Genomic DNA, 72089 nt, shown 5'->3' with positions numbered 1-72089 from the left:
TACTTTGGCTACCACATAAGACCTGTTTTTTTTTTTTTTTTAAATCTCAATATTAAACATAAGAAGCTGGGGTATTTAGTAAGTGTTTGGTTGCTTTTTGGTAGGGTTACAGGATGTTAGTGAGTCTATGGGTTATGGGTTGGTGTCACATTGTTAGTGGGTGTGGGAGAGAGTGTGGGGTACAGATGAGTATACAAGTGTGTAAAGAGTGGGTTGGGTTGAGGGGTAGTTGATGGAAGGGGTGTGGATGGTTGTGGGGGGAATGGAGACTGTATGGGTGCGAGTTGGGTGAGGAAAGTGTGGTGGCATGAATGGGTTTGTGGGATGGTGGGCGGATGGGTGTGTGGTTGTGAAAGGTTTGGGTGAGGGGGTGTCTAGGGTGTGGGGGTAATGTGTGCCACAGTGCAGATGTTTTGGTGTAGTGCTGCTGTGTCTCAAACTGAATTGAGTCCAGGCATGCTTAAGATTTATGCTATAAATTATTTGTGTAACTACTTGAATAATTTTCAGATATATTATTTTATTAACAACTAGAATAGTTTAGGCTGTACCATCTAACCAGCCTAACTATGATGTTAATCTACCCTTCTAGTTAACCTTATCTGTACATGGAACATGGAATCTGATTAATTGGTAATTAGGTAAGATGTTCACCAGCTTGTCCAGGCTGTGAAACCAGCTTGATCAACTAAGTCAGGATGGGAGACCAGCTAAAACCAACTACTTCCAGCTTAAACCAGCTAAGACCAGCCAACCATCTTAAGTTACATATATGCCCCAGATTACTGGTTTGAGCCACGACAGTTTTTTAGATGCATAAAGGGGCTTGACCTTGGTCATTGAGAATGTCAGAGACAACCTATTATTTATATTTTGGAGTTAATAAAAACTCGGCATTTCCATTCTTGTGTGGTACATGTGCACTCTCATTCCCCATGTAATGAATCAAATATAAATGTGTTTGCAGAGAGTAAATGCCTTTTTCATATTCAGGATTTCTAATGTGATTGTAGCATTTCAGAACTTCCACATGTTTTCAAATGTCCTGATAATTTGAAGCCATGTGTTTGTGTAAGGAAAATACCCATATTTATAACTTTATAATCTAAAATAACTAGCTTCAGCCAGACGACCGACCATACACATCGATTTACGGTAAAAGACTAACCCCTGACTCGACTCACAACGTATATTATAGAAGAGGAGCTTCAGTTTGTTGCACAGCCCTATTTGTTTAAACCATGAGAGAAGCTTACGATACTCCTACATTCTACATCATGCATGTGTCACAGGTTACTCTTGTGGCGCAAGTCAATTTGCTTAGTATGCGTACGATCGTCTGGCGGAAGCTAGTTATTTTAGATTATAAAGTTATAAATATGGGTATTTTTCAAAAACCCATGGCTTCGCTTCCGAAGACCTTTATTAACCCACTGGAGCAATGAGGATTTATTTATTTATTTTTTATCATGAATGGATGCACTTTTTTGGGTTTTATTTTTTTTCCAGCCATTCACTGCCATTATAAAACTTGGAGGAGCCAGGACATTTAATTATGTGTGAGTAAATGGGCTAATTTTCATTTTTGGGTGAACTAACCCATTAATGCAATGCTAATCAACATAGCCTGTATTATAGAATTTAATCAAATAATATATTCTCACACATGAAACCACAGAAGTAATTTCAAGTCATTTTGATTTTGAAGCAAAACATATTAAACTCATAAATTGTAGTTTTTGATGGTATGCTAAGCAAACATACTAGCTTTCCCTGTTGTCTTTAACTAATCTTTAAAAGTAAGTACAGGTAATTCAATTCAATTCAATTCAATCAACTTTATTGATCCCACAAGGGGCAATTGATTAGGAGCAGCATGTAAATAACAATAAATAATACAAATCACACGCATTATTCACACAAGTAACAAAGTCCATCAGTCCATCACACACACATAACGTACAGCAGTACACAGTATTCATCAGCATGTGCAATTTTTCCCTTCTCCAGGAACTCTATGCAGAATTTAAAAGTTTAATCGCATAAGGAATGAAAGATTTAGAATGGCGATTCGTCTTACATACCGGGAGCGCGTAACGACGCCCAGAAGGCAGCAGAGAGAATTCACCTGCCAAAGCATGACCTGGAGCAGCCAGGATGCTCTTTGCCTTCCGCAGTATTTGCTGGTTACAAAAGACATTTAAGTCTCTCTGTTTTACGCCGATAATACATTAGAAGATCATTTGAATGTTTTTATTTGAATAATTTCATATTTGAAAGCAAATAAGGTTAAGTGAAAGGTCCGATAAAAAAGAGAGATGTAGTATGAATAAAAAATCATGCGATCTTATTTCACTGTTGTTGAGGGTTTTTCAGCTTTGTACAAAGTTTGTTTCGTACATTTAGTTTAATTGTATTGTTAAAGAGGGCGAGCTTTACCTTTCAGTTGAACTGTTATGTTTTCAAGACACTTACATTGTTCTTGCTCCGTCCAAGCAATAACGGTGTCCATGTTATGAGCCGAGTTTTTTATTTACTTCAACTGCTCAATGCTCTGGTAATATCAATGGGATGACCCATTTCAGGAGTTGCCACAATTACATTTTAAAATCAGAATATGAGCATAGCTCACTTATATTCAATAAAATATTGAAACGTTAGCAATACGGATTCTAAACACGAGCGCCAGTGATTGAATGTCAAAGCGCGGTTTGAACGCCCCGCTCCCCAGCTGAACTGGAAGTTTTGATTGGTTTTGCACCCGAGTCAGACCTGTCTGTTATTGGCTGAAGCGCTTCAGAACTGTCTGTTATTGGCTGAAGCGCAGGGCTGAGGGCTCAGCCTCCACCGCACGCAGTCATTTGAAAAGTGTTTGTGAAATGTAAGCTCGCTCTGTTTCTCCGGCTCCTTTGTCAAAGTACTCTGTACTTTTGGTGAAAAATAAATGTAGCGAAGTTGAATATTTTATTTTAATTCTACTCAAGTAAAAGTAAAAGTACCACAATTTAATTATACTCAAGAAAGTAGAAAAAATCTAAAAATCTACTCAAGTACTGTAACGAAAGTATTTGTAATTAGTTACTTTCCACCACTGGTCATTAATAAGTGAAAAGCTAAACATCAAAGGACAATTTTTTTTATTGATTATAATACAGTGTTGAGCTGTTGTGTGAAAACTGAGGCACTGTAAATAAGTATTTTTTTATTATTAAGTAAAGATAATACAACATAGTATATTTTATTCTTATTTTTAATATAGGGCTGAGCGATTACTGGAAAGTAATAACACCGTCTCAACTATAATTGTATAGGTCACATGATTTATCTCTGAGGCCTAAGTCACATTATGTGTTGAGTGTCTATAAGATCAAATAACATAATCTTGATCCCATAGGTATCCAGGAATTGAACGAAACCAACTAAGTAAACTAAGGTGGCTGGAAACGCCTGTTTCCAAGTGGTTAAGCCACTGTTGCATGTCAGCAGACGTGATTTAGTGGGACACTGCAGGGCACATGGGAGTAAGATAACTAACTACTCTAACACTATGTAAATTGTATATTATATTATTTTATATTATATGGAACATCTATTTGCAGTGACATTGGATGAAAAATATGCTTTAAATTGGGGTCCGCGACTGTCACGTTTCTGTGTTTTGGTTTAGTTATGTTATCTAGTTTTCCCCTGTCTTTTGTTATTTAGTCCTGTTACTTAGTTTCTCCTATGTTCTAATTAGTCATGTCTTTCACCTGTGTCCTGTCAATCACCTTGATAATTATCCTGTTAGCCCTAGTGTATTTAAGCCCAGTGTTTTCCCTCAGTGTTTGTCGGTTCTCGTCTTTGTATGGTTGTGTTTTGCTTAGTTCCTGGTATTTTCCTGGTACCTGAGTTTGTGAATCAACCAGCTGCATTTAAATTCTGTTCCCTCGTCTTCAGCAACCTGCACAAACCTGACAGAAGAACCGACCCTTAAAAAAAAAAAAAAAAAAAAAAACCTCCAGTGAAAGCCTCCAGCCGAAGATGGAGATCTGTAAGCAGGCCTTTGTGGGAACCCGCCAAGCTGTGTTCCGTGGGATCCGTGGTAGGGATGGGGAAATGAAGCCTCATGAATCACTGAGGCTTTCCCCTGACTGTTCCGGGAAAAGATTCAAAGCTTCGAGAGTGTCGAGAACAGCGCCGAGAACAGCGCCATCTGGTGCTTATTTAAAATAAAGCAGCCAGAAGCCTGTGTTAGAAGCTCTGGCAGATGAAGCAACCACAACACACTCCATAGTTTCAATGTGATGTGTACAAATAAATGCCTTACATGTTTGTTTGATTTGTTCATTGAATAAATTCATTTTCCCATTAAAGTGTGACAATAAAATATAATAGCTTATAAGCGTATGATTCAATAAGATTTAATGTAGGCCTACTCTCTCTCTCTCTCTCTCTCTCTCTCTCTCTCTCTCTCTCTCTCTCTCTCTCTCTCTCTTTCTCTCTTTATTTCTACACACACACACACACACACACACACACAATGAATAAGGACATTGTCTGATAGGATCGTCTGTTATTAAATGTCAATATCAATAATTGTAAATATCAACCAGACTGAGGCAACAATGAGTCGTTAAATACGATCTGAAGTTCGAGCCTTCTGACACCCAAAGCGAAACGAGCACGTGACTGGTCAGAAAGTGAGGCTTCGTTTGTCATCAATCACGTGACTCTAGTAAACCAATACACGCATCGATACGGGGCTTCACTACAAATTGTGTCGCTTATGTGATACGCGCATCGAAGCTTCAGTGTCATATGTAACATCACTAATCCGTGGAGGTCACAGGGGAGGATATGGGCGATATGGGTCCAGACAGCTTTTCCAGCACCAACATCTCTGCAATCTAAACCCAGTCGTCTACCCATCAGAGTCCAATTCAGAGTTCGACTTCGAGTCCGACTCTGAATCCTATTCAGATTCCGATCCAGAGCCTGAGTCTTCCGTCTGCGCTACTGAGTCAAGTCCTGGTGATTCTAGTCCGGTTCCGAGTCCAGTTCCAAGTCCAGTTCCGAGCCCAGTAAAACCAGAACCTGAACCAGTCATCTGCACAGTCAAGCTTATTTACGAGTTTGACTTCACCAGTCTCCCTCCTCTCACTCTCATCGGCCCAGAAGATCCAGACCCTGAGCCCGTCGCCTGCACGCCAGAATCTGAGTATGTGTTGTCCGCCCTGCCAGAGACTGTTCATGCTGCACTTGAGTCTGCTCTGGAAGACACAGCGCTCATTGTGGTGTCCATGGCTGTTTTGTGTGTGTGGGCAGCACACACATCAGCTACAGCCCATGAACTCAGCCCCGAGTTTCCTGAGATGCTGGTCCCGTCCAGCCCCGAGTTTCCTGATATGCTGGTCCCGTCCAGCCCCAAGTTTCCTGATATGCTGGTCTCGTCCAGCCCCAAGTTCTCCAATCCGCTGGTCCTGCCCAACCCAGAGCCCTCTTTGTCGCTGGTCCTGCCCAGCCCAGAGCCCGCTGATCCTGCGCCAGAGCCCGCTGATCCGGCGCCAGTCCTGCCCAGTCCTGATCACAAGGAGTCCAGTCCCGAACGCCAAGAGCCAATCTTTGTGATTGTCAAGTTCCCCATTAAAATTTTGGGGGGGCGCAGTACGTCCTCTAAAGGGACCATGGAGGTTGTGCCGACAGGGTCCCCTGTACCGCCTGATTCATCTGGACCATCTGAAAAAATGCCACTGCCATGGCCACCCAAAGGGTCCTCACCACCATGGCCACCCGAAGGGTCCTCACCGCCATGGCCAACCGAAGGGTCCTCACCGCCATGGCCACCCCGAAGGGTCCTGTTCCACCCTGGTCCCCCGAGCTGCCTGCTCCGCCCTGGAGGCTTCCCGTCCTGTGCAACCACGCCCTCGTCAGCCTCCAGGGCGCCCACCCCTTTGGATGTTATACGGCGCGAGGACGCGCCTTCGGGGGGGGGGGGGGGGGGGGGTACTGTCACGTTTCTGTGTTTTGGTTTAGTTATGTTATCTAGTTTTCCCCTGTCTTTTGTGCTTTTGGTTTAGTCCTGTTACTTAGTTTCTCCTATGTTCTAATTAGTCATGTCTTTCACCTGTGTCCTGTCAATCACCTTGTTAATTATCCTGTTAGCCCCAGTGTATTTAAGCCCAGTGTTTTCCCTCAGTGTTTGTCGGTTCTCGTCTTTGTATGGTTGTGTTTTGCTGAGTTCCTGGTATTCTCCTGAGTTCCTGTATTTTCCTGAGTTCCTGTATTTTCCTGTAACCTGAGTTTGTGAATAAACCAGCTGCATTGAAATTCTGTTCCCTCGTCTTCAGCAACCTGCACAAACCTGACAGCGACGTGATCGTCAGTGCGACCTGGACCCAGTTCATTGCCCTGTAGGTTCAATACTTGAGTTCCTGCAGAGTAATTTTTCGGCGGGGGCAGCACCATCCACTCTTAAAGGGGAAATGAAATGTCCATGTTTTGTTTTCGCACTGGTAGTAGCTCCTCATGTTATGCTGTATTTTTTTTCCTCAATGCTCTGTCTTCCTGTCCTGTCTACCCCCTTGTCATTTTGTATGTATGTTTTGTATGGACAGGTTGATGGCTAATTTCGCTGGTACTTGTGACTAGTGACAATAAAGCTACTACTACTACTACGTCACAGCCTACGTAACTGGGTTGGTTGGTTCCGTTGGTGAGTGAAGCGTTCCTGGACCGGACTGAATACACACTTGATTTGAAATGGAGGAAGACGAACTTGAAAGACCTGTTAAGCCCGTGTGTCCCATTGCATATGCATTTGAGCCGATACGGTGTGGGAACCGAGCAGTGGTACGTCGTTATGTCGAACAGCCGGTGGTGGTTTGGGGCGAAGAGCGAGTTGGCAACGCTACCTGGTGTCAGTGTGGCTGTTATACTGCGATGCCCACCGTGTCAGAGTCCATCTGCTGTCAAGAGGCTGATCTTGACCATGTATTGTGTGGTCAATCCTGCATCACCATGGCGCGCACATTTACCATGCTGTGCTGGGAGGTAGACGTGTTGGAAGTGGCAATGCTTTCCCTGAAGGATGTCAGAGTGGAGACACTGGAGCGTCCCATCAATAGCTGGTAAGTCAAGCTAGCTTTAACCGCCGCCGAATGGACCGATAAGGTTAACCGTATGCAGTAACGTTAAAACAAATACATGCTAACTTACATGGTGTTGACAAGAGACAGGAATATGATGGCAGACATCGCAAACAGTATGCAGTAACGTTAAAACAAATACATGCTAACTTACATGGTGTTTACAAGAGACAGGAATATGATGGCAGACATCGCAAACAATGTTTCCATGTGCAGTTTGTTTACATATAGCGTTAGACGTCGTCTTTTTGTCTGGTACTAATAAACTTCACTAAGTTAGCTAAACACTTACGTTAGCGTTAGCTAATTCATGCTTACAGCTGTTAGCTAATAATGACTGTACCTAACGTTAGTTGTTCGCGGTCAAAACACTGTAATGTAGACAGTTTGATGTCGGGATATTTCTACATTCAGCCAGGTTTATTGCCAATAACTTTTGTGTGAGATCATCACTACACAGCAGCCATATTCTGTAATCTGACTAATTATTCACCCTCTTTTAATTGATAGCAGATACAAATAATACATAATGTAATGTGCTAGATTACATTACCAACATTATTCTGCAGTGCTAAACCCATACAGGCAAACTGTATTGAACAGAATTCTGTGGCCCTGTGGTGAAAACAACAATCAGCAGACCTCCCCTGGTAACTGACTGTCACCTTACGCCTCGTTCACACGGGGCATCAGCGTCAACGCTTCCCATTGACTTTGAATGGGTGACGTCAAGCGTTGCCGAAAAGAATTGTGGATCCGTCGGCGGCGCTTCACTGGCGTTGCTCGCGGCAGAAGTTGAGAATTTTTCAACTTCTGCCGCGAGCAACGCCAGTGAAGCGCCGCAGACGGAAGCGTCAGCCAATCAGGATCACTCTATGCAAATACAGTAGCCAGGCGGCAGCCAATCACATTCATCCTGTTCAAGAGCAGCAAACTGAGGATAAATTTGAGTTCCTGTCTAATTTCATTGGCTGACGCTGCTATGACCATGGCGTCAGTGCCAAACTTCAGCCACGCCTTCCGTCAAGCGTTGACGCTGACGCCCCGTGTGAACGCACCGTTATTCTGGAAGCTTGTTACACAACCAGATGTAAACAACTATTTTATGAACTAAATCATGTGGAACTGCACGAATAGCTAACAGTTCTAGAGAGTATATGTATGAATACATGTAGTTATACTAAACCTAACCAATACATTTCTTTCTTTCTTTCATCAGTCTCTTTAGGTTACCGGCAGTTTACCCTTTGGGCCAGGGGGCATTTGGGGAAGAAGAACCGGATTCCGATTCCAGCCTGTGTTGTTGGCTCCATCAGGGCTGTTTTTCTATCCCTGGAATGTCATGGTTTTGAATACGCATATGATGAATTTTAAGTTGCATTCAATGTTTGCCATTAAATAGGATTCATTGTAATATTTTTTTTTTAAGGTTTAATGTGCATTTAAATGCTATTTAGTAGATTTGAGAAGGAATGTGAATATTTAACAGCAATGCAGGTAAGTCAAGCTATGTGGTTGAGGAACTGGCTCAGTATACTGTGACCATGGATGTAAAGCCTTGTATGTTTAAACAATCACTCTAATAGAGTAAAGACTCTAATACACATTTGAAAGTTAAACATCAAATAATTATTTTATAGGCATAGTGATTAAATGACAAGAGCTTGTCTGACACTGAACTGAGCTCAGAATTGCACTAATAATGTACTTTAATTGATGGGAAATTTACAATGTAAATCCATTTAACTCATTTAGAAAAAAAATTCTCTAAATTAATTATAATATACAGTGTAATCATGGAACAATCAAGGAAATTAATTTTTGACAATGTACAGGATTGTACAGTTCTTTCTGCTCTTCCTCAGTCAGGGTTTGCTACTCTGTTACGGGGCTGTGAGGATGCGAATCTGCTCAGATGCTTGGCAACAGACACCGCTTTTTTCCACACCTTTGTGCTGGGCCAGCGTGATAACAGTCTCCGTTTTCAGCTCCTGCAATGTTGCCCGGATGGATGTCGACTTGCACCTATTGATCACTCCTGCCACTATGTTCTTCCTGAAGGTATAATCCTTGTCCACCTTCAGTGGGGTCACCACATACTGTTGAGCAGACTTGGAGTACTGGTGTTTATGTTGCGCCTCACCTTCTTTCGTTTTAGCTGTCTTTCGGCCCACATTACTGTTGTAATCAAGTTCAGCAACCCGCAGACGTGCCTCCAAACTCTCCCTCAGAAATTTCTTCCTCTTTGTGGCGTACTTCGTGTACAGGGAGTGAAGACTCTCTAGCTGTCCTGTGTGAATGCCCAGTGTGGTTTTCTCCAATTTCTTCAGGAGCTGCTTGTCAAGCACTATCTTCTGCAGGTGCTGAAAGGCAGCAGAGCTAGGGAGGAGCCATGGACGCTGACTCTCTTCCTCAGGGGTGTAGGTAGGGTGCTCACACCTGGTCATTGTCTCACCAGATACCCAGTGCTGCACCCTGGTAATATGATGCAGGATTGAGATCCACTTCTCTTTCAACTTTGTCACACTTCCCTTACATGTTGTGACACAAAACCAGAGGTGGTTTGTGATCATTCTGATCCACTCAAACAACTCTTTGTTGTGGCACTGCAGCAGTCGTTTTTTGACAGACTTAACAATGTGCCAGAGGTCATATTCATGCTGTATGGATTTATATTCCTGACGCATGACTTTCTGCACTGATGGGTGGCAGTCGGGTTGCCAAAACAGATATGGTCACATCATATTCTCTATAAGACTTATTGGAGTGCTTCAGCTGTGATCTTTGAGGGTTTACAAAGTATATTCTTTATTGTCATGTTTTCCATAATCTATCATATTTGTGAAATGTTTGTTCTCTTTCAAACTGTCAAAGATCCTGGACCACCAAGCCCAAAGGAGACCTTACAAAGTAAGTGCAAAAAATGTATTACTCACAGATATCTGAAATCTATCATGGTCCATATTTACCAAAGTATAGGCCCTGATGCAAGTGGGTAAATATGTCTATTGAGTATATTTACATTATTTTGTATATAGTTGCAGAGTCTGGCTGTTTGAATGAGGTGGCCTGGTCAAGGATCCAAAACAGCACACGGGATTCCTTATTTGTGAAGGAGTTGGCAGTGGCAATCTGGGGTACTAAGACTCTGGCGGAAAGAAGTCTCACAGGGAAGGAATGCCCCACAACCAAAACCACCAGGCAGCCCTTAACCCCCCAGAAACTTCAGACATTAAAAGGTAGCAGTAGCCACAAGGTCTTTGTGGGATGCCAAGTACTGGGTTATGGAGTAATAAATTTTTATTTGTTCTTGTGCGACAGAAGCATCACTGTTTATCTGTACATTTCTTTTCAGGCTGCTTCAAGGAGTGGCTTGACAGAAAGAATGTGGAGGAGACAGAGTTGCAGGCCAGATGGGTAAAGGCTGGACGGTTCATCACAGAAAAAATAATGGACATTAACAGACAAAAAAAAAAAAAAACGTAAATATTTGAGAAGTTAATTTAATATAAATTGTTGTTAATTAATGTGTTTTATTGTAATTTGCTTGTTGAGCCAGATGAGTGTTTTTTGTTAAATAATTGTTATTATTGTGTTAATGTTTACTTGTTATTAAATAAACTTGTTACCTATATTAATGTAATCTTGTATTTTCATGATTTTCATCATACCAAAATTCAATGTAGTTGTCCAGCATTCCACCCTGGTAAACAGGCTACCATCCTTAACATCTATTAGACCAGCATAGTTTCCAATGTTTGTAACCAGCATCCAATGCTGCTGCTGGTTTGCTGGTCATCAGCATGGGATGCAGGTGATTGGATGCTTGAAACTGCTTGTGACCAGCATGGGAAGCTGGTGCTGGTATGCAGGTCACCAACAAACCAGCACCAGCATTGGATGCTGGTTACAAACACTGGAAACTATGCTGGTCACCAGCATACCAGCATCCCATGCTGGTCACCAGCATACCAGCACCAAAACACAACATATGCTGGTCTTGCTGGTATGACCAGCTATGCTGGTCTATGCAGGGTAGCCTATCTGTATATAATTGAATGATATAATGCTAGTTTAACAAATTATTTGAGCTTTTAAATCTGTTTGCTACTGGGAAAATTTTTACTGACATAACAATATAAGGCCACATAATGACTTTGGATTTTGCAACTGATGTGATCAATGATAACATGTAAACACGTTACTCAAAATAGCGCCAGTTTAACACATATGGAACTAAAATAATTATAAACATACTGAATAACATAAACTGCAACATAATAACTGCAATGGGCATAACTGTGAAAACAGAAGAGGATAAGTGAGCCTTAAATAAAATATAAACAAATGTCATGATTCGCATGGAATTCTGGGAATTCACCTGTTTATTCATACTTTTTAGTAAGAAGCATATTTTCAGTAACATTTTACCATTATAGATGGCGTATTGTCTTGGTAAATGTAGATTTTTATATTTTATCATTCAACTTGTAAAATATTTCTTTGTAAAATTTTTACAGTAAAATTATGTCTTATTTACACTGTAAATGATTTCTGTTTTCACAGTATTATTGCTGTATTTTCAGTGAAAGTTTACTGTAGAAACAGTTTACAGTAAGTTGCTGTCAATTTTATAGCTTTTACACAAGCGGCAACCTCCCAGTCTCTCTCTTGAAACCAACACGGAAGTGAGTTAAACTGCAATTCATTGACTGGCCGCTTGAGGCTGGCTGCACAAGTGAGTCAAATCTGTATCTCCCCCATGTTAAAATTACCAACTTTGCAGCACAAAAAACATGTTTACAGCCTGGTTCTCTCTGTGGCTTTGGTCTATACAGCTAATTTTGCCCTTCATAACAACTGTGAGGGGGGTGAATTTTTTTATAACTCATCCGTTTAGTTTAGCGTTTCTCAACGGGGGCGTTTGCACAGTGTTGGGGGGCGGTGTGAAGGAGGCAGCAGAGAGGGGGGCGCTCAGGCACAATTGGGGGGCGTTATTCATCACAAATTTTAAGCCTCTGACAACATATGGTCACTGCTATTAACCAATCTAAAGTGTTGAAAATAGCTTGAAAGCAAATCTCTTAACTCCATTGGACACTTCAACTGTCTGACAATCCTCGTAACTCCTCCTCTTCTTACTCCTCGTCACTCCGCGACGGGATGGAGCCGCCCTTGCAGCATTTTGTCTCCTCAGGATTGAAAGTCGCAACGATTAAGAAATCATCGTTGAGCAACACGTAAAGCAGTAAGCCTTAACTCTGATTTTATCAGTGTTAAACTATGATATCAGTTATTGATGTATTTTAAATGTCTGCTTATTACTAGGCTTATTATTACTAGGCTTATTATAGCCTACGTGTGCATTGACGTTTTAAAATGTATCTAATATAATACTTGAATTGAATTAAATGTCTTGGATACCAGCATTACATTATTGTTTTTATTATTATTTTACTGACTCGAAGTTATTAATAATAATAATAATAATACATTTATTTTTTATAGCGCTTTTCATGACACTCAAAGACGCTTTACAGTTAATTGGTATACATTGAAAGAAAAAAAAAAAAAAAAAAAAAAAAAAATAGTATATAGACAGGTTTACATGGATGACACAAGAAAATAAGAAACTAAAAAAAAAAAAACACATAGGACCAAGGACAAGCAGAAGCAAAGCAAGAGAGGAGGCGATGTAAGGGATGACGATGAAGAACTGGGAAAGTCTGTTAACAGGGAAAAGCAAGCTCAAAGAGGTGAGTTTTGAGTGCCTGTTTGAAGGATGTTAAGGTGCTTGACTGTTTGATGTGGTCGGGGAGGGCGTTCCAAAGGGTAGGTGCAGCAGCGGAGAAGGCTCTGTCTCCCCAGGTCCGGCGCTTAGTTCTGATGGTCTTGAGTGTGTCAGCACCAACGGACCTGAGGAGGCGGGTGTGAGTGTGGCGGGTTAGTAGGACGGAGAGGTATGGAGGGGCAAGGTTGTTAAGGGCTTTGTATGTGAGGAGAAGTATTTTGAAGTTGATCCTGTATTTGACTGGGAGCCAGTGGAGGTTATAGAGGACAGGGGTGATATGATCACGGCAGCGGGTGGAGGTGAGAAGGCGGGCAGCTGAGTTCTGTACATATTGAAGTTTATGGATGGTTTTGTTTGGTAGTCCGTAAAGAATGCTGTTGCAATAGTCCAATCTGGAGGAGATAAGGGCATGGATGAGTGTTTTAGCTGCAGTGGTGGACAGAGAGGGACGTAGCCGTGCAATGTTACGAAGGTGAAAGAAGGCAATTTTGGTGATGTGGTTGACGTGTGGTACAAAGGATAGGGTAGGATCAAAGATGGTTCCAAGGTTGCGGATGTAGGTGGAAGTGGTGACATTGGAGCCGTCGATGTTGAGGGAAAAGGTCTGGGCATGTTGGGTGAGGGAGTTAGGACCAATTATGAGAATCTCTAATTTATTGCAGTTGAGTTGGAGAAAGTTTTCTTGCATCCATGATTTAATGTCAGTGAGGCAGGCTGTAAGGGTTGAGTGGGTGGAGGCTGTGATGGTCTTTGAGGAGAGATAGAGTTGGGTGTCATCAGCATAGCAGTGGAAGTGGAGACCATGTTGATGGAGGATCTGTCCAAGGGGGAGCATGTACAGGATGAAGAGGAGGGGCCCAAGAACTGAACCCTGGGGGACACCATGAGTGACTGGAGTGGTAGAAGACGTGCAGTTGTTTATAGAGATATAATGTTGTCTGTCAGAGAGATAGGAGGTGAACCAGGTTAGGACGGAGCCAGTTATTCCAATTAGGTGCTGAAGGCGTGAAAGGAGGATGGAGTGTTTGATGGTGTCAAAGGCTGCACTGAGGTCTAAGAGGATGAGGATGGTGAGGAGACCAGAGTCGGCAGCAAGCAGAATGTCGTTGGTGATTTTGAGGAGGGCAGTTTTGGTGCTGTGTTTAGAGCGGAAGCCAGATTGGAATGGTTCATATAGATTATTGGAGTTGAGGTATGTTTGAAGTTGAGTTGCAAACAGCACGCTCCAGGATTTTTGACAGATTTTTGGAGGTTTGAGATGGGACGGTAACTGTTGGGAATGTCTGGGTCCAAACCAGGTTTTTTCAATATGGGGGTGATGGCAGCAAGCTTGAGAGGTGAGGGGACAATACCAGAGGCCAGAGAGGAGTTGATTATGTTGGTGATGAGGGGGGAAAGTGAGGGGAGGCAAACCTTGGTAAGAAATGTGGGAATAGGATCAAGCGGAGAGGTTGAGGACTTCATGCTGGAGATTACGGTTGATACTTCAGTTTCAGTGATTGGAGAGAATGAAGAGAGAGAGTGGGATGGAGGAGAGGGTGGTGGAGGTCCAGGGGTTGGGTAGGGGGTGCTATGGGCTAGTTGATTATGGATGATGTCGATCTTGGTTTTGAAGAAGGAGAGGAACAAATCACACTTAGTGGTGGTGAAGGAGTTGGAGATTGTGTTCATGGGTTTCAGAAGTTTGTTGATTGTAGAGAAGAGGGTCTTGGGACTATTGGAGCTGGATTGGATGACAGAGGAGTAGTGGGAGGAGCGGGCAGAGTTGAGGGCGTCTTTGTATTGTTGTCTGTGAAGTTTGTAGGCTTCCAGGTGGACAGTAAGACCGGTTTTATTGGTGAGTCGTTCCAGTTGTCGGCATTTGGCTTTGAGGAGGCGGAGTTGGTTAGTGTACCAAGGGGCGGAGTGTGTGAAGGAGACAGATTTGGTTTTAAGGGGGGCGATGGTATTGAGACAGGATGAAAGTACATCATTGTAGGCATTGACAAGGACAATTGGGGATGTGTTTAGGGGGTCAATGGATTTTGCAATGGTGGTTGTCAATATGGAGGAGAAAGATGTGGTGTCAATGGATTTGAGGTTCCTGAATGTTATCGTGCGTTTTTGCTTGGTGGGTGGAGATGGGATGTCGATGTCAATGGTAATAGCCAGGTGGTCTGAAATGGTGAGGTCAGTTTGGGTTATATTGTTAATGGTGGTACCAGGTGAACAAACCAGGTCAAGAGTGTGTCCTTTTTTGTGGGTGGGAAAATCAATATGTTGGCTGATATTGAAAAAGTGTAAGATGTCCAGGAAATCGGTGGTTGTTTTGGAGTCAGTGGAGTCAATATGGATGTTGAAGTCACCTAACAGAAGAATGGATGGTGATATGGCACAGAGTTGGGATAGAAATTCAGATAGATCAGAGAGGAATGCAGGGTTTGTTTTGGGGGGGCGGTAGATGGTTGCAATGACCAGGGGTTTAGTGCCAGACAGTTTGAATGATAGGTGCTCAAATGAAGCAGGAGTGGGGATGGGTACTGTGGTCGTTTTGATATCATGTTTGTGTATTATTGCAATTCCGCCGCCGCACCCCTCATGTCGTGGTTTGTCTATGTATGTAAATCCAGCTGGTGTAGTTTGGTTGAGAGAGAAGTATTCCAGTGGTTTTTGCCAAGTTTCGGTTAAGCAGAGGAAATCCAGATTATTGTCCAAAATAAATTCACTGAGAATGGAGCCTTTGTTGCTGAGAGAGCGGGTGTTAAAAAGGGCTAATCTGAGGAGTGGTTGGTTTTGTATAATCTGATCGGATTTGACTAGTGTTTGTAGGCAGGCGGAGCGCACGTGCTGTTTGTTGTGATGACGTAAGCACGAAGCGACAGGGCGAGCGCTGGACCAGATGGACGGAATGTTGTGGTTGAACCCCGAGTAAACAATCTTTCTACGGGAGCTTCGATGGATGTAGCGGGGGCGACATAGAAGACAGAGTTTTTTGATGGTGGAAATACAGAATGGAGATATAGGGGTATTCAGCTTGTACAGTTGTAATATAGAGTATGTAAATTACATAGTTAGCTGGTGAGGGTGAAGACTACAGTCACACGTTAGCTGATGGGACAGTTTCGACACGACAGGTCAGTCGGCAAAACTGACTGAAAGCCACGGTGGACGAAGCTTGGTGAACGTGGATGATGAGCAGAGGAGACAGGGATTGAGAGGTCGACTGTGTAAGCCACTGTCAAGTAGCCAAGCCGAAGCCAAAACTGTCGTTCGGTAACGTTATCTAGCCGCCTACTGACTTGGTAGCGGCTAGCAGATTCTAACTGGAGGCAGCAGTCCCAGGCAACGAAGCCTAACTGCACCCGGACAGCAGCAGACTGTCCAGGGGTCTACCTCGCAGTAGCAGTGCTGGAGAAGAAGATGAAGTGGTGAGGAAATCCAGGTTGTAAGCGTCAGGCAAGCAGCGGGCAATTTAAAATGGCGATAGCTGAGCCAACTAGCGTTTCCCGTTGAGAAGGGCAAAAGTTTGTGGAGTTACCCAGAGATGAGCTGCCGTTGAGCTGATGTTACAATGGAGAAATCCAGATGGCAGCAACGTGAGTGCTGGTGGTGTTGGTCAATGGTAGAAGCCGTTGAAGCTGATGACAGGTAAGTTGACATCCAAATTGATATAATCCATATACAGATGGAGAGGTACTGGATTACAGTTGACAATCGTGGTCAGTAAAGTTGAAACGATAATGCCAGTTTTAGTATAGGGATAGACTTTTGGACGGAGAAGCGGCGAACAAACAACGCCAGCGTCCTCTCACGCCCAGGTGCAGGATGTTTTTTTTTTTTTTTTAGAAGTTGGCACTGTGCATGTAAAATACCCCAATGTATCAAGGTTTTATTTATGGGAGAAAAAAGGTCTGTCTATGGTGCCAAGTAAGCCTATCTTTGGATAACTCTGTCAGTTTTTTAGACAATAATAAGTTAAAATAGTTAGGTTAGATACATTTGAGTAGGCCTGTTTTGTTAAAAATCGATAGCTGTAATGTTTCGGTGCAGAAGGAACCCCGTGAGCCATGGAGGTAAATTTGCGTGCAGATTAGGCTAATTTCAGCCTAGTCACATCATCGTTTTTTGTTCTGCTTCACTTATAGCTCTTAAACCTTTAAAATGGAGTTTAGGAAGATGTATGTAACCACAATCGTTAGCTCTGGTTAACTATTGAAGCATTTTCTCTTGTCAAAAGGCTCAACGCGACCGCCGACTTTGTTTGCGTGCAGATTAATTCACCGCAGACTTTGATGAACACTGCTGGCAGCAGCGACGTCTGTGTCCGTAGGCCTACCACTCTTATCAATGACAGCGTAACCTCGTATCTCCCTGCTCCCAAGTCATAAATCTCGTATCTCCGATTAAACATGATTTTGGGGAAATGTTGTGTTAATGTTGGTATACAACAGTATGATAGCAATAATGGTTTTGGAGATACGAGGATTCCTCCCGACAGCGACGATATACAATGTTCATTTGAATGTAAAATAAAATTATGTCTGTACAAATTAATGAATTAATATTTAAATGTTGCTAGTAGCCTACTCAGACTTGCCGGCAAATGATCTCCATAGCAACGCCTAAAAACAAATGCCGCAGAGTGGTAGAAGGAATGCTGCTGAGGACTTCACAACTCTGCTTCGCGCAGTTAAATGTATCCAATCAAAATGTACACAAGCTTCGCGGTTTAATATTGATGTGTCCAATCAAAATTCACACAAGCACAATTACGTAGGCTAAAACATTTTTGATATCAAAACACATTCAAACATCATGGCGGAAAACAAGAAGAAGTGCAGACAGTATAGTGTTGAGTACATTAGATATGGCTTTATTCCCTCACCTACGAAGATCCAGCTCCCGATGTGCCTGCTTTGCCAGCAGGTTTTCTCTAACGAGGCAATGAAACCGTCCCGTTTAAAGGAGCACCTAACTAAAATTCACCCTGATAAGGCATCCAAGGATGCTGCGTATTTCCAGGACCGTAAGGAGAAACTTTCAAAACAGTCCATCTCCAAGATGTTTGCTAGGAAGGTAAACCATACAGAGAGTGGGTTAGTGGCCTCCTATAACATCTCTCTCCTGATAGCGAAGTCCGGGTTGCCATTTACAGTGGGGGAGAAGCTGGTTATCCCAGCGATTAAAGAGGCCATCTCCACTGTCATGGAGAGAGACCCGTCGCCAGTGATGCAGGCCATCCCGCTCAGCAATGACAGTGTGGCTCGGAGAATAAAGGAGATGGCGCTGGATACTGAGCAGCAGTTGTGTGCCACACTGCGTGAAAATCCATTCAGTATCCAGCTGGATGAAACCACAACAATAGACAATAATGTTCTGCTGATGGCGTATGTGCGTTATATGTTTGAGAGAGATGTGGTGGAGGACGTTTTGTTTGCCAAATATCTCTCCACTGACACACAAGGGGAGACGATCTTCAGGGATCTGAGTGACTACCTGCTGGAGAACTGTATTCCGATCGCCAACATCCTCGCCTGTGCCACAGATGGAGCTCCCGCTATGGTTGGCCGGAACTCATTGTCATGTTCAAGAAACCAATTTGAAATGATTCGAGCTTTGTGACATGGTGCATTATCCTGCTGGAAGTAGCCATCAGAGGATGGGTACATGGTGGTTATAAAGGGATGGACATGGTCAGAAACAATGCTCAGGTAGGCCGTGGCATTTAAACGATGCCCAATTGGCACTAAGGGGCCTAAAGTGTGCCAAGAAAACATCCCCCACACCATTACACCACCACCACCAAGCCTGCACAGTGGTAACAAGGCATGATCAGGGATTAAAGTGAAAAAAATTCTTCTGACTGAAATTTTTTTTTAGGCCAAGTCATATTCCTTTAACTTTTTAAATAGTCGAGACCAATAGCGTTTTAAGGGGAGACGTTTTAAACTGCTTTAAAGGGATAGTTCACCCTAAAAATGAAAATTCTGTCAGTAATTACTCACCCTCATGTTGTTCCAACCGCGTAACACCTTCGTTCATCTTCGGAGCACAAATTAAGATATTTTTGATTAAATCTGAGCGCTGTCTCCCTCCTCCATAGGCTGCTAGGTGGCCGAAACTTGCTGGCCCAGAAAATGTATTAAAGACATCGTTAATAGTCCAAGTGACTCCAGTGGCTCAATCTTAAGTTTATAAAGCGACAAGAATACTTTTTGTGCGCAAAAACAAACAAAAATAACGACTTTATTCCACTTTTCATTTCCTTCTCTCTGGGCCTCGAGTCTTTGCACGTAGTGTTTAACCCTCTGGGGACCAAGCTGTTTTTGGGGTCCTTGAGATGTTCTGACATGCCTTGACATTTGTGCTTTTTTCAGTTATTTATAAACATGTTAATGGCTAAGGTGTAAATTCACTCTATATAGCACAAACAGGGCTACCATAATATGCGAGCAACGTGTATGTAGATGTTTGTATTTTTAAGGGAATAATGTTTATGCTGTTTATGCATAAATGTTTAATTAAAATGAAAGTTGCTGAATTAAGACCACAAAACACATATTAAATATGTGTCCACAAGACTTTTGACTAATGGATGTTGTCCCTTTGAGTTCTGGCTTCAAAATTATGTGAAAATAGTCTTGCTTTATCGTTCACAAAAAAAAAATACATTGATTTAAATGGTGTAAAACAGGTTTTGCTTGGAAAGCCAATATGCGAGGGAGGCGTGAAGGAGTCCCAATGTCCCACCCACTCTGCATAATGACTCTGCCTAATGAGCCATTCATTCAGGTGTGACACTGACTGAGCCACAATGCAAGGACAAAAGATGTATTTAGAAGAAGACTAATATTGACCATTTAAGATTTCGCTTACATCTCTCTTGTAAATATGTTTTGCTATTTTATTAAAAATGTTACAATTACAACAATAATTACAATTTCAACAATATTTCAAGTGTACTCTTTCTTTGTAAAAAAAAAAAAAAAAAAGATTATAGGCCTACATTTTATCATATGTATTCATTAGTTTGAATATAGCCAACATTGGAACAACATCTAACATCTTAGTCTATGACTTTATTTTTGACAGAGCAGAAATTGCTAAACAAAATCTTATTTGATGTGGCAGTATATTCTACAGTAGCCTAAAAACTGTACCAAAATCTAGTCAACAAAATGTTGTCTTTCATACTTCGCCTGACTGTAACTAGGGGTGGGCAAAAAAATCGATTCACATATGAATCGCGATTCAAACTTTACCGATTCAAAATCGATTCATAGAATTCCAAAAATCGATTCTTGTTTTTTTTTGGAAATATATATTTTTTGGTATTGTCCTGAAATGAGTTTAGCTTGCCATTCCCATAGATGGCGCAGCATCGAATTCACACTTGCACTACGCCTGCACACTCTTGTCATAGCCAAAAGAAGAAGTGCAGCAGAAGCGGAGCAGAAGGAAGGCTGGCTGGCTGTGTGGCGTGTCTGTTTTTATTTCGGCTCCCATTAACAGGTTAGAGCTTGCACACAGCCTGCGTGACACGCGCGTCTCAGGTGTGGCCCGAGTCGTGCGGAAAACGCGTGCATGAAATAGAACCGACGCCTATTTTTCTCGCGACACGCAAGCGTGTTGGAAGCGTTTCCAGGCAAAATAGAATGTTTATATATGTCATTTTGCCACGAATATTCATATTAATAAATGACATTTTGATGTTTGAAAGTCTAGGTTTTGACATAAATGCAGATATAATGTAGGCTTATTGTATTTTTTTTTAGCGATTTTCAAAAATTGCACCTGTCAATACAGAACGAAATATTCTGTAGCCTATTTTGCCGTCAATAGCCTACTCCAACTACATTTAGCAGTATTGTTTGTTTGATCTGACTACAGCACTTTAAAGCTAAATGTAAAAAAATATATATATTTAAGTCTTAATTTACACTTGAATTAAATGTATTTGGCCAAAGCTTGGCACTTTGCACTGTTGCAAAAGTTTTTATGAAGACAAAGTAATATCAAACTTCATTTAATTTGTTATTTCTTTTATTTTAAATTGTATGTCTACTGCAATCACACAGGAAAAAGTCAACTACATTTACATACTGTGAATCGTTTTTTGAATCGAGAATCGATTTTGAATCGAAAATCGATTTTGAATCGAATCTTGAGACTAAAAATCGGTATCGAATCGAATCGTGAAATTTTCTGAATCGTGCACCCCTAACTGTAACGTTGTTTTTATGAAATATTAGGGCATATAAATTAATTTGCAGTTTAAAACGTTGCTTATACAAATACATTTTATTTCAACATATTCCAGTCGATTTTTACTCATCTCAGTAGGCTATAGCAAAGCAGTTTATTCTTTCACACACAGACGCGATTCATATTTAGGATAAACAGTCTTTACAAATATGTACCCTTCATTCATCTCACAGAAAGGCGAGTCATATTATAGAAATGCGATTCATCTTTTTGCGGTTTACATAGGCCTACACTAACGTTATTCCATAACGTTATTCCACATCAACACTTGAGAAAAGATAACAGCCTACCTCACTCCTCAGCGGGATCTACTCCTCATATCAGGAGATATTGCTCTTCATATCAGCACTGTTTTGAGGAATCTTTTTCTCTATAAGGTAGGCTATATTATGCCTCACTCGCGACGCTTTGTTTACAGCTGATGTGGGCGTTTCACAGCTCTGAAATGGTTATCAGAATTTGCATTTGAATTGCACGCGCTCTCCGGGGAGTGGTTACATTACTTTTGAATGAGCTCGATATATATTTTGAATGAGTGTATATATACACTCACCTAAAGGATTATCAGGAACACCTGTTCAATTTCTCATTAATGCAATTATCTAATCAACCAATCACATGGCAGTTGCTTCAATGCATTTAGGGGTGTGGTCCTGGTCAAGACAATCTCCTGAACTCCAAACTGAATGTCAGAAAGGGAAAGAAATGTGATTTAAGCAATTTTGAGCGTGGCATGGTTGTTGGTGCCAGACGGGCCGGTCTGAGTATTTCACAATCTGCTCAGTTACTGGGATTTTCACGCACAACCATTTCTAGGGTTTACAAAGAATGGTGTGAAAAGGGAAAAACATCCAGTATGCGGCAGTCCTGTGGGGGAAAATGCCTTGTTGATGCTAGAGGTCAGAGGAGAATGGGCCGACTGATTCAAGCTGATAGAAGAGCAACTTTGACTGAAATAACCACTCGTTACAACCGAGGTAAGCAGCAAAGCATTTGTGAAGCCACAACACGCACAACCTTGAGGCGGATGGGCTACAACAGCAGAAGACCCCACCGGGTACCACTCATCTCCACTACAAATAGGAAAAAGAGGCTACAATTTGCACGAGCTCACCAAAATTGGACAGTTGAAGACTGGAAAAATGTTGCCTGGTCTGATGAGTCTCGATTTCTGTTGAGACATTCAGATGGTAGAGTCAGAATTTGGCGTAAACAGAATGAGAACATGGATCCATCATGCCTTGTTACCACTGTGCAGGCTGGTGGTGGTGGTGTAATGGTGTGGGGGATGTTTTCTTGGCACACTTTAGGCCCCTTAGTGCCAATTGGGCATCGTTTAAATGCCACGGCCTACCTGAGCATTGTTTCTGACCATGTCCATCCCTTTATGACCCGTGTACCCATCCTCTGATGGCTACTTCCAGCAGGATAATGCACCATGTCACAAAGCTCGAATCATTTCAAATTGGTTTCTTGATCATGACAATGAGTTCACTGTACTAAAATGGCCCCCACAGTCACCAGATCTCAACCCAATAGAGCATCTTTGGGATGTGGTGGAACGGGAGCTTCGTGCCCTGGATGTGCATCCCACAAATCTCCATCAACTGCAAGATGCTATCCTATCAATATGGGCCAACATTTCTAAAGAATGCTTTCAGCACCTTGTTGAATTAATGCCACGTAGAATTAAGGCAGTTCTGAAGGCGAAAGGGGGTCAAACACAGTATTAGTATGGTGTTCCTAATAATCCTTTAGGTGAGTGTATATATATATATATATATATATATATATATATATATCAGGGTTTCCGTTGTCCGGTAATTGCCGGACATTGGCCGAAAAAAAAAAGAAATGTCCGACAAAATTAAATCTCTCCGGTCAAATTGTCCGATTAAAATTGCCTTATAATCCCGCCCCCCTAACACAATCTGAATTTGAGAATAAGCCTAAAATGTATAAAGCAAAAATACACCGACCTTTGGCTATGTTATAAAGGAACAGGCTCTACCCTTTGAAAGTTATTAAACATTATTACATTGGTTGAATTCCAATGTGGAATGCAGTCGGTTAATTATTTCTTGATATCAGACCGCTGCGAAGCACTAGCGGCGCCAGGATTTTGAGGTGCACCTCCAGAAAACTGGATGGGCCAGTTAAAATAAGCCAAAAAATAAATAAAAACGGGTTCCCCTTCATCTCCGTTTCAGCGCTTTTCTGGGCACTGAGGGCAGTGACTCAGTAGCCTACCTGAATTTAATGCGTATAGGTAAAAAAAAAAAAAAAAAAAAAAAAACTTAAACAGGATTTTTTTTGTTGCTTTTTTAATACAATTACAATTTCATTTAATTTATTGTTTAATAAAATTTATAGGCCTATTATTTTTAGTTTATTAACAGCAACAACAGCTGTAAAGATGAAGTTGACGATCGCCATCTCCTTAGTGAACGCGCCTAGAGAGAAATGCACATCATGGATTAAATAATCAGAGAGTAGCCTATTTCTTTTCGTTTTAAATTGTTAAAAAGACATTGCAAGCTTTCTTAAGATATATTTCATGTCTGTGAGGCCTACGCTGAGTTTTGTTAGGATGAGATGCGCTCCTGTTCACGAGCAATGCAATGACCGCGCGGGCGCCTCCATGATTAGGCCTGTCGTCTGCTATATTTTGCTGCTTATTTATTAAATACAGGCAACTGATTGATAAAAAAAAATATTAAAATTAAGATACAATATACAAAACGAAATTCACTTCAAAAAAGTCATTCTACAAAACCAAACTTAATTATGTGGTCAAAATCATGTCTGACCCGCTCCATGTCTCTCGATATTGCGCATCCTATCTTACTCGTGCGGTTCACTTTTCATAATCAACATAAATTAAAAAAATAACATTATAATATTTTAACAAATATTAAACTAAATCAGCTCATTTAATGGCTACAACACGTATAGTAGACCTAGACTCTCTATTTGTACAAATTGCTGCACATTCATTTTATTCTGAATTTTGCACACATAAGTTGAAAGGCATTTGTTTGTGCATGCATAGCAAAACATATCTGCAACATTTATCAAGTTCACTGATAATTATGCGCGCATTTATTAATTATTATCTTAATGAATAATGAAACAAGGACGAAGCATATAAACTGCGTTGTTTGTTTAGAATGGAATGGATCGCAAATAGATCCGAATGAAGAAACGTACATAACCATAGTAGAAAATGGGTCTAGAATATATATAGGCAAATTATAACACGTTTAAACTTTCGTTAAGTAAAGGGGAAAAGTACTTGTGTGTGTTAACAAATTTTGTGTAAACGTGTTATAATTTGCCTATATATATATATATATATATATATATATGTGTGTGTGTGTGTTAACAAATTTTGTGTACACGTGTTATAATTTGCCTATATATATATATAGGCAAATTATAACACGTGTACACAAAATTTGTTAACACACACACACACATATATATATATATATATAGGCAAATTATAACACGTGTACACAAAATTTGTTAACACACACAAGTACTTTTCCCCTTTACTTAACATAAATTGTAAGAATATGACTAATAGTAAAGACTAGTACTAATAAATAAACATTAGGCCTATGCTAAAGCTATTAAAAAGCAGTCCCAAACTAGTCATTTAAAAATATAAAAAATGACACAAAGAAAAATAGTGGCATTTTGGGGTTAATATGGAAACGACAGTTACCATGGTGAATACACAATATTAACAATAACTGTTAATGAAACATGGAAACTGCTCCTGGTGAATAGAATGAAAATCATACCTGCATTTCTTTTATTTCGTGTAATTTACAACGTAACGGCGTTGCATGCTCGTAGTTTCTTTTGTACTTGATCAGTGAGGCGATACAGCGCGCGCCGCCGCATTTGCGCATGCAATTGCGTGTGCGCTACGAGAACAGAATAACGGCTGACAGGACAAGACAGTCCGTTTTTCTGAGGTGAAAAACTATTTCAGCGTACACTTATGTCACTGCCTGGTAGTTCCTATTGTGCTGGGTTTTCTGAAGTAACGTTAGTCATGATTCGCCTCTCATAACATGCTCTAAACACGCGTGCAGAGTGGAATAGGAGGAGCGGGGGCGCGGGGAGCAAGGATCACAGCGCAAATTTGAACTATATCGATATATGCGATATGGTCTAATTCCATATCGCATTTAAAAAATATATCGATATATCGCCCTACCTGCATTATAAGTGTGTCCATGGTAACTGAAATATCTACCTCAGCGCTCAGCTGTAGCCTGACATGCACTTTCCGTGAGCTGTAATTGAAAACCCGGAGTGGACCGTGAGCGGAGTGATTACAGAGTGCTTAGAGTGGAGAGAGGAACGTGCTTTTGCTCCACTCCAGGCTTTGATCACATCCCCCTCAGCAGGGTGAATACACTTCGTCTTTCCTATTCAAACTAAAATTAAGACATTTATTACACTATTTGAGAAATGAAAGCCTATTTACGGCCTTAAAATTATGAAAAGTGAATTTAAGACATCAAGGACAGACTGGAACCCTGCAATTGACGGAAATCCGTCATAGACTTGCTGCAATTAACGGAAATCCGTCGTAGCGACGGAGAACTTTAATCCCTGCATGATGGATCCATGTTCTCATTCTGTTTACGCCAAATTCTGACTCTACCATCTGAATGTCTCAGCAGAAATCGAGACTCATCAGACCAGGCAACATTTTTCCAGTCTTCAACTGTCCAATTTTGGTGAGCTCGTGCAAATTGTAGCCTCTTTTTCCTATTTGTAGTGGAGATGAGTGGTACCCGGTGGGGTCTTCTGCTGTTGTAGCCCATCCGCCTCAAGGTTGTGCGTGTTGTGGCTTCACAAATGCTTTGCTGCTTACCTCGGTTGTAACGAGTGGTTATTTCAGTCAAAGTTGCTCTTCTATCAGCTTGAATCAGTCGGCCCATTCTCCTCTGACCTCTAGCATCAACAAGGCATTTTCGCCCACAGGACTGCCGCATACTGGATGTTTTTCCCTTTTCACACCATTCTTTGTAAACCCTAGAAATGGTTGTGCGTGAAAATTCCAGTAACTGAGCAGATTGTGAAATACTCAGACCGGCCCGTCTGGCACCAACAACCATGCTACGCTCGAAATTGCTTAAATCACCTTTCTTTCCCATTCTGACATTCAGTTTGGAGTTCAGGAGATTGTCTTGACCAGGACCACACCCCTAAATGCATTGAAGCAACTGCCATGTGATTGGTTGATTAGATAATTGCATTAATGAGAAACTGAACAGGTGTTCCTAATAATCCTTTAGGTGAGAGTATAGCAGTTCCGCATCACAATCCGTACAGTGGCGCTTCCATAACATGAATCCGTACAGTGACGCTTTGAATCAAATGTACAATGAATCACTTCCAGGTCAAATAAAGTTATATATACCTTTGGAAACTGTGTTTTGTCCTCTTTAATCTTCTTCACGCATTGTCGAAGTCCACGCCCTTTGAAGACGACATTTGACCGGTAAGTACAATGACACCCGAGTGGCATTTTAAAATGGTGGAGGGCGGAGATCTCGCGTTGACTCCGGCGAAGGAGGGAAGAGAGTCTGAAATGAATGAAGTTGTGGTCATGTGGTCTATAGTATTGAAGTTAAATGTAATGGTTATTGTTGTTGAACATTTTTAACGTAAAATGTGTGTTATAAGGTTAATAAAACCCCATTTTCAACGGCGGTTTAAAAACTATGTTCACGAGGTCTTGGAAACGACCTGCGCTGACTGAACGCGCCATTTTTCGTAATGAACAATATTTTGCAGATCAGCGATATAAGGTCTTTAAAGTCAACCAAAGAGTCAAATGTGAAGTAAATTGTGTCATAATGAAATCTAACTACTATAAGACGATGAGGCAGGGTGTCCATAAACGAAGTAGCTAGCTACTGCTAGCAGCTTAAGCAGTAGAAACTGCACTTTGGCGCGCACTTTGACGTGCGCTAGAAACAGCTTTTGAACACTTGAATGAACAGCGCTGCTAGCAGCTAAACGCTTTTTACTAGCCTCCCCCCGCCCCCTAGATTAATGTAAGTCCCCCAGGACAAATGTAAACATTTTGCTTCAACCCAGTGATCTCAAAGAACTAACTAATGAATACATGAATAAACAGTGTTATACCCATTTTATTAAGTTTATATACATAGGTATAATGTAAGCCACCCAGGACAAATGTAAACATTTTGCTTCAAGCCAGTGATCTCAAAGAACTAATGAACAGGTGATTGAATGAACCATTTATTCTTTATTTTTTTAAATCAAACAAAACAGAAAACTCAAAGTCTTTTGTGTTTTTAGAAAATGCCAAAACAAAACAAAGCCTATAAAAAATGGTCTGAAGAGGACATGAAGGCGGCCCTGGAGGAGCTGGAGGCAGGGGGGAGCCTGAGAACGGTGGGGGCCCGCTACGGCATCCCCCACAACACTCTTCAGGACCATCGGCGAGGCCGCTACGCCTACCAGCCCCACCCCAGCCGTGCCCTCCTCCCGAAGGAAGAGGCATCTTTAGTTGCTTATATAATTTGGAAGGGCCGTAGCGACATTGATGGCCACTGGTATTGTCAAGGCCTCGGGACGCCAGACAATGGTGAACTTTGAACATGGGCTGAGCCGTATGTGGTGGTGCCGTTTCCGGGAACGCCAACCGGAGCTGTCGGCCAGGACCCCCAACCCCCTGGACCGGCAGAGGGTCTTCGGTGTGACGGTGCCTCGGGTGGAGGCACTCTTCAACATATTGGAGCCCATGTTTGCCGGGAAGAACTGGCATGATCGTCCTCACCTGGTGTTCAATTGCGATGAAACAGGCTTTGCGGATAAATAAAAAAGCAGGAAGCAGAAGGTATATGCACAGAGGGGACAAAAAAACGTGTATCGCCAAACTGTGGTAACAACGGAGCACATCAGCGTCCACTGCTGTGCTAGCGCGGCAGGTGTGAGCATCCCCCCCATGATTATATATGTCCAATGCCTGCCCAGTAACAGTTATGCGCTAGATGGCCCCCCCAACGCCCTGTACGCCATCAGTGAGAAGGGCTACATGGATGGGCCCCTGTTCGTGAGGTGGATCGAACATTTCCTGAAGCATGCTCCGGCAGAGCGTCCACTTATGCTAACTTGCGACCAACACGAGACCCATATGTCCAAGGACGTGGTGGACCTCTGTCGGGGCAATGGTGTGGAGGTGGTGTGCCTGCCAAGCCACACCACCCATGCCCTTCAGCCCCTCGATGTGTCCCTCTTCGGGCCACTGAAAGAGGCCTTCACCAAGCTGGCTACAAATATGGGCCTGGTTAGGGGAGACCTTGTCCTGGGGAAAAAGCATTTTTCATCCATCTTAAAATTTGCTTACCCAAAGGCGGCCACCATGGAGAACATAATGAAGGGGTTCTGGCTTACAGGCTTGTTCCCCCTGAACAGGCATGCACTGGAGGACAGTGATCAGATACAAATAAAACAACAAAACAATAGACCAGGGGTTTTCAAAGGGGGGCCGCCAGGGGGCGCCAGGGGGGCCGCAGCAAGTTGGGAAAAAAAGCAGAAAAAAAGTTTTAAAAAATTATATTTATATAAAATATTAAATATTTGCTAATATGAGTATTGTTATGAAATAACATTACAATAATTTGTTGCATAGCCTATCTGAACATTATACTTTTAATGCTAATCTTTTAGAGATGAACTGATTGATCGGCTAGTGACAAGAATTGGCCGATTTTCACGTGATTTTCAGTCTGACATATGCCGATTCAAATGCACTCGGGCGCCGCATGAATAACATCGCGCAACATCAGCATCACACATGCACACAGAACGCACATGTAGGAAACCTTGTGAATTACGGCCGTTTCAGACCGCGAGCGGCGCGTGAGCAGCGCAAATTTTTTTCCGCGTGCATGTTCAGTGAGTGTATTCACACCACGAGCAGGAGCAGCGCGTGAGCGTCAAGCAGGAGCATCGCATGAGCAGTAGTGAAGCGGAGGGTTTCGGCGCCGAGTCTATTTTTGCTGCGCTGCTCACGCTCAATTAAAGTGAAGGCACACTTTTGATGGACAAAATAAATATGATTTCACACAAAAAGTACCTAAAATGCACATAATTTGCATGTATAGTGTGTTTGAACAAGAACTGGAGTAGGATTTTTGTCTTGAAAATGAAGACAAAAATATTTATAGAAAATGTATCCATTTAAACTTGTTTTTATTAATCAGTTTGGGTAAAAGTGGTGTTTTATTTTATATATATAAAAATTCCAAAATTGTGGAATGACCTGCCTCATCTGACAGGCCACTTCAATCACTCATTTTAAATCTCTTTTAAAAACTCATCTATTTTCTTTGGCCTTTAACACCAGGAGTTGACATTTTGCTTTTATGGTTTTGCAGTTTATGGTTTGTTTTATACGTTTTGTTTTAATTTATTTCACTTTGTATTTTATGCTGCATGAGTTGTGTTGTTTTTGTATATTTGTTTATTCTTGTGTACAGCACTTTGGTCTACTTCGGTCGTTGTAAAGTGCTTTATAAATAAAGTTTGATTGATTGATATATATATATATATATATATATATATATATATATAATATTTGTGTGTGCTGTAAAGTGTTTAGAAAAAATGAAATCAGAATCGGCTAAAATCTGTATCGGATTCGGCAGGTCAAACTTAATGAAAAATCGGAATCTGCCTTGAAAATTGTAATCGGTGCATCTCTATAATCTTTCTGGTATCAAACACCATCACATAATCTGATGTTCACGTAGATGTTTTATTTATTTATTTCTACACGTGCCATAGTATTGTCGATGGGTTCAATAACACATCCTGCAAAAGGGGGGCCTTGGCCAGAACCTAGTGGTATTTGGGGGGCCTTGGCATGGAAAAGTTTGGGAACCCCTGCAATAGACACTGCATAAATACAATAGAAACAATGCAAACAAGAATTTACTAATATCTTTATATTAGATATAATATCTTATATATAAGATCTTTTAATATTTGGCAGGTAAATACTAATATTTAATATATAAATATTTAATATTTTAATCATTTAATATTAAAGATAATATATCTTTATATTATATAAATAGGCCCAGATATACTAATATATTTATCTCCTCTATTTTACATTACAGATGATGATCATCCCTCCAGTGGCAGTCCACCCAGCCCCTCCTGGCACCACCATCGCCACGGCCCAGATCCACCCAGCCCCTCCTGGCACCACCATCGCCACGGCCCAGATCCACCCAGCCCCTCCTGGCACCACCATCGCCACGGCTCCTCCCTACATCATATCAGTGCCAGTTGTTGCTGGCTGTGTAGAGTGCCCCACATGCCATCGGCCGCCAAATCCTTTGGTCGCGGCTGGAATTATCCCGGCGGGGCTCGCCCACATCCTGGTCCCGCAACGCTTTGACCAGTTGGCCCGGAGGAGGCGGCGGCAGCAGGTTCCTGCCGGAGCACGCTGCATTACCAGGAGGATGGTAAGGAGGATGGAGGAAGTCAATGAAAGGAGAGCATTGATGGAGGAAGAGAAGAAGAGGAAGCAGAGAGAGAGGGAGAAGGCGCAGAGAGAGAGGGAGAGAGAGAGGGTGAAGGAGCAGAGAGAGAGAGAGAGAGAGAAGCAGAAGAAAAGGGGAACAAGAGAGAGAAAGACTACGGAGAGAGAGGGAGCAGGAGCGGCTCCAAAATGACATCTGTGCCGCTTGCAAGCAGCCAAGCCCCCCAGAATCTGCAACAGAGACAGTGGAGTGGGTGCAATTTTCTGGTACCACACTGAGTGTGTCACTCATGTGGTACCAGAGGAGGCATGGCTGTGCAGGGAGTGTGCCATGAGTCGCGATCTGTAAATATGTTTATAAATAGTTTTGTATATAGTTTTGTATATACAGTATATATCAATTACATGTTCTATTTTATATATGTACTGCATTCTTTGTTTATTTGTTTTAATAAATATGTTCATGTTCCTAAAACATTTATCAAAATCAAAAGTGCAATGTCTTGTAGCACACAGTTTCCTAAAACCTAAAGCCATGTTTGATACAGTGACCGTTATTGACGGGTTTACCTCAGTGATTTAAAAAAAAAAAAGTATACTGAAACTAAATGATGATCTAAATGAAGGACTTTTGGTGGAGGATACAAGCTTTCATAATACACACAAGCCTATCAAATAATAAACAGCAGAAGCTAAGTTTATCAAATAAAACATTATCTACACACCGTTGAAAACCCCGTTTGGATGTGTATTTAGTTTATACTGAAACTAAATACACATCCAAATCGGTTATTTCGGCCTGACAACAGATAATATACATAGCATATGAAGTAACAAACAGCAAAAGTTAAGGTAATTCACATAAATTTATATAGAAACGATACCTTAACGTCATCGAAATCATGATGCCCCGTTGTACGGTTTCATGTTACGCTCCCAACAATGACTGTACGGAATCTTGTGACACGTAACATAGTTCCCCACCCAGCGCTGCCTCAAGCAAATCGCCATTTACGAGCATTTCATAGGCCAAAAATAAACCAATCCAGGCTAAGAAACGAAGATAAGACCCTCCCCCAGTAAATGACACATCAAAAGTTCATTGGTCTAATCCGTTAAGGGTCGCTCTGACGTTTTTATGTGCCCGGAAGCGAGTTTTCAGTACGGATTGTGATGCGGAACTGCTAACGTTATAACAACCCTAAAAAGTCCCGCCTGTCAAAGATACACTTAAAGCCTTTTTAAGTCACCATTCAGTTAGACAACAGTACAACACCACTAAAATGCAGCAAGCTGTAGATTCAGATATACTGGAAGATGTCCAGGATGGAAAGAATTGGAGAAAAAACACACTTCTTCAGCAGTGTCCATCTTCTTTCTCCATAATTTTGTACCAGGATGCATTAGAGGTTGCAAATCCCCTTGGATCTGGCAAAAAAATCCATAAACTTCTGGCTGTATACCTTACCTTGGGTGAAATTCTGCCATATAATAGGTCCTCTATTGATCCCATGCAGTTAGTGATGCTTTGCAGGAAACAGGATTTAAAGTTTTTTGGCCAAGACTTGGTATTCTCTTGCCTTGTTAATGATTTGAGGGATATTGAGGAATCTGGAATTATTTTGGATGATGGTGAGAAACTGCAAGGAGCTCTCATAGCAATTGTAGGTGACAACTTGGGATCCCATTCTTTGGGAGGATTTACTGAAAATTTCAGCAAAAGCAAGCACTTCTGCCGGTACCGTATGATAAATAGAGATGACTTTGAAAGGGAGCCTACAAAAATTGGTCCTCTGAGGACTCAAGAGGCCTATAAGAACAGTGTGAGAGAGTTGTCACTGGGTCACAGCCTTATAGATGGTGTGAAATTTGATTCTGTTTTCAATCGTTTGAGACACTTTCATGTATGCCAGCCAGGCCTTCCACCATGTTTAGGGCATGATCTTTTCGAGGGGATTGTGTCGACAGATCTTGCTTTGTACATCAAGCACTTTGTATCGGTAAAGCATTTCACATACACTCAGTTAAACAGGAGTATATCTCAGATAAAGCTTGTTGGCAGTGATGCAAACAACCGGCCATGTGAAGTTGTGCAAGATGGAAAGAAGTTGGGGGGGAGTGCAGCCCAGAATTTGTGTTTTTTGCACCTTCTCCCTCTTTTTATTGGTGATCGGATCAAAAATGCCCTTGATGACCAAGTGTGGCAGTTGTGTTTAAGGCTCAGGGAAATTGTAGAGCTTGTTTGTGCACCCAAGATTCACACCAATCAGGTAGCCTATCTCAAGGTTCTCATCAGGGAGTATGTTCAGAGGCGAGTGGATATTTTCCCAGATACCCCTATCAAACCAAAACACCACGTCCTTCTCCACTATCCAGACCTAATCCTTAAATGTGGTCCTCTCATTCGTCTTTGGACAATGCGGTTTGAGAGTAAGCACACATATTTTAAACAGTGTGCACGGAAGCTTCACAACTTCAAAAATCTCTCCAGTACTCTGGCAGAAAGGCACCAGTTGCTTCAGGTGTATCTTCATGCTGGCAATATCTTTCCTCCTGTACTTCAAGTAGGTTAGGCTAATGAATTGACTGCCCACATGTATAATTTCGCCATTCACGAAGCTGTACGACTCAGTAATTTGACTGGTAGTTTCATGGAGACAGACATGGTCACATACAAAGGTACAACATATAAGGCTGTTGTTGTACTTGATGTTAGTGATGGTGGATATGTGCCGGGAAGATTGTTCTGATAATAGTCTTTCAGGAAAAGGTGTATTTTGTTTCAGAGAGACATCAGTCAGTGCCAGTGTTGGATCTTGGTGTGCACTGTGTACAGCATGACAGTGAGACTCGTTATGTGTGTGTTTGTGTCGACGAGCTTGCAGACTATCACCCAGTGTCTGTTTATAGACATTTGGATCTCGAACTTGTTGTGCTTCATCATTCTATCTGTTTAGGTGGCAAGACGACATGGAGTCAATCATAAAGGGCACTCTTGCCCACTTGAGTGAGGAGAGGCTGACATGTCTTCTTGAACATCTCTCTAACATTGGTATAAGGGCCTCAGATGACTTCAGATTTCTTGCAGAAGATGATTTAAAACAAATGATTTCATTGATTGATAGGAGAAAACTTCTACATGCATTTAACAACAGAGGTAAAACATTTTGCATATATATTTTGTATATGTTGTAAATAACTTGATTTTCAGAGTTTAAATGTTACTTAAAGGGATAGTTCACTTTGAAATTAAATTTTGGTATGTTTTAGCTTACCTCAAGGGCATCCAAGATGTAGGTGTCTTTGTTTCCGCAGTAGTTTCAATTTTTATATTTTTAGGTCAAACCGTTCTGGTCTGTCAGTCATATAATGCAGGTCTATGGTCACTATCTCAAAGAGCATGCACAGAGAAGTCCAAATTAAACAATTCCCCATCGTAAGTACACATTGATGGCCTAAGACACGAAACGAGCGGTTTGTGTGAGAAAACGAACAGTATTTATATAGTTTTTACCTCTTGTACACAACCACATCCAAGTGATCTGAGGGCGCGCCTTTTTTTTTATGGCGGATTGCAAACAAATATGTGCATTACCGCCACCTATCTCAGAAATGTACCATTGATACTTTCCTATAATTTTTTTAACCTATCAACCGACATAAATTCCCCGCATAGATTCCCCCCCCCCCCACCCCACCACCCCACCACCCCCCACCACCCCACAACCCCACAAAATGCAGAGCCAAATTTCAGCAGAGACATAACAGTGGCAGGATGGTGCAACGTAAAAGCAGGGCCCTGAATCCACATGTTGCCAACTTCATCAAGGAATTCACCAATTATGACTGGCAGAATTATTAGAGTTAGGTAAGACTTTTAAGTACTTATTCAGTAAAGAGAAAAGATTAGTCAGTGTAATTAAGGTATCAACAAACAAAAGTCTAATTTCAATATTTAATTTGCTTTTAATGGGAAATACCAGCATTACATTTAATCAGGAGCATTTTTACCTTAATTGTATCAATCAGGGTCATTCAGAAAGAAGATTCATTGTGAAAGTAATCTCTCTGTGTATGTCTATGCAGTGTTGAATATGTTTTTCATTTCTTTCAGTGTGTACAGTTGTTCGAGATTTCAGCGTGCTGAGGATGAGTTTTGCTCCTACATTATAAACAGAGGTAAGTCATTTCAGTTAGTGTTGAATGCACTAAAATTCATAAAAGTAATCTCTCTGTGTGTGTATGTATATGCAGTGTTGAATATGTTTTTCATTTCTTTCATTGTGTACAGTTGTTCGAGATTTCAGCGTGCTGAGGATGAGTTTTGCTCCTTCATTAAAAACAAAGGTAAGTCATTTAAGTTATTGAATAATGCACTAAAATTCATAAGTAATCTCTCTGTGTGTACGTCTATGCAGTGTTGAATATGTTTTTCATTTCTTTCAGCGTGTACAGTTGTTCGAGATTGCAGCGTGCTGAGGATGAGTTTCGCTCTTTGCTTGGCCCTGCCAAGTCTGGAGTGTTTTAATGAATTAAATTTTAATAAAGAATTTTAAACTGACTTCTGTGTGTTGTAATTGACGTGACATCTAATAATCAGTAATATAACTGTGTGAAATATTTTTTTGCATACGCGCCTTTAGCTTTCATTCTTTTTTAAGCGTGAAACAGATTGCAGTTGGTAATATGTTGTGTGTATATATATATATATATATATATATATATATATATATATAAAAATACCATAATCAATTATACTGCATAGTAACTTTACAGTATTTTAAAATACAGTGCAAAAACAAGCACTGTAATTAATTTTACAGTATAACAATGCTGTAAGTTATTATACAGTATACTGTTAACAATTGTATTTTAAAATACAGTGCAAAAACAAGAACTAATTAATTTTACAGTATACTGTAAGTTATTATACGGTATGCTGTGAAGTACTGTTGTCAGATTTACAGTAATTTTACCGTGGAATAAAATACTGAAGCTTGCTGGATATTTGTTGCCAGTAAGTTACTGTTAATTTTACGTTAAATTTTTTACAGTGTACCATATAGCCTATATCAGGGGTTCCCAAACTTTTCCATGCCAAGGCCCCCCAAATACCACTAGGTTCTGGTCAAGGCCCCCCTTTTGCAGGATGTGTTATTGAACCCATCGACAATACTATGGCACGTGTAGAAATAAATAAATAAAACATCTAGGTGAACATCAGATTATGTGATGGTGTTTGATACCAGAAAGATTATAGAGATGCACCGATTACAATTTTCAAGGCAGATTCCGATTTTTCATTGAGTTTGACCTGCCGATACAGATTTTAGCCGATTCTGATTTCATTTTTTCTAACCACTTTACAGCACACACAAATATTATATATATATATATATATATATATATATATATATATATATATATATATATATATATATATATATATAATAAAACACCACTTTTACCCAAACTGATTAATAAAAACAAGTTTAAATGGATACATTTTCTATAAATATTTGTGTCTTCATTTTCAAGACAAAAATCCTACTCCAGTTCTTGTTCAAACACACTATACATGCAAATTATGTGCATTTTATGTACTTTTTGTGTGAAATCATATTTATTTTGTCCATCAAAAGTGTGCCTTCACTTTAATTGAGCGTGAGCAGCGCAGCAAAAATAGACTCGGCGCCGAAACCCTCCGCTTCACTACTGCTCATGCGAGTCGACGCTCCTGCTTGACGCTCACGCGCTGCTCCTGCTCGCGGTGTGAATACACTCACTGAACATGCACGCCGAAAAAAATTCGCGCTGCTCACGCGCCGCTCGCGGTCTGAAACGGCCGTAATTCACAAGGTTTCCTACATGTGCGTTCTGTGTGCATGTGTGATGCTGATGTTGCGCGATGTTATTCATGCGGCGCCAGAGTGCATTTGAATCGGCATATGTCAGACTGAAAATCACGTGAAAATCGACCAATTCTTGTCACTAGCCGATCAATCAGTTCATCTCTAAAAGATTAGCATTAAAAGTATAATGTTCAGATAGGCTATGCAACAAATTATTATAATGTTATTTCATAACAATACTCATATTAGCAAATATTTAATATTTTATATAAATATAATTTTTTAAAACTTTTTTTCCGCTTTTTTCCCCAACTTGCTGCGGCCCCCCTGGCGCCCCCTGGCGGCCCCCCACTTTGAAAACCCCTGGCCTATATGGTCATTTAACTTACCAGTTAACAGGTTTTTATTGTAGCTTTTTCACAATATTTACAGTAAAATAACATGTATTGTCTTGCTATGGTAGGATAACGTATAGTTTAATGGAGCATTTTTACTTTTCAAAATTACATATTTTTACAATGTACTCTAGATTCGTTAAACTTTATGATTGATGCTAGAAAACAGGAAATAAAATAAATAATTTAGGTCTCTAAAATCAGTTCTCTAATTCTTTAAAATCACGTCTTAATACTTGTTTAAAAAACTTTTTTTTTTACTTTGTTTTATCCAGTAAAGAAATATGTTTTATTGACAGTTCCTTCTGTATAATGTTTAAAAAATAATTAATAAATACATCTAAGCATGTTTGCTTATTCATAGACACCCATACCATTTCATAATTTGTCATTGAAAGGCTTTTTTTCAAAAATGTTTCATGAAAAATAACAAATCAACTTTAAAGCAAAATTATTTATTTTCCCTTTTTCTCTAAAGTGCAACTAACAGTAAAATGTGTGCAATTTTTATTATATGTTTCTACAATTTACAGTTTGGTCTGTAGACTGCATTATAAGGCACGGAAAGTAATAATAATAATCCTGACAAAAACCATAAGGTTGCTGGCACAACACTTTGTGCTTGGACATCTGAACATCTTACTGCGGGAAAAAGACGTCAGTTTTGGCTCTACTCTAGTGATGGGCTTAATGGTAATGAACAGAGAGCGTGATTGATGTTTCTCTGGCTTACCTTTTTATCAAAGGAACTTGCTACATGTTGATCTTTACGCTTGTCATGATCCTGGTTCTTCCTTTACTTTGTCTCCCCCCTCTGGTCACACACATTCTCACACACTAATTATCTTCTCTTTTTCTAGCCTTGTTTTCCCCTGTCTCTTTGCCAGATTATTTCAGAAGCTATGCGTACGAATTCTCTGCCAAACGTCCTGCCGTGTCGATGTCCTGTCCTATCCTGTCCTGTCTGTTCTGTGCACGTAAGAGGATTGTTCTACCACTGTGAATTGCTACTAAGCTATACTTGTTACAGAGTACCTGTGACTGCGCTCGTTGCTTTCTGTTCACCTGGAGATCCCGGAGTCGGCTGGCTTTCTCACGGTACCCTCTACTACCAGAGACGCTCCGCTGCTTAGACGGAGGAATTGAGTTAAAGTTCCCGGCATAAGTTTTCCCGGAAGATTTTCGTTGTCTATTATTTTTATTCTGAAGATTTCTGTTCTTACCTCTGGACATTCTGACTCTGTTAATTAAAGACTGCTTGCTGCATTTCGCTCTTGGGTCATCTTTCTCTCCACTTATAACAACGCTGGTATTTTGAATATGTTGGGGTTTTTACACAATCAGCTATGACTATCCCTTCTGTGGAACGCAAAGTCAAGTGGGTTTAGAACAACATGAGGGCGAGCAAATGATTTTTAGATGGACTAACCCTATTCATATGCAGAGAAAGTGAGAGGCATAATGTGTTTAAGTAAATTTTCTTAGGATGGAGGATGTATATGAGTGACGTTCCCATCAGCAGGGTCACATTGCTGCCCACTATTCTATCATCATGACCACCGGTGAGGACACAGAACCAACCCTGTGGCCAGATCGGGCTCAAGCCACCCTGACCACAGCAGCTCAGCTCGAGGAGGCAGAGGACCTGCCCGGTGGCCTTACTGGAAGTGGCCAAGCATCCTGGTAGTCCACTGGCAGCATGGCAGAGGTGAAGAATGTGCATCTTCCATATCCGACCCTTGCACCGGTGGTGTTCTTCTGTCTCCATCAGAGCACTCGACCCCGCAGCTGGTGCCTTGCACTTGTGTGCAGCCCATATCCTTTCTTTGTGCGCACTTCTGCTTATTCTCCATTTAGGATGGTTTATTGACATGGCAAAATATTTGTAGTATTATCATAAAAATAGTGCAAAACTTTATCATCAATATTTAGTCAAAAATGCTCTGCAAATAGAGTATAGCATAAATAAGAAATAAAGTATAATAAAAAAGTACTGCAAAGTTTAACATTGGTCTATTTATGAATTAAATTCATAAAATAATGCAAATAATAAAGTAAAATAACAAATTACCGCCTCTCGCTACAACAAAAGTAATTTTCAGTTTTTTGATTGGTTAAAAAATGCCCTGGAAATAATCAAATTCTCTATTGACTCAATATTATATACTATTAATCATCCACATATACAGTATATAGTCAAAATTTGTGCAAATAGAGTATACAATAAATAAGAAATAAATTCATAGAACATACTGCAATGTGTATACATTTTAAATGTATTAGGGTGATTCTCCAACTATGGTACTTTTTCTGTCCCTGACACATATTAAAGGGATAGTTCACCCAAAAATGAAAATTCTGTCATCATTTACTCACCCTCATGTTGTTCCAAACCTGTATGACTTTCTTTCTTCTCCTGAACACAAAAGAAGATATTTAAAGAAGGCTGGTAATTAAACAGTTACTATTTTGCCAGACTTTGGGTCTTCAACCTTATCTCACTTAAAATCTAATACTGATATAATTTTAAATTCGAACAGAAAGTATGCATTATAACCCAATTCATTCAAATCTAATATTTTTATATATTTCTTTTTAATTTGACATTTTAAACATGTTGAACACTTGTCCCTTGGGTTCACTGTCATTTCCACACCTCTGCATTAAATGCAATCCCAGGCTGAGTGTTCTAGATTTGTATACTCAGTAACCATAGTAACTGACACTCTAGAGGAAACCACATGGCTGAATGAAAAAATGGTCCCAGCAGAGGTTAATAAATTGGAGATATATCAAGGTAAATATGAGAAATACTGCGAGTATGTTTATTGTATGTCATTTCTGAACCGCTCATAATTCATTCCGACGGAAACATTTCTGGATTTTTACAATTTCATCAGGTGATATTTGAGATTATTTAATGCTACCTCTAAAACTAACACTAACAGGCTAGTCAAACATGAGATATTAGAGGGAAAGGGGGAAAATGCCATTTCCATGGAAGTGATAAAGACAGGTTGGCTTGGCAAGGACGTTGTCTGTGCTTAAAAGCAAAGTAGTTTGCCTCTAGTACTAAAAATATAGTGTAAACACATAAACTTTACATATAATGTCATAGAAAATGTTTTAAATTGAGATATTTTATTGTTTACAACTAAATCTGACATAGTCTCTCTGTTGTTCTTTAAGATGGCACCCAAAACATCTGCAGAGAAGTCCAGACTATTCAGGGAAAGACTAAAATCTGATCCAATTAAATATGCTGAGTTCCTAAGGAAAGACAGAGAAAGATGAAAAGAAAAAACAAGAAATGTCAGTAAGCGACCAATAAAAATCAGAAGACAGTGGCGAACTGTACAACGACGCAGACGTAAGAAACATAAAATGGTCTCAGAAGCTGAGAGTTTCATGGTAGGGGCAACAACAGACGCCAATGACGTCCCTGAACCACGTTAGTGTGGGAGGAAGTACTCACTGAACTTGACTGTGAGTGAACATTGGCTAATATACGGGTGATTTTAAATTCAAACAGAAAGTATGAATTATAACCCAAATCAATCAAATCTAATATATAGTTTCTTGTATTTCTTTTCAATTTGGCATATTTTAAACATGTTGAACACTTGTCCCTTGGGTTCACCTGTTCATCTGTGAGTGAACCTTGGCCCATATACACTGCTCTGGTTCAGGGAGTGGGGAAACATTTCACATTTTCACAGAAATTATCATTTTGATTTTTTATGAAAACATAAGGATGATTGTGTTTATGATATTGTTTTTGTTTCAAATAATTTGTGACACATGGATTGAGTTATCTTTTTAATTACTACTGCTGTTAGGCCAGTTGTTCATCAATACACTTTCCCTGTTTGAAATAAAAATAAGAATAAACTTCAAACTTGAATTTGAGATTCATTTTGTCCTACACATTGCGGTCATGACTCACTTTTGCATTTCCATCATTTATAATTCTACTACAGGTTTTATATCTGAAATGTTATTTTCACCATAACCCGCCTTTCCCTTGTCATTTCCACAACCACAAGTATTTTTTGGTAAAACATTTAAAAAAAAAATAAAGTTAAGGTAATGATGGTGGTGGTGTTGATTATTTAGCAGTTAAGGGTAAAGTATATGTATACGAGTTGAAAAATATCAGATTTGAAAATGTCAGAAATATGAATGAAAGGTTTCAGTGGCTTAGTGTTCAGCATTTTTTTTTTTTGTGTGTTAACTTTGTAAAATCTTAACAGTTGCATTTCAGAGAAATAAATCAATTTACAATTTGGAAAGATGCAAGTGTGATGTGTAACCCAATAAATTTATAACTACAAATATTTCAACATTTATGGTTGAAAACATGTTTTTGTTTGGTTGTGGAAATTACAATTTATTCTGCGATGTCTGGAAAAAATGTAAAAAAAAAACCCAACATATTATTTCATAAAAATCAGCACAGCCAACTTCAGGGCAGGTGTCTAGGCATACTGGGGAATTATGCCAGTAATATTTTAATTAAAAATGTTTCATTTTCTGAAAATGTCCAGGTCCAAAAAGTACCATAGTTGGAGAATCACTCATTAATCAAATAGGAAATAAAATAAAATAAATTACTACCCCTTGTTACAACAAAAGTAATTTTCAATTTCAGATTAGCTAAAAACAAGTCCTGGAAATAATCACATTGACTATATATTAACTCAGTATTATATACTATATATTTATCATCAATATAAAAAACAGAGTATACAATTAATTATCATAAAAATGCTGCAAATTTCATAATGTATTTATTAATTAAATAGAAAATGAAAATAATATAAAATAGAAAAAAAAAACATTACCCCTTTTATATGCTCTATACAAATAATCAATCTATAGTAAAAAAAAAAAAAAAAATGGGTGCAAATAGAGTATACAATAAATAACAAATAAAAGATACTCCAAAGTTTTTTATATTTTTATTTATGAATTAAATTAAAAATAATCACTACACCTTCTTATAACAACAAAAGCCATTTTCAGTTTCAGATTAGGTGGAAAAAGCCCCTTAAAGCAATAAACAATAATATTTTTTGTTTTTATAGTGTACTATAATTAAAGGTAGGGTAGGTAATCCTGTTCAGAAACATTTTTTTTTATACTGGGTGAAATGGTCCTTCCATTCTGATAGTAGTCAATACATTATGTGTTCAGAAAAAGGAATGGAAAAAATCTGACCTCTGTAGCAGCTGTAGGACAGTAAAAACTCTGACCAATCACTGCCATTCGGTGCGAATGTAAAGAACCAATCAGATGCCTTCATGTCTCGTGCCCGAGCACCACTGCGTGCACAGCCCTGCGTGCACTCATCATCACATGTCACCGTTCCCGGAAATATTCAGCTCACTACACCGAGTAAGCAGGAGTTTGCGGCACAATGGCTGAGAAAATGCAGCAAAAAGTACCAATGCCAGCTTTGCTACTTTGCTAAACTACTTCCTCGGACCCTGCCCGCACTCTTGAACGACCTCCTCTGCTTCGTCCCCGACCCCGGAGTGGACCTGTCCTCGAACCGACGATGCGGTACTTGTCACCGGAGTGTAACGTTAGTCCTCATCAGAGTCAACAATGTTTTCATCATGGAAACTCTTACATGCAAAACACCGTATATGTTATGACTCTTACACGAAATTCACCTTCATCACAGTTTAACTGATGGTAATGGAAAAACGTGTATCAATGCAACCTAGCTTTGCCTTATAAATATAGCTCGTTACCTATAGCCTAAATATAGCTCGTTACCGAATCAAACAAAATATATTTTAAACTTTACCAGTATCGATATGCTAGCTTGATAGTGAGTACTAAAAGCCATCATATTTGTTTATATTCATAGTGATAAAGTTAGGTATTTTATTACATGTGATTCTGACATGATGTCACTGCATGCACTGCGCTCCTTCCTCTCCGCTCATCTCAGGTAAATAATAAATGCGTCTTCAGCTAAGCCTGAGCATTTGGCGTCAGCGTGTTCATGTGTTTTGGGGGCGTGGCTTTGGAAGGAGCCCAGAAGGGAGGGGGTGGAGTGAATGGAAATAATGACCTGTGTTTACAACAGTCGTGAGAGGTCTACAGACACTCGATTTTTATACTTTCTTTTTCAGAGTACTTACATTTTAATTATGTATTGGTATATAAAGACAGTTTAAACAAATTTGGAATGTTTTTTTTTCTGAACAGGATTACCTACCCTAGCTTTAAATCCTGGCAATTAGACTTACTGTGCTGTTACTCCGGATTTCCACCAACTGCGGAACGGCTGCAGATCGGCTCCGCTGCGTGTCGGCTCCGTGCTCCGTCATCCTTCAATACCCACCAGGTCCAGATTTTTTACGGAACGGCTGCGGCCTTGACTGACAGCTGGAGTCACGAGGACCCACGAGATCTCCCGAATTCATGTATGATCGCGCGATATAAGTGCTGAATTGCTGCGGAGCTCTCCGGCATCCGGCAAAAATAGAAGCTCTGCGTATCTGCTCCGGAGGGCTGCGGATCGCCGGAGTCGGAACACAGCCGTTCCGCAGTCAGTGAAAATACACACATTGACTTTAATGGAAACCTATTGACTCCGCCGCCGTTCCGGAGCGGATCCGCAGCCGTTCCGCAGTTGGTGGAAATTAGGGGTTAGTACACCTCTCCCTCTCACTCTTTTTCTGGGTGGAGAAAAGTTAACTTGCCAAGTAGGAGTCAGGCATGAAGATAGCTAATAAACTTTTCAAACCTGCCTGTACAGCCCGGATTTAGCCAAAGGTAATGTTAATGTTAGCTATAGTGCTACTTCAGTTTGCGCCATAAAAGTACAACTAGAGGCCAATTCACACCGCACAGACAAACGCCAGCAGACACCAAAAAAAAAAAATCACCAACAAAAGTTGGCCGTTGTATTCAGAATGTTATGACACGACTTTCTTCTCGTTTTATATTGTTAAATGTCGAGAGTGCATCTGTTACAGGCCCCGAGTAAAATCGGCCCGTTCACAAAATGGCGCACGGTCTGCACATATTCAATATCTTCACAACCCAGAACATTAATAGACAAAATATTTGAAGCATGGACATAAACATCAGAATTACATGACTCGTGTGCATATTTGTTGCATCCTACCTGTATGAACAGGAGCAAACGTGTCAGCGTAATCGTAATCCCCAGCAACTGTGAGGTCGCCGGCGCATTCTGCTCTATAGAGCTGGTAAGTCCCGCCCATCCGTAAAACCCCAAGTGGACCTCTAGGTTGAAAAATCGTCAATGCAAGTGAATGGGAGAAAATAATTATTTTCTGGTCCCGTTTGAATTGTGCCATGAATGTGAATTTTTTATATAATTTTTCATGTAACGAGTTTGACAGTATATTGTATGATTCTTTGGCTAGCAGTTGTGGAAAAGACAAAACTAGAAAGACTACATGTCGCATATGTGACGTCACCCCATAACATATTTTCCCTCCACAAATCACGGTGCGATGATCTATGGAGACAGATCGAGATGCCTGTGTGTTTTGTACCCAAATGTCACCATTCAAACAAAATGGGCTGTTCTTTCTTCAGATTCACGTCTGAAGTACTAGGTGAACTGTAGCTGGTGCACCGACGCCACTAAACAACCCAACACGAAGATATCAAGAGTCAGAGTATGGTCAAATCGATCACAGTGGAATAAACGCTCAATACATACCGAAGATGACGATTCTGTTCACTTAGGTGAACTGCAGCTGGTGCACCAACGCCACTAAACGACCCACGCCACAGAATGCTGCAATGATACACATTATAAACGCACGCACCCCAACATTAAGCCCACGTGAACGCCACTCACCTGAATAAACCAGCCAACTCCAACCTATCTGCTCCTGTATCAAATGGTCCAACTGATTTGCATGCTAGCTCCCAGTCTATACCAGCACCAACAGAGAATATTTAATAGTCATATCCTAAGAAAATAAATCAACCGCAAACACTTACACATACCTTTTCCCTGCAGCACGTCGAGCCGGAATGACAACACAATAGGTGGGTGTTACAACCGATCGCATCACAACACAGGCGCAGCCTACTTAAATACGCGTTTCCTGATTTGACAACCAATGAGTGACATCTACGTCACCCACACACTACACACACAATATGAGGGATGTGGCGTGGTGCCTTGAGCATATATTTTGTTAATTACTTACACCATCCAGACCTTACAAGAACGTTTACACACCAAACATGTAACATGTAGCTTGAGATTTAATGTTCATCACATGAGCTTATGTTATGTTCTTCTATCCTCAGCTCCATATGTTCCTGTGTGTCCTGCTTGCAGTACCCTGGATTTATGTACCATTTCAAATAAATTAGGTTTTACTGTACTTATGACCTTATGCTGTGTTTCTTTCCGAATGAAAAAACAATGTTTGTATTTAAAATACAATTAGTCGCATAATCTTACAGAACACAAGCTGACTTTATTTGCTAAGTCAATAAGTAGTATTTATAACATTGAAAAATATACTAAGTGTAATCGCTATACATTGAGTCACAAAGTTGGACATTAATTGAAACAACTACAAAAACTGTGTCTTATCCTGTAAAATGTATGCTGACATATCATTAAAGAAGAGAAGGAAGGCTGGAATACATTGCACAACGTGATCTCCAGGCACACCACCTGATGGGACAATCTCAAAGGTCACGGTGAGGGTCAGGACTTCACAGTCCTGGCAAGGGCCTAAAGGGAGAAGGAATACACACGTGCACCATAGGACCAACACCACTCACTAGCAATAATAACTTAAAGTAAACAGCCGCATAGGACTTCATTTAAGAAACATTAATTCTGTACAGACCATGAAGGGAACATCTCTCGTGTCAAAAGTCAGTGCGGATCATAGACCATGTCTTCATTGATCTGCCTAAATCCCAAAAAAATAAACAGTGACACACACACACACATTAATTCCATAGCACTGCTAATACTTACCGGTAGGGCTGGGCAATATGGCCCAAAAAAATTATCACGATAATTTTTTTTTTTTATATCAGTCGATATCGATAATTATCACGATAAATGTCAAATCTTTATTTCTTTCAAGTTTAAAGACAAGTGAAAGTTGTAGAAACCAGAGCGTGAATTGTGGTTTTAAACTACTCTTTGTCAGAACATATCATGGCAAAAACTTGCCGAACAGGTGAACATTTCACAAATCTGAGGTAGAACATTCAAACATTTGTCATTTATCCTTAACAAAATAAATATCTTAATAGAAAAAATAATTTCTTATTTTCTGCATGTGCTAATCTTCATTTGGTAAAATGTAATATTCTGACTGTTTGAGTTTTATTAAAATTAAAACATTGGTCATCCAGTATCATGCATTTAGATCATGAAAACCAGATAAAAACCAGGCATACAGTAGCACCTCACTATCATGATACACATACAAAATGAGTCTTATGGTTTCTATGATATTTGTATGAAAAACAGTAGCCTAAATACATTATTAAATACTGTAATTATATTCCATTAGTCATTTAATATATTGTCTACATTCATAATGTAATACAATTCAATATGTATATCCCACATTTCATGGTGCAGTTAATATTACTAGGCTAACGTTACAGTAAATCCATGGTAAATGATGGGAATTTGTAGACGGAAAAGCCTTCTGACTGTATCGTTGCACACAGTGTTTCTCCTGTTTGTCAGCGCTGTTTCATCTGCCTTTAAACTGGTTTAAATCACGGAAACGTGTGTTCTTCGCTGAATTCAAGCGCTTCTCACTGGATCTCGTGACCGAGACCGATCAGAGTAAATGCATCTGACTTTGGTCCGGTGTGGCGCGTGGTTCAAATGAGTGTAGTTCCGCTTTTGGCACGTAAACATTATCGAACAATTATCGAACTCTTGATATCGATTTATCGAGAAAAATTATATCGCGATAATTAACGTTATCGTTTTATCGCCCAGCCCTACTTACCAGTGATAATTTCTTATCATTTGGTTTTGCAGACAAGCTGACAGAGAGCCGGACAAGAACTCGAGGGTGTGTAGCTGCCATTTCCCTCATGGCAAGGAAAAGGGCCCATCCCTATTTCAGTGGTCAAAAGATGCATCTCAAAGTGGCCCCAGCACCCAGATGGCAGTAGAGGTGTCAGCAGCGGAGATGGCAGAAGAGGTGGCAGCAGCGGAGATGGCAGAAGAGGTGGCAGCAGCGGAGATGGTAGAAGAGGTGGCAGCAGCGGAGATGGCAGAAGAGGTGGCAGTAGAGGTGGCAGCAGCGGAGATGGCAGAAGAGGTGGCAGTAGAGGTGGCAGCAGCGGAGATGGGGGAAGAGGTGGCAGCAGCGGAGATGGCAGAAGAGGTGGCAGCAGCGGAGATGGTAGAAGAGGAGGCAGCAGCGGAGATGGCAGAAGAGGTGGCAGCAGCGGAGATGGCAGAAGAGGTGGCAGTAGAGGTGGCAGCAGCGGAGATGGCAGAAGAGGTGGCAGCAGCGGAGATGGCAGAAGAGGTGGCAGCAGCGGAGATGGCAGAAGAGGTGGCAGTAGAGGTGGCAGCAGCGGAGATGGCAGAAGAGGTGGCAGCAGCGGAGATGGCAGAAGAGGTGGCAGTAGAGGTGGCAGCAGCGGAGATGGAAGCAGCGGAGATGGTAGAAGAGGTGGCAGCAGCGGAGATGGCAGAAGAGGTGGCAGCGGCAGAAGAGGTGGCAGTAGAGGTGGCAGCAGCGGAGATGGCAGAAGAGGTGGCAGCAGCGGAGATGGCAGAAGAGGTGGCAGCAGCGGAGATGGCAGAAGAGGTGGCAGTAGAGGTGGCAGCAGCGGAGATGGCAGAAGAGGTGGCAGCAGCGGAGATGGCAGAAGAGATGGCAGAAGAGGTGGCAGCAGCGGAGATGGAAGCAGCGGAGATGGTAGAAGAGGTGGCAGCAGCGGAGATGGCAGAAGAGGTGGCAGCAGCGGAGATGGCAGCAGCGGAGATGGCAGAAGAGGTGGCAGCAGCGGAGATGGCAGAGGTGGCAGTAGAGGTGGCAGCAGCGGAGATGGCAGAAGAGGTGGCAGCAGCGGAGATGGCAGAAGAGGTGGCAGCAGCGGAGATGGCAGAAGAGGTGGCAGTAGAGGTGGCAGCAGCGGAGATGGCAGAAGAGGTGGCAGCAGCGGAGATGGCAGAAGAGGTGGCAGTAGAGGTGGCAGCAGCGGAGATGGGAGAAGAGGTGGCAGCAGCGGAGATGGCAGAAGAGGTGGCAGCAGCGGAGATGGCAGAAGAGGTGGCAGCAGCGGAGATGGGAGAAGAGGTGGCAGCAGCGGAGATGGGAGAAGAGGTGGCAGCAGCAGAGATGCTTGAAGAGGTGGCAGAGGATGTGCCAGGGCTCTCCCAGTACCAGGTCCCACACTGTAGCAGGATGCATGCCCTTTATACTCCAGGAGGCCTAAGTGATGCTGAGATGAAAATGGAGACTGGCCTACCTGACATGGCCATGTTCAGAAGGGTGGTGGGGCTGGTCCAGCGGTTCCAGGGCTCCATCATATATGCAGCTGGCTGGAAGGTAGAGGGGATGACTTTGGAGTCCCAGGTTTTTATGACCCTGATGAAGGTGCGTCAAAATTATCCCCATCTGCACCTAGCCAAACTTTTTTCTTGTAGTACTGCAACTGTCAAATGTTGTAAGAACACTCATTCATGTGTTACACACATTATTATTCAAGAAAATGATGGCGAATGTGCCCAGTCGGCAAAAAAAAACAAAATAGCATGCCCGAGTCATTCCTGCCCTCTGCCAGAAACTGCCGGATAGTTATTGAATGCACCGACATTAAAGTGGCAGCTCCTAAGGACATGGATGTGGCAAAAATGGTGTACTCTGCATACCGTGGAATGTACTCCTTCAAAGTATTGATTGGTGTTGCCCCCAATGGAGTCATCACATTTTGCAGTCAGCTGTTCCCTGGGTCTGTGTCAGACAAGGCCATTACAAAGGACTCCGGCTTGCTGGAGCAGCTTGTACCAGGAGATATGGTCCTGGCTGACAAGGGGTTCCTGATTTCCGACATTGTTCCAGAAGGTGTCAGTGTTAACATACCACCATTTTTGAATAATGGAAAGTTCTCCGAGAGTGAGGTCAGGGCCACAAGGGAAGTGGCAAGAAACCGTATCCATGTGGAGAGGGCCAATGGACGGTTGAAGGACTTCAAAATACTTCAAATAATCCCCTAACAGCTAAGGAGCTTGGCCAATGTGCTAGTACAGTTGTGCTGTGCATTAGTAAATTTGCAACAGCCGCTAATCAAAGAGGTAGGCAGCACCCTTGCTGACACCTAATTGTTGACATTCCCTTCTATTTTCTCCCTCTGCTATCTCACCTTTTAATAAATGAGTACTTTATTTTGAAATTTATGACAAAAAAATGAATCTGGCTGAATCTCTCTAACACACCTCTATGACCAAAAATGTAACTAACTTACGGTAATGTATTGGTAAATAGTACCCTGTTAACATAATACAACAGATTTTAGTTTACAAGAACTGTAGTAGTACAGTCTGTATCTGGATCATTGGCTTCCCTGATTACAATAATAACTTATAGTAAACAGCCGCATAGGGCTTCATTTAACCCTCTGGGGTCTGAGGGATTTTCTGGGCCCTGGAGGTGTTCTGACATGCTCTGACATTTTTGCTTTTTTCAGTTATTTATAAACATGTTAATGGCAAAGGTGTAAATTCACTCTATATAGCACAAACAGGGCTACCATAATATGTGATCAACAATACAATAGCATTTTGTATTTTTGAGACAATAATGTTTATGCATGGTTATTGAAAAAAATTAAAATGAAAGTTGCTGAAATAAGACCACAAAACACATGCTAAATATGTGCCAATAAGTCTTTTCACTAATGGATGTCCTCACCTAGTGTTTTTTCTTCAAAATGATCTGAAAATGATCCTGCCTAATCGTTCACATAACACAATACATTGATTTAAACTTTGTAAGTCAGTTATTTTGTCAGAAGAGGTTTATGCATGGGAGTGGTAATGGCTCATCAATATTAATTAGATTCAGACCAGGGGTGTGACATAGACACCCCCCCCCCCCCAATGACTAAAGGGCCATCAAGTGAGGCAGCCTGCTCAAATAACAAAAGAAGTAGAGGTTCAAGATTCAAAGGTTTTGTTTTTCAATCTGTTTTATTCTAATTCCTCTGTGGAATTTTTTCTAAGCAATTTGCTTTAAGCAAATCAAATGTGAGCTGCTGTGCCTTGGTGAAACGGTGTTTGTACGTGAAGAGCTCTTTTCCAAAACGCCATAAACCTAAAAAGCTGCCTCAAAGATCCACCAAAAGTAATGATTATGAATATGTAAAATATTGCAATAAGACATTTTAATTGTTTATTAACTTCTGGCAAAGATGAAGTTGACGATAGGCTATTGACTCGCGATCATCGCAGTAGGCTAGTGAACGCACCGGAGAAATGCACATTTATTAGGCTACATAGTTTTTTGTTTTGGATGGTTTTGTTTAGAACCAGCTTTCTGTAAATATATTTCACATTTTTTAGACCTGTGAGGCGAGTAGGCTACGGTCTGGTTCATGATGATTTAATCTCCAGTTCAAGCACGTTATGTTGTGATTGCTACCCTATATTTACTTTTTAATGTATTAAATGTATTAAAGGAAATTTGTTAAAGGGGGGGTGAAATGCTATTTCATGCATACTGAGTTTTTTGCACTGGTAAAGAGTTGGATTCCCATGCTAAACATGGACAAAGTTTCAAAAACTAAGTTGTACGTTTGAAGGAGTATTTTTGTTCCAAAAATACTCCTTCCGGTTTGTCAAGTTTCGGAAAGTTTTTTTCGAGTATGGGTATGTGTGATGTCAGATGTAACGGAATTTCCTTATATGGGTCCTAAGGGCACTTCTCCGGTAAGATCGCAGCCGCGCGCGCACTCGTAGACCAGAGCAAGAGAGTGAAAGCAGTTCGCCATCAAAGCGCCCTGCCCGGCTTTTGGGAAGTCAATGTCACCAAAGAAGTGGGTTTTTGGTTGCCAGGGCAAGACAACCCTGCACAGATTCCCAAAGAACCCAGCGTTAAGGAACCCGTGGATGGAGTTTGTTTTTCTGAGCATAAACGGAGTTGTGTAAGACTGTTTGTTCCCTGCATTTCGACGATGATTATTTTATAAACAAAGCCCAGATCGACGGATTTGCAGATCGTCTAATGCTTAAGGATCGAGCAGTCGCAATGATAAAGGTTCGCGGTCGTGCGTTGGAACCGGACGGTGAGTAAAACTGTTGAACATATGTCTGTGTGTTGTCACTAGCTCGGCGCGTTAGCACAGCTAAGCTTCGCCCACACGGCCCGCCCCCAGCCGCTCGTTTTTTTCCGGAAAGACTCGGTACAGCCGATCTTTCTTTTATAAATATAATAAAATATAATAAAAGGCATAGATTACCTAAACTATTTACCATGTGAATAGCGCCGGGGGCGGGGCGGCCTCAGCTCATTATAGAGTTAATGAGGGAGAAGGAAAAAACGGTATCTCTCCTTGCTTTCAAACGGATACCATGAGTTGAAAACATTTGTTTTTTATATAAATTACTTCATTTAAAAGAAGAGATTTCAAGCTTCATAAAGACATATCTCACGTGTCTGTGTGAGAAGTATTCGCTGAGTTATGAGTTCATTTTCGGACGCGTTTCAGAATAGAATTCACTGAGAGAGAGGAGGCAGAACGCGCATCATGTTTATTTTTCTTTATTTGGCGAAAAGCACAACACTTTGTTTTTATTATGAGTATACACAAAAATAATACATACTTAACAGGATCGATTGATGTATGAATAAAAATTTATATTAGTATTTTGATTTTTTTTTGCACTGATAAGGAAAAAAACGAGCCTATCGCGCTGGCGCGATTGTCGACCTCAGGGGGTTAAGAAACATTAATTCTGTACAGACCGTGAAGGGAACATTTCCTTTGGTTATCTCTTGTGTCAAAAGTCAGTGCGGATCATGGACCATGTCTTCATTGATCTGCCTAAATCAAAAGAGAAAAAATAAACAGTGACACACACACACACATTACTTTCATAGCACTGCAAATACTTACCGGTGATAATTTCTTTTTTTTTTTGCAGACGAGCTGACAGAGCGCCAAAAATGTAACTAACTTACGGTAATGTAATGGTAAATATTATCCTGTTAACGTAATACAACAAATTTTAGTTTACAAGAACTGTAGTAGTACAGTCTGTATCTGGATCATTGGCTTCCCTGATTACAGGTACTGACAGGAGACGCGACAGGAACGCTGATCCACGGTCTCCCAAAATGTTTGGAATATGAACAAAAGAACTGATTGTATACACTCACCTAAAGGATTATTAGGAACACCTGTTCAATTTCTTCATTGGCACCATTTATTTTCAAGCATGTTAATGGCATATTTTTATGAATGAAGACCAGTATCACTGATATAGCTACTTATGTCTCGATGAAAATTTATTTTTCCAAAATTTGAAACATTTATTAGGCTTAAAAAAATATAACAACTTTTAATTTAAGTGAACTTAAAACAATCCTCACTTAAACCCATAATAAATGTCATATTTACCTGTACCTTTCCTGTCTAACCGATGTTAATTATATAGAAATTGAATACGTTTATAAAACAGTTCGCACTGCATAAATTATAAATGAAAAATAGATTAATCCTTAAGCGTTGAGCAGTTAGTAATTTTCTCTGTTCCCATTGTTCTTTGGTTAACTTTACTAACAGAGAGAATTGCTGTCACTTTAATACCCGCCGCTGCTGACAGGATCTCATTCTCTACTCTTTACTTCCATTTAAGATTGTATTTAACTCATTTGACTGTTCTTGTGAAGATACTCGACAAAACTGACATTTTGGCATAAATGTGTGTGTTATCGTTCAAGCGCGAAAGAGAACTCGATGGCGCGCTGTCGACTGCGATCCTGGCGCGCGTCTTTCTATGTGTGTGTGTGTGTGTGTCAGTGTGTGTTTCAGGAGGACATTCACTGACAGCGCGTTCTCTTTTATCTTCTCGCGCATTGATAGTTTAAAACATTTGCGTGAAGGAGAGCATGATCATATAACCCAAAGGATGACAGAAAGAACGGACGCTGCAATAAATATTTAAACACGTTAAAGCTGGACAAAAATTAATCGCATGCGTTTACGTTGTCATACATTGCTGACAGAAAATGCTGCGGTTTAAAGTGGACTCGTTTTCATGGTAGGCCTACACAGAATGTTTTTGTTTTTTTGTAAGCTACACAGAATATTTAATTAAATATTAAAATTAAATAAGTCTGAAGTTACCAAGCAGCAGTTAGCGTTAGCTAAGTTATCAACAGGTGTAGACAGAAAATATGATTATCCTGACCTGAGCTAATTTACTGAATCAACCAACTCACATCTCCTTTCTTTCTTTTCATCCATGATGACATTAAAGTCACCTGTTGTTGTTTCTGGCGTTTCATCACTGTCTGTGCCGCAACCGCTGCTTGCTCATTAGAACATTCAGTGAGCTTTTACACAGGCTCGGTCCTGCTCCTCCGTGGCAATGACTGCGTGCGGTTAAACATAACAAACGAATTTGAGTGGGGGTGGGGGGGACAACGGGATTTTGGAAAGTGTCCCCATAGGAAATTACGCCCGTGGGTAGGACATCATCCCCAAGTTTCATGAACTAGCGCTCCTTTCACCGACAACATATAAATCTCAATCACACTGTGTTGCCAGGCCCCGCCCTGCTCCGCTTCTGATAGGCTTGTAACGTTAGTAAGAGCTGCGTTCCTTTCATATGATTGGTAAGTGAAATCAATTGACTCGAAAATATTAAACCGCATGCAAGTTACAATTTTTTTTTTTTTTCTTCCTCACGGCCGCACGCCGGAGATCCTTTATACTTTAAGCCCTGCGCACAACCATTTCTAGGGTTTACAAAGAATGGTGTGAAAAGTGAAAAAAATCCAGTATGCGGCAGTCCTGTGGGCGAAAATGCCTTGTTGATGCTAGAGGTCAGAGGAGAATGGGCCGACTGATTCAAGCTGATAGAAGAGCAACTTTGACTGAAATAACCACTCGTTACAACCGAGGTATGCAGCAAAGCATTTGTGAAGCCACAACATGCACAACCTTGAGGCGGATGGGCTACAACAGCAGATGAGTCTCGATTTCTGTTGAGGCATTCAGATGGTAGAGTCAGAATTTGGCGTAAACAGAATGAGAACATGGATCCATCATGCCTTGTTACCACTGTGCAGGCTGGTGGTGGTGGTGTAATGGTGTGGGGGATGTTTTCTTGGCACACTTTAGGCCCCTTAGTGCCAATTGGGCATCGTTTAAATGCCACAGCCTACCTGAGCATTGTTTCTGACCATGTCCATCCCTTTATGACCACCATGTACCCATCCTCTGATGGCTACTTCCAGCAGGATAATGCACCATGTCACAAAGCTCGAATCATTTCAAATTGGTTTCTTGAACATGACAATGAGTTCACTGTACTAAAATGGCCCCCACAGTCACCAGATCTCAACCCAATAGAGCATCTTTGGGATGTGGTGGAACGGGAACTTCGTGCCCTGGATGTGCATCCCACAAATCTCCATCAACTGCAAGATGCTATCCTATCAATATGGGCCAACATTTCTAAAGAATGCTTTTAGCACCTTGTTGAATCAATGCCACATAGAATTAAGACAGTTCTGAAGGTGAAAGGGGGTCAAACACAGTATTAGTATGGTGTTCCTAATAATCCTTTAGGTGAGTGTATATATAAAAAAAAAAAACTATTTACATATTATTTACAGATTCAGTCCTCTCTACTGACCAACACTGGGAGAACGTGCTGCCGGTAAAAGCATAAGGAGGTGTTGTCCCCACGCAGGGTCTTTGGCGATGGGGATGATGACTGCCTCCTTCGTAGTCCACACCACAAAAATGGGTGGGTCCTTTTGAGGGCATACCCCTACCCCTCCACACACAGGCAAAACGATGGGACCTCTGTGACAGCCTCTGTGATGGTGTTGTTTCGCTGGCTGTAAGGGCACTTTACCTCCAGCAGGGCAGATGGCCCAACCAGCCCATCAGGTGACGCTCCCAGGATGCCTGATCGGCTCACAAAGAGTCCACTATCAAGCACCTCCACCTGATGAGCCATTTTAAAGGCTTTCACCCCCTCTGGCTCATTCATTACGCCCCAGTTGACAGCGAGGACACCATCCAAATTCTGTCCCCCAAGCAGCCGCTTCATGAGGGATGGACATGGAGCAGAAGATCGGCGTGAAAGCACAGCGCCAAAATTACTGGCTGTCAACCAGCCCTGCCTGTGCTACTGCCACTGGGGATTTGCCCGTTGCCCCACAGTGGCTGTTAGGATGGCCAGGCGTTGATCCTCAGAAAGCACCAAGGATAGGCGGTGGGCCGGACCTCAAAAATACGAATTTAATACTTACCTCACAGCTGTGTAAGTTTTTTTTTTGCTGAGGTCATGTAATAAAATGGTATAAGTACTACAGACATTGTTTCCAACTTTGTTGTATGCACATTTGACGCAAAATGTCCTTACAAACTCTTACTTTTTTAAACCGGCAAATAAGCAGGAGTACTAATCATAACGTTAGAAAACCTCCTGTTTCCTTGACAACCAATGTAAATAATGAACACAGATTCTACAGCGGAGGCAAAGTAATCTTTGTCAGTGACCACGAAGCTGCGTTCTTGAAATTTAAATGTTGCTTTAATCATTAAAAATGTAATTTTAGTAATGTAGTTCAGTAATACTGAGGTAAAAATGAGGTGTTTTATCCATTTAGCCTCAAATGTAAAAAGCCCTGTAACCCCCTTTTCCCAGACAAGTTGGGCAAAGTTTGTTCAATGTACACACTTATGGGTGAACCTGAAAACCACAGAGAGTACAGTAGCTGAAAAAGCCGTATTGGCATTTAACTTAAACTCCGAAGACGTCCAAGATTAAAACTTGTAATATTGTGAAATAGTATTACAATTTAAAATCTTATTTGAATATGTTTCAAAATGTAATTTATTCATGTGATTTCAAAGATAAATTTTCAAAATCATTACTTCAGTGTCACATGACCCTTCAGAAATATGAAAACAGTTTGCTGCTTAATATTGTGGAAACTATAATTTTTTTCATGATTCTTTGATGTATAAAATTTTCAAAAGAACAGCATTTATTTAAAAACGAAATATCTTGTAACATTACACATGTGACATGTTTTAAGGTCACTTATAATGCATCCTTACTGAAAAACAATTCTGACTAATCAACACATTTTTGAACGGCAGTGTACATTCAGTAGGTCATTATTGCAATAAACACTATCAGACTGATCAACAAGGTAGGCTATCTTCATTTACCAGTCGAAGACGGAGCCACTTTCTGCTCTTATGTTTACTCCGTGCACTGTCAAGGGCTTCATCATATTTGTCGTGGTACCGGTCTTTGCAGCAATTATTTTACCGCAAATACTGCATCGCGCGCTGTTGGCATCGAGCCTGGAGAAATGTAGCCATACTTTTTATCGACTTTTCCACATCTTTATGGTATTGTGTGTGTGTGTGTGCTCGCGTCTCATATGAGTATGTGCGTGTGAGTGTGTGTGTGTGTGTGTGCTCGCGTTTCATATAAGCATGTGCGTGGAGAGTCTCGTGTGTGTAGAGTTTGCTTCTATGTGCGTGAGCGACTTTAGGTGTGTCGTTGTGCATTTCGTATTTGTTTTATCAAAAACTAATAAATTAGTTTTTTTTATTTAAAATAAAAGGAAAAGGAATTTATAAAGGAAATGTTTACTGTTCATGTTTTTTTTTTATTCTATGGAAAAACCCCATTTAAAAAAACAGACCGCCATTACATTTTTCCTCTCGCGCAACAGACATCACTCGGTTAATAATGAGTTGTACAACACAGAATAAAGTACAAGTTTGAGGCGAACTTGCTTACTAGCTAACTTACCTTCAATTTGGTTACGTTGTCTTGCTAGTTACTAAGTTAGCCTAAGCTTGGTAGTAAAGTTAGTTCTTGGCTAATACGTTATAGTAAACTCAGGCTAAGTTTGCTGTTACACTCTATCGTACTGTCAATCACTAGAATACACCTTTTTTTGTGCAGGAGAGGTATCCATGGAATTCAATAGTCCCGACTTTGTCCCTTCTGTCTTTTCATTCTCAACCCAGTGTGAAATAAACAAAGGTGATGCAAAACTTGAGAGGTAAATATCGTCAATTTTGCCTTATTTAGTTGCTAACTGGGATCACATTGCATGCATCAATATGCAAAGAATGTATGGCAAGTAATGTCACATCTTTGTTGTAAATATAATTTGTTAGACCAGATCGTTTTTGTGTCTACTAACCAATTAAACTGTTTTGGACTGATTGTTTGCTCTCATCTTTGATATCAGACTTAAGAGGAAAAGAAAAAGGGATGAACCCACCCACAGACCACCAGACCAAGTTACTGATAAGATTGCATCAGAATCTGTAGGAGCTTGCCTGTCCTCAGATGACTGCAGAATAGAGCCTGTTGCTGGTCCTTGCATTGGTAAGAACTTCTCATATCTTAACTAATGGCAGTCTCTAGGCTTGTTCGGCGCTGCACAGACCATCAGTTTATGACATCAAAGTAACGCAAGAGCGATAAAAAAACCTTTAGGAGCCGTCTACTCTCTAATCACTCTTGTGGTACTTTGATGTCATTCACCGATCGGTCTGTGCAGCGCCGGTTCAATTCAAACAAGCCTATTATTAGGATGAATCAGGTCATTCTGTTTTATATTGTTCAATACAACAGAACTGTGTTGTGAATGAAGTTGAACATTATTCTGTTTAGCACATGCTAAAACATAAGATGAAAACATCGTATCAAATAATTGAGAAAAGCTAAACTAAAACAAGTGACAATGTATCTTTTATAAGTCAATTACAATCTAATCTCTATTTCAGAAGCCACAGTCCCAAAGGTTCTCCATGATGATCTGAAACACAAGTACAGCCAACTTTCTACAGAGTGTGACAACCTGCGTTTGGACATAAAAAAAACTGAAATCTGAGAATGAGGAACTAAAGACAACACTCAGAAAAACACAATTTTCCTTTAGCTCTATCAAAAGCAAGGCAGTGCATGTTCTGTTTTTCACAGGTCTGACAAGTGTAATTTTTGAGTGGTTGATTAGCAAACTTAAAGACAGTGTAGAGGTTGTGCATGGCTCTATAAACCTGGAGGATCATCTACTAGTCGTCTTTCTAAAATTAAGATTAGGACTCAGCAACAAGGATATTGCTTTCAGATTTAATGTTACAGAATGTGACATCTCTAGAATTTTGAGAAGTTGGCTCCCTGCTATGTCTCTGGCTTTAAAATGGCCAAGCAAGCTTGCAATATTAAAGAATATGCCAAAATGTTTTAAACTCAAATATAAACGTTGCAGGTGCATTATTGACTGTACAGGAATTTTCATCAACAGACCCACAAATTTAACCTCCAGAGCCCAGACGTACTCGACTTATAAAAGCCACAACACTGTTAAATATTTGGTTGGCATGTCACCTGCAGGAGCCATTACTTTTCTGTCGGCAGGTTGGGGCGGGTGGGTTTCGGATAAACAAATTACAGCTGAGTCTGGATTTTATGACCTTCTAGAGAATAATGATGAGATACTAGCAGATCGTGGTTTTACCATTAGAGATGAGCTTGCCACACGTGGTGCCACCCTTAGGATCCCTCACTTTACCAAAGGAAAGAAGTAGCTCTCTGCTCAAGAAGTGGACATATCAAGGCGTTTGTCTAATGTGCGAATACACATTGAAAGAGTTATAGGTAGATGGAAAAATTTTAAAATTCTGACAACTGTTATTCCACTCACACAGGTTGACCTCTTAGATGATATAGTGATTGTGTGTGGAGCATTAACAAACCTTTGTAAATGTATAGTCCCAAGAAGATAGCTTGATTTAGATTCCACTTATTGAAGAGTTTTTTTTTTACATTGTTTTTGTTTTCTATTTACTTGGTTTTTATATGATCTCTTTTTATCGCCCTCTTCATACTGTGTCTTTTTTAAATCAATCCATCAACTCACACAGGTTGACCTCTTAGAGTATATAGTGATTGTGTGTGGACACAAACCTTTGTAAATGTATATTAGTCTCAAGAAGATAGCTTGATTTTGATTAGTTCTTTATGTAACTGTTTATTGTAAATAACATAACTTATTGCACATTTAAGTGTTTTTATGTAAAATATTAGTATTGTATTAAATAATTTGCTTCGAAGTACATTTCATTCTGAGTTATTTTTTGCACTGATCACAATACCAATCCACAAGCTTTCTTCTTACTCTGGCACATGTGTAGTGAAAATGATTCTTGCACTTTGCACAGTCAATCATCATCCCAAAGTCTGGCCTTTGACAGTGTGAGCAGACTGCAGGTGCTTGCATCAGTGGATCCATGGTGTGTGTTAACAGCTCAGGCAAAACTCTGCGTTTAAAGAACACTTCAGCTTTAGGCAGGACTGCTTGCAGCATTTCTTCATCTCTGGTGATGCGGTTGATGGTAATATCTTGCTTTGTCCAAACCACGAAGTCGCAGTACTGGGCGTTGCATACAAACATGTGAAGCTGAACTTGATGGTAGTATTCATGATTTTTCTTTAGTTTAAGTGCTTTGTCTAAGCAGAACTGTGTGTCCTCACTACTTCCTGTCAGACCATCACGGTATTTGTATGGGCACTTAATCTCTACAGTTGCTTTCCCACAGCAGGTACAGTTTGCCATTCCATCCGGCGATGCTCCAAGATGTGGTTTGTCTGGCCGCACAACAAGACCGCATAGCTCCACGTCAAAGTTGTGATGTTGTGCTTTCATTATTTCTGTGTATTTTCTTCTGGCTGTGTCCTCCATATCTCTTCCCCAAAGTACTGCTGGGACATGGGACAACTCATGTTTGTTGTAGTGCATTACCTGTTTTACAAGGTTTGTTTTAGCGCTCTCGGTTACTACAGTACATACACGATGTAGGGTTGTGCTCGTTATCCTTCCAGTTCTGTGTGTGTGCCAGGCCTGAGAGTGGGCCTGATTTTTAGTTGCTAGCTCAAGGTTTACACACTGGTCATTCGTTAACTGCTTCCCCAGATTTTCGAAGGTCTCTTCACACCTCTCTTGTAGTTCATTTTGGCAGAGGCATCTCAGATTGGCATCATACAGAGCTACGAGTGGCTCTGGCAGGTCTCCGGTCTCTGTTTCAGATTCTGATGCGGAGTCTGTGTCACTGAAGTCCATGCTAGTGAGCACAGCTGCATTAGGTGCCAATACTTTCAGGTCTGCAATGTCTTCATCTGTCAGTTCTGAATACACAAAATAAATGTTAGATAACTTATTTTAATACAAACTACAATCAAAGCTGGTTACATGCCATTAATAGTTACAAGGCACTGATTATAACTTTAACTTTTTATTAACAAAACTGTTTTTACATTAATTACACTACCGGTCAAAAGTTTGAGAACATCCCCATTTTGTAGTTTTATTGAAATATAAGTAGTTCAAGTCCAGTAAATGATACAAAAGTAAGCAGCAAACTGCCAAAGTTAAAAACAACATTTAGGTATTAACAGGCTGTTCCAATGTGTTCACAGATTGGGACACCTTGTAGAGTAATGTAGAGTAAATGTGTTTTTGCATCAATCATTTACTTCCATTGCTTCAAAATAATCAAATCTCAGAAATAATGTAACACCTTGGAACAACATGTCCTAATACACCCTCAGAAGCTTTATTAGTGCAATATTGCAACTAGTCTTTTTTCATTAATTGCCCTTTTCATTTAAATAAAATAAAACAAATTAATACCTGCTTGTTATATGTACGACCTGATCTTTTCTACATTCAGATTGTGTCTACCTTTTACATTGTTCTTTCTACACTTTACTCTGACTGGCTGCAGTTGGGTGTCTGTCCTCTTAGCCTTTCTGAAGCTGATCTCACTCAGTCTGGCTGGTTTCACCTCTCTCTTGGATGTGTTAATCCACATATTTGTCCCTGATGTACAACACTTCTCCGTCTTTCCCATCCTGACCCACAGCTCAACTTTAAACATAAGTGCAGCTGCATGACTGCAGCATGACCCTAACCTGCACAAAATTGTATAATAGTAACACACTGGTTTACATTGTGCTTTAGGCTATACATAACAACAGTTGTATCTATGATTTCAGCAAATAAGAAGTTACATTTTGTTTGATTGAATTGCTGAGACTGACTGAAATGGGTAAATAATGAAAATGTAATATAGTAATCTTATTTTGGTTACATACCCAGCCATACAGGTGCAGTTGGCAGTAAGGATACAGTTGTTTGTCTTGTTGACGATAACCCAGGCCTTGTACAATTCCGTCTTCTTACTCTGTCTTTGGCTAGGCAGAACCTCCGTCTTCAGCACAACGAAGTTTTGAACTTGATAATCATGAAATTGTATGTCTTGGACGTGACCACACAGAACAAAGTTGTACGCATCAAGCGACTTGTACGCTTTTAACTTCTCCCGGGTATATACACTCGGAGTTTCGATAAGATAATTGTATATCTCTGGCCACTGGATGGCTGGCCATTTCGTTACATCGTTAAACCATTCAGAAGGTTTTATGGCAAACGGATCTGTAAGATGTATCCCACTCACTAACGTTAATTTCATTTTATAACAGTTCTTATCGCTGGGTGACAAACTGTTAAAATACGCGGAGAACATTCCGAAAATTAAATATAAACTCAAATATATATAAAAAATGTATATGAAAATGTTTTAAATCGAACTATTAGTATTATAGTATTATTATTTTCCGTATCCGTGTAATGATCAGCTGTAATGATCAGCTGTTAACGGTCTTTCTGCAACCACGATGCGCGCGCATCACGGATGTTTACAAACCTATAATTGGTCTATATGTCTTGCCGTTATTCAGTTGGATTCAGATTTTTGGAATCTAAATTTATTTAATCTAAAAGCCTTTTTAAAGGCTACAACTCATTATCACTGGTGTCATATATTACAGGGTATTCTTAATATACATATATTATATTATATACTATTATAAATATTATATACTATATTATATTGTATACTATATTATATACTATATTATATTTTGTTTTATTAAATTTTTTTAGACTCGAATTTTCTTTATAAAAAGCCTTTTTAAAGGCTACAACTCATTTTCACTGGTGTCATATTAATTACCAGGGTATTCTTAATATACATATATTATATACTATATTATATTAGATACTATTATATTTTGTTTTATTACATTGTTTTTGGACTCAAATTTTCTTTATAAAAAGCCTTTTTAAAGGCTACAACTCATTTTCACTGGTGTCAAATTACCAGGGTATTCTTAATATACATATATTATATTATATATTATATATATTATATACTATATTATATTATATACTATATTATATTTTGTTTACACACTGTCGTCAGCTGAGCTAAGCCCCTGTTTTGAGTTTCCTTTGCCGTCAGTCACTGAAATTATTTGGTTACTCTTTCTGTAAGCGTGTTCTCATTCCCTCCATATCTCTCTATCGCTTTCTCTTGTAATTTGCACCGAGTGACGAGTCGAGTATGCGCCGATTTCTGGTTGCTTAAGCTAGCACTGGCAGCAGCAACGAGGCTGCTAGGGCATTAGCTGCTGCAGAGACCGAATCACCCGGCTCGTCGGGTGATACTGTCATAGATCACACCTCTGTGGCTCTCTCCATTCATCAAAGAACACCTTCACCGGAGTATTGAACTTCATTTCCCATAAGCCCCGTACCTAGGTCTAATCACCCGCACAGGTGTTCCCAATTCTCCTCTCCATATAAACTGCCTTCTGACTCTCACACATTGCGAAGTCTTGTTCTGCCCCGGCTAACATTTCCAAGCGTTTACTCTCTGTTATTGATTCTCCGTGTATTGACCCGTGACTGTTTATCGACTCCTGTTTCCTTGTCTGCTGCCTGTCCTGACCTTCTGCCTGTTACTGTTTCTGATTCTGGATTGCCGCCTGCCTCGACCTCTGCCTGGTATTGTTTATGTTTTTGGATTCCCTCCGTTATTGTCTACGCTGTACTCTGACCACTGCCTGTTTGACCATTCTTAATAAATACTGCAAATGGATCCGAACATCTCTGACTCTGCATCACAGATACTGCTCCTCGACTCGCTACAATTTCTAACCCCGTGCCCAGTCCAGTACCAGTACACCTAGTTCTAGTTGCACAAGACCCGCAGCCCCCGTCGTTCCCAGCCCATCCGTGGCTGTTGCGGATGAATACAACATAGGCTTAAACACTGAAGCACAGTCACAACCCATAGCTCTGGTTTTCCCCAAACGTAATTTTGGCAAGAGCTCCCGCTCATTCTGCCCAGGTTGGTATCGTGGGAGACCATGGCTCGAATATTCAGCAAAGCTTGATGCGTGCTTTTGTTTCCCGTGTCAGAGATTTGGGGGGAACAATGATAGGGATTTGGTTTTCACAAAACAAGGATTTACTAATTGGAAAACTGCATTGGAAAAGGACAAGGGACTCTCAAAGCACGCATCAAGTCAATGCCACATAAAAAATGCAAAAGCCTGGTCTGAAATATCCCAAAGAGAGGCCACAGGGGAGACCATTTGTAATTTAACAGGGCCCACACAAATGGAAAAAATAGGTATTATATTAAAACAATTGGAGAAGTAGTTCAGTTCCTAGCAGTAAATGAACTTCCACTTCGTGGCAGTGTGGAAAGTTCAAATGATGATGATTTCTCTGCAGGACTGTTCTTAAAGGGGGGGTGAAATGCTCATTTTCACTCAATCTCCTGTTAATCTTGAGTACCTATAGAGTAATATTGCATCCTTCATATCTCCAAAAAGTCTTTTGTTTTATTATATTTTTAAAAGAAAGATAGGCTGTACCGAGTCTTTCCGGAAAAAAACGAGCGGCTGGAGGCGGGCCGTGTGGGCGAAGCTTAGCTGTGCTAACGCGCCGAGCTAGTAACAACACACAGAGACATTTGTTCAACAGTTTTACTCACCGTCTGGTTCCAACGCACGACCGCGAACCTTTATCATTGCGACTGCTCGATCCTTAAGCATTAGGGCCCAGTTTTTCAAAAGTAATCCAGTGGGATTTCGGATCACGGATTGGATCAAAACTTGGAAATGGGTTTTTCAAAAGCAAAAGAGGGATTCTGAACTAAGATCAGATCATGTAATCCGATCTTAAATTTGATCTGGATCAAACCTGCCCTTTGGGTTTTTCAGAACTTTGAACTCGGTTTGGGATCTATTTGATCCAAAAAAACAGGATTATCCTAATCCCATCAGAAGGGTGGATTCAGTTGTGATTTTTCGAACCAAATAAAACCAGAGAGGTTGTTTTTTTAAGTGAATGATCACAAAATCAATGTTTACTGATGATATATACATTTCTTCATATTTGAAGCATATGAAGCATGTCACATCTAATGAGATATGGTAAAACAACAAAATCTACAATTTAACATTATAACAAAATAAGGAAAGTAAAATGTTTCTGTTTATTACAGTGTTTCTGTTTCTTAAAATTAAAATAAACAATGGTTATTTGTGGCCACCGGTATTTTGCCAACTGTTGTTCTTTGCTAAGCCAGTAGGCTAGACTGTCGGTTCCATTTAAGGCTCTAGTAAACAGGATTTGGTGATCCTGAAAAGTTCCTATCCGGATCAGATTGATCCAATCCGATGTTGCTTTGAAAAACTGGCTCAAAAGTAAGATGGATTACGTGATCACGGATCGCAAAAAAAAGGATTACTAAATCCGGATCAATTTTATCCGGATTAAACCTTTTGAAAAACCGGGCCCTGACGATCTGCAAATCCGTCGATCTGGGCTTTGTTTATAAAACAATCATCGTCGAAATGCAGGGAACAAACAGTCTTACACAACTCCGTTTATGCTCAGGAAAACAAACTCCATCCACTGGTGCCTTAATGCTGGGTTCTTTGGGAATCTGTGCAGGGTTGTCTTGCCCTGGCAACCAAAAACACACTTCTTTGGTGACATTGACTTCCAAAAGCCGGGCAGGGCGCTTTGATGGCGAACTGCTTTCACTCTCTTGCTCTGGTCTACGAGTGCGCGTGCGCCCGCGATCTTACCGGAGAAGTGCCCTTAGAACCCATATAAGGAAATTCCGCCCTATCTTACGTAAGACAGAGCCATACTCGAAAAAAACTTTCCGAAACTTGTGACAAACCGGAAGGAGTATTTTTGGAACAAAAATACTCCTTCAAACGTACAACTTAGTTTTTGAAACTTTGTCCATGTTTAGCATAGGAATCCAACTCTTTAACAGTGTAAAAAACTCAGTATGCATGAAATAGCATTTCACCCCCCCTTTAAAAATGGTTGACTACACACTGGCAAAGGACCCCAAATTGAATGAAATTAACAAACACATCCCACCAAATGCAAAATACACCTCTCACAACATACAAAATGAAATTATTGAAACACTGGCCAAAATGATATTAAATCATATAAAATGTAATTATGACAAAGCAGATTATGCTGGGTTTTGCATCAAAAGTGACGGAACGAGGGACAGATGTAATGTGGAGAATCTGTCAATCATGGTTAGATTTGTCTGTAAAGGCATTCCAGAGGAACACCTGATTGGCCTGCTTGACCTCAGTCAGTTAAATGCTGAATTTATTACCACACAAATTCTTGAGCATCTTTCTGACTCAGGCTATAGTGCAGCTGAAATTATCAGTCAGTGCTATGATGGAGCTTCTGTCATGAGTGGGGTCAGGGGTGGGGTTCAGGCCTTATTGCAAAAGAAGATAGGGAAGGATATTCCTTATATCCACTGCTATAACCACCAGCTGCACTTGGCCGTGGTCCATGCAATGCAAGGAGAGCCGTGTGCAAAAATCTTTTTTTGATCTATCAGGATCACTGCACTCTTTTTTTTCACCGTCATTATGTGTCACACATATAATGTTCCCTCCCTTAAACGACTGTTGGAGATCAGGTGGACAAGCCACCATGATGTGACCAAGTGTCTTGTGGAGAATCAGGATGCTATTCTGAGTATCCTGTCAGAGGACAGATACACCGCTGCTGTTGATATCTGTACAGAGGCATCAGGGCTGTTGATGATGTTAAGGAGGCATCATTACTTTGAAATAGGAAAATTCCTCCTTAAAGTTCTGGGTTCCTTGAAGTCTGCAAATGCTATGCTGCAGGCTCATTCTGTTGACCTGTGCTGTGCTTCAGAAGTAGTCAGTGCATCTCTGCAGGCTCTGAAGCAGATGAGAGATGAGGAGAGTGAGACATTAACCAGCATGCCTGCACCAGCTGTTAAAAGAAAAAGAACAATGAGCTCACTGCTCGTAGGTAGCGTTGTTACGTCCACTGTAGGCCATGCAGAAGACTCCATGACTCCTAGCCAGGCTCTGAAGAGAGCTCTTCTCAACATTTTGGACATCGCCATTGTAGAGATGGAGACAAGATTCTCCAAAAGCAATCTGGATCTCATGAAAGCAGTTAATTGCCTTCAACCACAATCTCCCTCTTTTCTGGATATTGCCATGTTAAGTCCTCTGCAAAAAATGGCAAAAAGTGATGATCACTTTTTTTTTGATCACAACTCATGATGATGAGAACGTAGAGTTTGTAGACCTCTCCACCATTTGCACATATCTACACGGGTATAAGAATGCCTTTCCTCAGCTCCATCGCATGTATGTGACCTCACTTGTGATTGGAATATCATCTGCATCATGCGAGAGCTCTTTCTCCACTTTGTCTCGTGTTCTTACCCCCTTCCGCCGCACTATGCTACATGAGAGAAAAAGAAATTTAGTTATTCTGGCTCACGAGAAGGCCATAACAACAAGGTCTAGATATGGACGCATTTGTTAGGACTTTTGCACAGAAAAGCAGACGACTGATGCTATAATGACTGATATAAGCCATGCTGTGTACAGAGCTAAAGAAATGAAAAAATAAATAAATAAAAAAGATTGAAATAAAAAACGAAAGGACAGACAGACAGGAAGACAGACAGACAGACAGATTAAAAAAAAAAAAAAGATAAATGCAGCCTCAACAGGGCACAAGCCAGTGTCCTATTTGTGCCGGTAAATGCAGAGGGTAGTGTCAGGAAGGGCATCCAACATAAAACCTATAAGACAAATCAAATGGATCAAATGAGCTGATAGATTAGAGCTGGGCGATATAGGATTTTTTCATTTCACAATATATTTTTTCATTTCTGGCCATATCGATATATATATCACAATATAAATCAAATCACTATATTTGTCAAATTTAAATGTTCCGTTGCTCATAAGTGAGATGTGAAATCATCAGCAGCTTGTTTGGATTGAAATATTTCTTTCCTGTCATAGATTAAACATGACAGACGTACTGAAGGAACATGACAACTTTCAAAGCTTTATTCTGAGTGCTGAGAGATTGTTGAGAAGGAGTGACAAAGTGTGGTCGACACTTGTAATTTCATTTCCCTTCATTTATTGCCTCACAGCACAACTTTTTCAGATAACTAAAAAAAAAAGTTACACATATTACGAACTAAACAAAAAGTGAAGGTTTTCAAGTTTCAAAAGATAATATTGTCAATATGAAATGAATTAGCTAGGAACTAACAACAAATTATCAGAATAATTGTTTTTTTTAAACAAAAAAATCAAACAGAATATAGACTATACATTTTTGTTTAAATCCTTGGTGCAAATTAGAGCAGTTTTCAAAGACAACATAAACTAAATGAAATGCTAAGCTATTAGCAGTGTCAAGCCAGATGTTAATTATTTTGTTTAGAATTAGACCAGAATCAGGTGTGTGTGTGTGGGGGGATTTTTGACTGCTACTGTAGGTTATATTCTGTGTGTGAAGGCTTATTTTATTTTAATGTTTAAATCTTAGGGCTGGATGATTAATCGAAAAGTAATCGAAACCAAAATTCAGAGCCTGTAACCGACGTAATTTTACCAAGTCGGTTATTTCGGTTTTTTAATCCTATTAATATTTCCGCCTACTGTGTGTTTACTTTCCCCTTAAAACATATTACCGCGTGTGTAGTCACTTGACTCCGCCCCGTCCCTGAACGCGCGTCTATTTCGCTTCAAACGCTCGCTTACGCGCGTCCTATTCGCTTTGGACGCGCGAATGGATTCAAAATGTTTAACGGTGCGTGTCCACTACAGCGGCAAAACTCCGCTCAGTGCCGCTGGCAACGCTATAACGCGTCCGCTTTGGGGTGTGTCTGTTACGAGTGTGTTTAATCTAAGTTTTTTTTACAACACACACACAGTATAATCATTAGAGATTCACGCGATTACATTAGAAATAGACCAGCTTTGTTTCCAAATGCACCAAGCAAAGATATCCTTTCAATTGTATAAACTTTTAGAAACCCAGCCAATATAATCACAATGAACACATCCAAAATAGAATCTTTAACATATATAACAACTGCAAAGCGTCTAATTTGTAAACAAAATGATTTACGCACTAAATCCAGCATAAACTCCGGGACAATTTGCATATTTTTAAACTCTCAAAACAGACGTCACATCCCGAACCTCACAGCAATTGGCTGCCGACCGCGTTTTTCGCTTGATATTTGCATAAAGTCGAGAACTGCCCAACCCTTTGACGCTCTCGGTCGCTCTCAACGCTTTCTCCGGTCCGCTGTCAATCCCAAAATGCAATGCGCGAGCGTGAAGCTCAACTTCCATAGGAATTGAAAATGCTCGCTCCGCGCCAGTGTTACGGTGCGTGTCCACTACAGCGGCAAAATTCCGCTCAGTGCCGCTGGAAACGCTATAACGCCTCCGCTTTGGGGCGTGTGCATAAATTTATCGTGGAGCACGCCTCCGAAACGAATGTCTCCACCTTGTTTGCGTTTCCTCTTCTTTTTTTTAATGGTGGTTCGCAAAACCAATAGTTATTAGCGCCATATCATCTAAAGTTCAAACTGATGAAACAATTCATCAGCAAATGTTCAAGACAGACCTAAATAAAACACATGAGAAACTAAATAAATTAAAAATAAAGGGTATAATTTATGAATGTTTAAATAAACATTCAACTGACACATTTTCTGGCTTATTTGATATTTGAAAATTTCGTAGATTCAAAAAAGGGCTGTTTTTAAATAAGTCACTCCACTGACTGTTTATAAAAAAACTTGCGAATGTATTGACTAGAGCTAAACTACAATCTGAACAAATGATTGAATGCAAAATAATTTAATAACATCAAATAAATAAAATAAAGCACTACTGACAAATAATCAGCATGTAAAATATGCTTTTATTCTGGAATTAGGTAATGCTGGGTTATAAAATGGTATCCAGCAATGTTTGTCAGTTGTCATCATGGACTATCGAACGAAGATTGCCATTATCACCCTACTTTACATGCGAAGGAGACGGCGCCATAGGTTCTGGGTACACCCTATACGCCAGTACCGCATATCACACAGCGAGTACTACCGTTTGGTACAGGAGCTTCGTTTTGACGATGTCTTGTTTCAGCATTATTTCAGACTGAACAAGACAGAGTTTGATAAGCTGCTGACCATACTGGCACCTAGGATAACGATGCAGAACACATCGTTTCGTCTGGCAATTCCCCCAGCCGAGCGCCTTGCCATTTGCCTACGGTGATTATTTATAGGATTTTTAATGTAATTTTTGCATTATTGGCCTTTTACTTGTTTATTGAAAAACATAGTTCTCACGTTTAACTTGGGAGAGTAATTAAATAATTATTTATAAATAATAATAATAATAATAAGAAGAAGAAGAATATAGTTAATTTTATACATTTTCTTGCAAGATGAGAAAATGGAGATTTTTTTTATGTTGTATTATGTTGGTATTTAAAAGTTTTCTCTGTTACCTTAAATTATACGTTTATCTCTGTAAATCTGTTTTGAAACAATCTACATTGTTAAAAGCGCTATATAAATGAAGATGACTTGACTTGACTTGACTTGTTAGGTTAGTGAGGTGGGAATCTTGTGATGGGTCTGTTTTGAAAACCAATTTCATAAAAAAAAAAAAAAAACTTATTTTTTGTTATTTCTTTTTTGTTATTTTCGATCAATAATCGAATGCAAAACAAAAATGAAAAATATACTAGCCAATAAAATAAACAAATCAAAACAAATTGATTTGTTTAACATTCATTTTCTTATAAATACCACACAGCTTTTTTTTACAGTCTACCTTTGTTGTTGCAGCTACCTTGCCACTGGTGACTCATTCACAACAATAAGTTAGAGCTACCGTGTGGGTGTCTGCACAGTGGCACGCATTGTTGGGGCAGTGTCCCAGGCTATATGGGAGTGCCTGTTGGATGACTATATGCCTGTGCCATCAAAGCAGGACTGGAGCAACATTGCTGCAGGTTTTCTAGAGCAATGGAACTTCCCAAACTGCTTGGGTTCCATCGATGGCAAACATGTTGTCATCCAGGCCCCTCCAAACTCAGGGTCTCTGTTTCATAACTACAAGGGGACCTTCTCTCTTGTGCTTCTGGCAGTTGTGGATGCCAAATATCTGTTCCGTATAATAGATGTTGGTGGATATGGACGTAACAGTGATGGCGGGACCCTGGCCAACTCTGCCTTTGGTGAAGCCCTGAGGAATGGCAACCTTGATCTCCCAGATGACAGTGTATTGCCAGGATCACAGCACTGTACTCCACTGCCACATGTGTTTGTGGGGGATGAAGCCTTTCCCCTTCAAAGAAACCTCCTGCGTCCCTTTCCTGGGTGCAATCTCTCCAGGGAAAAACGTATTTACAACTATCGTCTCAGTCGTGCCAGGTTGACTGTGGAGTGTGCATTTGGCATACTAACAAGCCAATGGCGTATGTACCGTCGACTGCTCACTGTCAACCCAGCAAAGGCAGAGGTGTGTGTGAAGGCCACCTGCATCCTCCACAACTTTCTTAGGATGTCCAGAAGAGGGACCAGAAACCACCTATGTGTCTCTCCTTGGCAGAGAGAGGGGCCAGCGGCACTCCAGGAGGCTCCCAGACTGGGAAGCAACAATGCTGCACGTGTTGTCATTCGCATCAGGGATGCGTTCTCTGCTTATTTCTGTACAGAGGGTGCTGTGCCATGGCAACATCTTGTGCTGTAGCTTAAACCCCAATTCCAGAAAAGTTGGGACTTTTTGACAAAACACAATAAAATCAAGAATCTGTGATTTATTTATTATCTTGAACCTTTATTTAACTGACAGAAACACAAGAAAAAAATATATATCTTTTTACTGATCAATTTAATTGTATTTTGTATAAAAAAATATTTTGATGGCAGCAACACACTCCAAAAAAGGTAGAACAGTGGCAAAATAAAAGTGAAAAGATTATCAAAGTTAAAGTGTTTTGAAACAGTCCACAATAAGTAGGTGAACTGGTAATAGGTGAGGCTATTTGTAAGCAAAGATGAGTCATGGCTCACCACTTTGTGCAAAATACAATGAGAGAATCATCAAACAATGAGAGAATCATCAAACAATTGAAAAATCACAATTAGTATGTCACAAGTTTCTTTCACCATCTACCACACATAATATTGTGAAAAGGTTCAGGGAATCCAGAGAAATATCAGTCTGTGTATGGCAAGGCAGGAGACCTCTGTTAAATGTGCATGACCTTTGTGCCCTCAGATGGCACTGAATGAAGCAAATATACAGTATATCATTGTATGGAGGTGCATCAGTGCAAACGGCATGTGGGACTTGCATTTGTGTGAAGGTTTCGCTGACATGGAGGCATATATTTGGATTGTACAGAGACATTAACTGCCATCAAAGTGACATCTTTCCTGGGAAGCAAGACAATTCCAGGCCTCATTCTGCACATGCTAAAACTGAGTGGTTTCTAGACACTCTGCACCGTAGAAGAGATGTGCCTGATGCCTGCAGACCAGGGGCCTCATTTATAAAACTTTGCGTATGATTTGCGTCATAAGTGGCGTACGGATGAAACATAGGAC

Source organism: Scardinius erythrophthalmus (genome assembly GCF_964197995.2).
Source record: "Scardinius erythrophthalmus genome assembly, chromosome: 4".
Taxonomy (NCBI): Eukaryota; Metazoa; Chordata; class Actinopteri; order Cypriniformes; family Leuciscidae; genus Scardinius; species Scardinius erythrophthalmus.
Note: the sequence above shows the minus strand (reverse complement) of the source record.